Consider the following 72,089-nt stretch of genomic DNA (forward strand, 5'->3'; position numbering starts at 1 on the left):
TTATTCGCGGTTTGAACACTATACTTCCGACAGAACTTAAAGACAGAATTACGACGTATGTAGACGACATTCTTATCGCAGAAGCTAACTGGTCCGAACACAATCTGATTCTTGAACAACTGTTACAAACTTTTCATGCACAAGGACGTACAGTTAATCTTAGTAAATCGCACTTTGGCAAAACTTCCATAAAATTTCTTGGACTCGTAATTTCAGCAGAAGGCATTGCACCTGATCCGGAAAAACTTCAAGCTCTACGTGACATTACCGTTCCTACGACGAAGAAACAATTACGCAGTTTTTTGGGCTTAATTAACTTTTTTCGTAAATTTATTCATCACTCTGCTTTAGACACACCCAGATTATGCCAATTAACAGGTAAAAACACTATTTGGTCATGGGATAAGCAAGCACACTCTGAATTCATGAACCTGAAACATGCTTTGTTGAATGCTCCACTTTTATCGCACCCAGATCTTACCAGAAATTTTTCCATTGCCACCGACAGTTCCAACACCGCTTTAGGCGTACATATTTTCCAGGAAATTGAAGAAGATGGGTCTACAGTAATCAAAAACATCGCATTTGCAAGTCGCATTTTGTCACCTGCTGAACGAAATTACTCCGTTACAGAATTGGAAACATTATGTGTTGTATGGGCTTTTACGAGATTTCGGCACTTTCTTTATGGCAGACATACCACCGTTTACACAGACCACAGAGCGATACAATTTTTACTTTCGGCCAAATTCACGCACGATAGATTAAGCAGATGGAAACTTTATTTACAGGAATTTAATTTTACAATAGTTCACAAAATGTTATAGCAGACGCACTATCGCGTTCTCTCGGCAACAATCAGCAAGACGTAGCAACCAACTTCTGCAAAACAAATTTCAGTGTCATGTACATTCAGCAAGTTGCATTTGAAAACTTTATTTCATCGTCATTACAGGACATAGCACAAGAGCAAAACCAAGACAATGTGTGGAAAGAAATTAAACACCTTTGGCAAGATAAGAATAATGTTACGATTAGAAACCACTACACTGTACGCAATGACATTCTGTTTCGCCGCTCTCATCCTGACAGCAACAATTGGTTATTATGCATTCCTGATGAACTGGTTAACAAATTAATTTGGTACACTCATTTAAGTTACGCACATTACGGAGCACGAAAATGTTTTCTTATACTGAGACAGAACTGTTATTTTTCTAACATGGAGAAACGTATACGACGAGTTTTAGCGTCTTGTAAAATTTGCCAGAAAGCTAAATCAGACACCACTTCACATATTCCTCCATTATATCCCATTGTACCTGTTAAACTAAGACACATGGCCGCTGTAGACATTTTTGGTCCAATTCCGAGAACTAACAGAGGTTTTTACTACATCTTTGTCGCTGTTGAGCTCACTTCAAAATTTGTTACTTTCACTCCATTACGCAAAGCTACTGCCAAAACTGTTTCGAAGGCATTTGTAAAACATTTTCTATTTCATGTAGGGCATGTGATGAAAGTAATTTCTGACAATGGATCTCAATTTCGTAGTAACGTATGGACACGCATGTTACGAGCTAGAAACATTTCTCCGATCTATACATCCAAGTACCACGCTTCTTCGAACCCCTGTGAAAGATTAATGAAAGAAATTGGTAAACTGTGTAGAATATACTGCCACAAAAGACATATTGATTGGGATACACACATACTCTCATTCCAAGATGTAATTAATTCCATTCCAAATGAATCCACTATGCTATCTCCGTCTGTTATACTGAAAAACGTTGAACCACCAAACAAAATTAAAGAATTAGTAAAATTCCCCAAATGTCGGCGACTAAGACACCACGAAATAATTGACATTGCACTGAACAACATCAAACGTGCCGCAGAGCGCCGGAGAAGACAGCAAAAACAGGTTTGTACACGCCGCGACTTTCACATTGGACAGAAAATATTAGTACGTACACATTATTTATCCAGCAAATTAAAAGGTAAGTGCAGTAAATTTGAACTTCTATACGCAGGTCCATATCGGATTCGCAGCATCCCTCACCCCAATGTTGTACACGTCGAAAGTTTGAGAACTAGAAAATCGAAAGGCAATCACCATATCTCAAACATTAAACCGTTTATTGAGTGAAACCACAGTATGATTCAACACACTATGATGCCATTTACTAATGCAATTATTTCACCTGACTAATTACTGATGATTATCGTATTTTTTCTTGGCAAGTGCCCGGCAAGGTAAGGTTAGCAGGTCGCTTTTCTTGTCGTTACACATTAGACCGTGCATATTTTTCCAGACGAACTTACGTATTTTATGAATAATTATGCAATTTTATGTAATGACGTATTAATTTTATCAAATTCTCTCTCCATTAAAGTCTTTAATTCTCGCCTCGATTAACTACACTACATACAAGCTGAACACAACGAACGTCACATTTGTCTTTTTATGTACGATTGTATTCCAGTTTTGTTTATATGCACTGTGAAATAGTTAAGATATAACACACACCAGTCGACTTTGACGTTATTTTTTTTGCCTTATGACATCTCAACATCGTGACTGTTTTACATTTTTTGCTGCTGCATTGTGATATTCTCTGTACATCTTTAGCTTTGAACACTGTCAATGTCTTTGACATATTACGTTTTCTGTCATGTTATGCTGTATGGTTAATTGTGTCACCATAAACCAGTCATTATTTAGTGGGTATATGATTTAAATGCAAGACATTAATCTTTGTTCATGAATTTCAGAAAGAAATGATGCGTGTAAGAGATAAATTCAACAGAAATGGGAATTTCACCTACGGAATAAACGAAAGAAGATGCAATAACTTTATGAGGAAGAGTAAATGGATCAGGATTAACGAGCATTAACAAGAATATACTATACTCATCGTAGAATAGCAGTCTTAACTAATTTTTTCTTTCAGAATACAAGGTGATTGATGCAGGCTGTCAGACTGAACTACACATCTTAGTTTTAGTAATGAAATATGCTAGAGATAAGGAATAGTTATATAATGAGTAATGAAGTGATTTTTTGCAGATGATAATGAATGCTGATGAATAATGATGAAGGATATGGTATTATGAATAATGAAGTTTTTCTTTACAGGTGATGATGATAATGAAGTTATGATAATATAGATAATGAAGTGATGGATAATGAAGTTTTTTCTTTACAGATGAGGATAATGTTGAAGTTATATATAGGCTATGTAGTTATTTATGTATTTGTTGCAGTTTGTTTTGACAGCAGGTGTTATATTGCATAGTAGGATGACGGAAAGTTTTGGAAAGGACAGCTATGGAACACATTTTTATACACATTTCACTACCTGTTAATTCGAAGTTCACTACTTTTCAGCATAGTGTGCGTTTCTTCTTTCAGGTCAATAATCCATTTTGTATATTTTTCCAGGAGAAGCTTTTCATGATACTTACTAAACCTGTTACTTATTATATCTGTTCTAGTAGTTGCATTTTTATTTTTTTACCCATTTGTGTTTATCATTTATAAATGTGATCACATATACTGCCTTGTTGCATAATCCTGCTACAGCTGACTCATGACGAATGACGTTACCTATCCTCATTTGCAGCCATAGGTCAAAAGCAAATAGTGTTATGCCTCAGCAATTAATTATCGATCCCAACGCAATGCATTGCTAACAAAAAAAAAATGTATTACCAGTCCCAAATAGTGATACCAGTTTGAGAAAGTTCTGAATAATACTGTTTAGCTCTGAATAGTATGTCACTTGAGTAATGACTTCTTAATGAGACAAAAAAAATATATATGTATAAAATAATGCTTTGTAACTGGCTAATAACTGCCACTGTTTATTGTAATGAGACTACTTATAATGCCCATGATTATTAATGCTATGACTGTAATTAACTGATTTTAATAATGACTTCGTAATGATCTGAATAATACTGAATGATGAACTATGTTTTATTCTATTCAATACTTGCTGGCCACTGAGTGCCAATAATTAATGTCACTCGATGAATTGTTATTAATTATGCCATTAATTAGCTCTTGTTTTCAATGTTCATACTTTGTAACTGGAAAAGAATGTGATTGTTTAATAATGCTTTGTAATTAGGAGAAGGCTAATGATTCTTACTATATTAGAATGACAAATGATTAATTAACTATAATTAGGAAAAGGCTAATGATTATTATTGGAATGACAAATGATTAATTAACTGACAAATAATTAATTAACTATGCCATACTTTGTAACTGGAAAGGAATGTGACTGTTTAATAATGCTTTATAATTAGGAAAAAGCTAATGATTATTACTAATTAACTGACAAATAATTAATTAACTATGCTATACTTTGTAACTGGAAAAGAATGTGATTGTTTAATAATGCTTTGTAATTAGGAGAAGGCTAATGATTAATACTATATTGAAATGATAAATGATTAATTAACTATGCCATACTTTGTAACTGGAAAAGAATGCGATTGTTTCATAATGCTTTGTAATTAGGAGAAGGCTAATGATTCTTACTATATTGGAATGACAAATGATTAATTAACCATGCTATACTTTGTAACTAGTAAAAGAAGACTACTGATTCTATGTAAAACAATTAATGAACATTTTTCTGTAATACTACATACTTGGTACAGAAATGTTCAATAACTGGGCTATGAATGCCACAAACTACTAACGAAGACTGTAATTGTGAATATTATGTGACTTAATGTCCTTCACCTCATGAGCTAACTACCCTGAATTACTGCAATGTCCATTTGTCCTGTCTATCCTAGTGATCATGGAGCACTATATTTGGTTTTGCACTAATTCTACGTTGGTGTGCCTTGTAAGAGCGTGGTGTTGACACGACATGCTGTCCACCACCGTGAGCGATGAAGACGTTATTATGGTCCCACTGTTTGGTGTACCTAATGTACTGCCAAAATGAAAACATGGAATATTACTACGACAATTCAGTGTCTTGGCTACGCTGATAAATTCTGATGGGAAAAGAACTTCAAGTTGTGTCACTTGGTGTTGTACTTCTGTGGAAAGATATGGACTTTTAGAACAGCTGTGTGCAATCTAAAGTGCTACAACCATGATGCAATCCTTCCCTTTCCTATCCTAATTCTTGTCACATAATGAAAATCATTTTTTTGGTAACATCATTTATGTTCGTGGGTTATACATTTTTTTTCGATTCGCTGAACTCCAGTGCGAGTACACTTATGTCACTTGTCGATGTGATTTTTTTTTGCCATTATGTTTATTTATTGCGAAAATGCTAAAGACATTTTTTTTTGATTTGTTCTCAAGTACAGTATATGTGCACTCTTGTCTTTTATATTATGTATACATTTTTTTATTTTAAGGATATGTTCTGAACTACAGTGCATGTGCACTTATGTTAGGTGTTAATATGTTTTCTATTGAACTTCAGTGCCTGTACACTTTTCTCATTTTTCAATATGATTTGTACTATTCTGTATATTCAATACTTCAATGCGTATGCACTTATGTCATTTGTTACTAATTGTATATACATTTCATCATTTGCTGATATGTTCTCAACTGCAGTGCATGTGCACTCATGTCACTTGTCAACATAATATTTTTTGCCAGTCTGTTTATTTGTTCTGAATATGCTAAAGAATTTTTTCAGTGCCTGTGCACTTTGTTATCTGTCAAATAATTTGTATATACAGTTTTCTGATTTGCTACTATGTTTTGTACTCACATTTTGTCTTTGTCTGATATATTTTGTACTTAGTGCGTGTGCACAACATCTAATTCATGTACTACATCTAAATATTCTGTAAATTGTAGAAGTTTATTAATTAGAAAAAAATTTTGCCGCGATTGGCAAGTCCAAATGACTCACCATCGCTGCCAAATTTTTGCCCCCCCCAGTGGAGGGTTATGAAACACGTATGTAACGCAGCAGCGATGGCGAGGCATTGCAGCGTCTCTGACCAGAGAGTCTGCGCTTGACCGCGCGAGTGTTGCGAGCGGTTCTCAGTCTGTAGCTCGATTTAGTTGCGGGCAGTTCGCTAGTAGTAGTCGTGCAGTGCAGTTCGCTAGTTGTCGCTATGCAGAGCAGTACTCAGTCAGTAGTCTGTAGCTCTGTTCAGTTGCGTGGAGTATGTCGGCAATAGCAGACGAGCGGAGTTGTGTGTGTGAGCAGTCGGCGAGCGTCGACATGGCATTCTGGTTAAGAGGATAAATGAGGTATATTGTAAATTAAGGTAATCAACAGATAATGTAAAGTTTATTTATTGTAATTAATCTCCAACAAGTCCCCCAATAATAATTTTTATTCCAAAGCAGTTTTTACAAAACAAAATTTATTTAATTGCACTTCCCTTTTCATTCCACTTCCGTTAAAGAAAAATTTCAGTAAAATCACAGAAAAAAAGGAATATTATTATTTGGAACGCAGTTCCTCCAAGCCGTGCGCACGAATAAGAGCAGAAATTTGACATCCAGTTATTCTGAGGTAAGACTTTAATTCTGATTGTTTTACACAGGGCCAAAGACCGATATTTCGGTTTAATTGAATTTTCTTATCACTGAATTGACCTTAATTTTTTGTGAAGAACTTATATTTGAGTCAGATTGCTAATTTTTGTTTAATTGTCATTGTCAGTACATTTCATTGTGGCGAGGTTACACTTAGCGCAATGTCCATTATCATTTCTAAATAATATTGTCATTTCTGTTTATAAAATTTTTTATGGGGAGGTTACACTCGGCTCCCATTTGTATTAAGTATTGTCATTCCTTTTAAATTACGGTGGGGAGGTTACAATATTACACAACTTGTGTTTTTAAAAAGAAAAGTACTGGAATGTGTAATTAATTCAGTAAGCTTACATTTTCATTTATTTGCTTACTTCCTTGTTTATCTATTAACTTTCATAGACAAATACCACGGCAGACCTATAATTTGTTTTACAATGATTTTGATAATAGTGATTAGGGAGTACTTACGCAAACAAAATGTGAATCTGTATTTACTTATTTTAATCAGAAGATTAAATGGATCAGCTGCATCGGCGCTGTGACTCATTTAACCACACTTAGAATAATCCGCTGCAGAAATAAACTACATAGAATTCAAATTACATCAATGCAGTTTCCGTATTGCTTTCGTGCTTTGCTTACACATTAACCGATTATCAACAAATGATGAGGTTTATGTCAGCGTTGTAAAATAAATTTACATTTCGACGCACGAAGGATACAAGGAAAGAAGTGTCTAGCATGACACAGGTACTACATTGTAAATGTGTTTTTAAAACTTGGTACCCCTGAGACGAAAAGGCAAACTTACCAGCCGGTTCCAGACATGAGAATACTCGATGGAGCACTAGCAAGTTTCTTCTTAGAACATTTGCATTGTGTTAAATATTTTGAGTTTTCCTACATCAGCGTGAAAAAAGGTATATTTCGTCATGTAGCCAAAGACAAGTTTGGAAAATAAGCTGAGAGAGGTTAGCTGGAATGAAACATTGCACGACAATGCGCCATGTACACAGCCGTTAAATAACACAGCATTCTACCAAAAAAGTATCTTAACACAAACTTTTCATGTGTACAAAGTCCTATTATTAACTTACAAATTTTCACATTAAGTGTTTTTCTTTCAGTTCTTGTCCTAAGGGACTGCTAGCTTGTTGATGTACAGAATATCTAATAATAAATCAATACTTAAGTGTATAACTCTGAGACGGCAGTACATTTACAATGTGAAGCCAACATTTTATAGACTATTATGATGATAATCTTTTCCTCCAATACGCTCGATATAGCGATATTTTTTCGATATATCAAAATCTGATAACAAATTTTTTGATATCTATATAGCGGACTCCTGAGATTTTTAAAAATATCAACAGTCCTACTTGGGACGCAAAGCGGCTACTCGCTGTCACAGAGCTGCATCTGAAGTGCAACTGAAATAAATCCGTGACACTTCATCGCAAATCTGGAGTGTGCGGGACAGTATTTTGCATGCGTTTTGAATTCTTCCCAAAGTGGGTTATCAGACTCAATGTTGCGGAGCACTGCCAATGCGAGCGTGAGTCAGCGGCAAGTGAATATCGCGCTGCGCCGCGACGCGGAATACAGCGTGACAAGTCACATCTCACGTATTTTATAAACGATTTTCTGTTCGCAAGCATAGCGATCTGGTGACGGCCTGCGTTCACTTTATGGCAGTGTCTTCTTATTAAGTATAGAGTGCAAACGCAAAGAAAGCAGGACTCTAAAGATAATAATGATCACATGTTGTTGTTGTGGTCTTCAGTCCTGAGACTGGTTTGATGCAGCTCTCCATGCTGCTCTATCCTGTACAAGCTTCTTCATTTCCATAAAAATGAAGAAGAATGCAAAAACGGACATAATGTCTGATGGGATAGCAGCAATCAGTGATTATATAATGTTACTTATAATCCTTCTTGGTTGCATTTTTTTTTCATATGACCGGTTTCGGTTCATCCAGAACCATCTTCGTCACATAAAATGACGCAGCATGTGAAAGTTGCTGGATTTGGACGGGTTACTCCTGTAAATGAAATATCAGATCTGAAGATGGTTCTGGATGAACCGAAACCGGTCATATGAAATTATCATTATTATTTTTTTTGTTGCAATCAAGGCGGATTATGAGTAACATTATGAAAAAGAATGCGATGACTGGCAATGAGTTGCAGGTGGTATCGGCTGCAAAATGGATGCAGCAACAACATAAATCACTAAACACAGTCGTTGATATAATTTGGATATACTGAATATATACATCAGTCTGGTAAATGAATCTCCAGTTGCCGATAAGTGCAAAGTACTCAGACCTCATTCGTTAAAATTTTTTGAACTCTCTTTCTAGCCAGTAAGCTGTCCGCTAAAAAGATTATTTCTGCCGTACACTGCCCTACTTAACAACTCTGGAGTTACCCACTGATGACGGATTTTTCCTATTTTAAAAAAGAGATTACAGCACATTACAATGTGTACGGGTCGTCTGGGTAGAATGGCTCCCACACATCGTATCTGGTTTAGGTGCTCCATGGTGGACGGAGGAACTGACAGTGCAAACAAATAAATGACACAGCATTATACACTTTATTGCTTTGCGACACTTCACTAAACTTGTACAGTAACTCGTTGGATGTGCTTGCGGACAGATACAACAAAGCAGTGGTTGTCTAGGCGTGTGTTATTCAATACAATATCAACAAGACTAAGTCCGTCCTGGGCGCTACACTGTCAATCACTGTAGTAAACACTTCACTCTATGCGAAGACTATAAGCGACTCCACTTCTAGACCAAGTCTCGCAGCCTGATCTCCACAACGAACTGTGGCTATGAAACAGCGACCCTGAAACTCCGTACTAGACCTGTTGTACGTCAACCCGAACATGAACCACGTTGCTGACGCTTATCACGATGCGGAAGTCTATCTCATCGACGACGACGCGGATATTGCTGATTGGTGCGCCCTTGTGGTTGGCGTCGAACTTCAAAGCGCATGTCGGAAACTGTCTCAACGCGCAATCTCCGGTTGCGTCCATTGGCGAGGACACAACACAATAAGTTGTGGCAATCACTAAAATCTGGGTTCGCAGGATAGAACGGATCAAGTTATAGTTGTGGAGCGGCCGTAATCAGTTACTGTCAGTTACACAAAACACAAAAACTTTTATTTTCCTAAGAACCACTTAATTACACATTGCCTTAAAAGAATCAAAATAAAACAATATGGCTGAAGGCCTAGTTAAGAAAACTTGAGCTACTCCCTCGGCTGAAGGCCCAAAACTACACCAAAAACAAGAACAGCTGAAGGCCTGAACACAAGTTATAAAAAATGCTTTAAAGAATACTTGCAGCTGAAGGCCCTACTTAAAAAGTATTTCACTTAAATACTCGGTTAAGGGCTACACACAAGACATTGAACAACTCAGGGCTTAGGGCCTGGGTAACAAGAATTTCAGATAGAGTAAATTTTTTAAATAATTGTTTCAGACAAACGAATCTTCAAATTTTAATTTGAGACATGTGCTGAAGGCCACACACTGGACATTCAACAATTCAGGGCTTAAGACCTGGATAACAAGAATTTCAGGTAGAACAAACTTTACAAATTTAGTTTTTAAACAAACCAATCTTCAAATTATAATTTAGGTTGACTGAAGGCCTTATTTTAAAATTAAAACAAACTAAATTAATAGACAGCTGAAAGTCTCACACAATACTCCAGACTAAAATGAAAATCACAATCTAAAACCAACAGAATAGTGGTGCTCAGAAATGTTCCAAGAGTTGGCCTGAGCAGGTAACTGTAACGTTAGGTGAGGTGGGACAGGCAGCCAAGAGTAAGATTAAATAACCGGATGGCGACCTGACCCAGGGATGGCTGAACGACCGATCAACAACGTAATCTGTCCGATCAATGGCACGACAATGGAAAGTAGCAGCCAAGGATGAAGATACCAGCAGTATTACATCTTGAAAATTAGTGCCTAAAAACAGCCAAGACACAATAACCACTCTAAGAAAAAAATATGAACAAACAACTAAAATGCTGTCGAACTACATACACATCGTGCTGAACAGCGTCAACATGGCGAGGAAAAACACACTGCCATAGAACTACACTAACGAGCAGGGCAGGTAACTGGGGCGTTAACGGCCACAAGGCAGAAAATATCGCTGGTGCACTTCACTGATAAGTAACAACCAATTTAATAGTTAAAGACCATATTGGAAGACGGCTGCAAAATTTTGCATACGTTGCTGCTAGCCAGAACTGCCTAGGAAGCAACAACCGGCAATGAACGAAGAGATGTCACAGCAGTTGAGGTTTCATAACAGGGTAACCAATCACTCAACTTCAGTGTCCAGGTATGGTGGGCAACGATCTTTGTAGCTCTCGCAGCTAGCAACTCACAATCCGATCGCGCGCGCACGCCGCAAGCGGTCCCGGCCTGACCTCACGCTGCAGAGACTTCCTCGCTGCTCTGACCCAACCGACTGACTCCATGCTGCATGCAAACAGTATTACAATAACTACTCAGTCAAAACCACACAAGCTAAACACGATTCCACGAAAACACTTCCACAAACAACTTGAACAACACTAAAACCAGTGACAGTCGAACAACAAGGATGAATCTCAAGTCGACACACATGGAGAACCCAGAAGCGGTCGACGACCAAATACACGTCGTCCGATGAGACGACCGACCGAATGACCAACCAAGGTCGTCTCCACTCAAGATGTGTGTCTACAACGGTTGGGCGAGTCATGGCTGTCCGGACTTCACTGCTGTTCCGTCCTGACTGAACTGCAGGCACACGACGACCCGGAAATACTAGTGGTCGCTTCAAAGATAATATGACAGTGCTCTTCTCGATAAGTGCTGCTGCTGCCACTCATGGGCAGGCAAGCTAGCAACTGAGTTATGCCAGTAGATCGAATAAGAAACGAGGTGGCAGTACCGTAAAGACAAGGTGACAAGCAATAACCATCATGAACACGAGCCATGCATGGCTCACTCACAGTCTTGACTCATCCCAGCTGGATCCTGTGTGCACTCCAAAGTGAAGCACTTTGTGAGTCGCAGTGCAGTTCTGCACAGCTCTTTGCTTCGCAAAGCACCTCTGTCCAAACTGACCACTCATGAATGCACCACATCCTTTGACTTTCGTATGGATGGAGCGATTACGTTGTGACGCTCACATTGTGGATACGGCTTAACATATTCAGATTTTACTAGTTTAGAAGCACTGACACTACACTTAAGGCTGGCAAACAAATCTCCACTGGCGAGGAAATATATAGGTGTTTCACGATAATAAGATATTCTATTTCGATTTGTTAGCTACATATCATACCCAGCAATGTATGTGCTAAAATGCACGACCTGAGAAGTATCAGCATTGTTCATAAACGTTGCTGGATTCTTGAGCTTCCTAACAAGGAAATATATATGAGCACAGTCATCGTGACTCCTTAAATATGGAAGTTGGAATTAGACTTAGAAATTTCTTGCAGATGATTGCAGAAGATTTTGAAGAGATTGTTGTTGTTGTTGTGATCTTCAGTCCAAAGACTTGTTGATGCAGTTCTCCATGCTATTCTATCCTATGGAAGGTTCCTCGTCTCCTAGTAACTACTGCAACCTATATCCTTCTGAATCTGCTTAGTGTATTCATCACTTGGTCGCCCGCTACAATTTTTACCCACCAATGCTTCCCTCTAGTACTGAACTGGTGATCCCTTGATACCTCAGAATGTGTCCTACCAGCTGATACCTTCTTCTAGTCAGGTTTTAGCTCAAATTTCTCTTCTCCCCAATTCTGTTCAGTACTTCCTCATTAATTACGTGATCTAACCATCTAATCTTCAGCTTTCTTCTATTCTCTTCTTGTCTAATCTGTTTATCGTCCATTATACACTTCCATAAAGACTACACTCCAGGAAAAACCTTTAGAAAAGTTTTCCCAATACTTACATCCATATTCATGTTAACAAATTTCTCTCTTTCAGAAATTCTCTCTCCATTCTATATTTTATTTTCTCCTTACTTCATCCATCATCATTTATTTTGCTATCCAAATAGCAAAACCCATTTACTACTTTGTCTCATTTCCTAATCTAATTCCCTCTGCATCATCGGATTTAATTCGATTACATTCCGTTATCCTCGTTTTTCTTTAGTTGATTTTCGTCTTATACCCTCTGCTGAAGACACTCTCTACTCTGTTCAACTGCTCTTCCAAGTCCTTTGCTGTCTCTGGTAGAAATATAATATAATTTTTTTCGTTTCTTCTCCATGGACCTTAATTCGTACTCCAAATTTATCTTTTATTTCCTTCACTGCTTGCTCAATATACGGATTGAATAAGATTGGGGATAGGCTACAACCCTGTCTCACCCCCTTCTCAACCACTGCTTCCCTTTCATGCCCCTCGACTCTTATAACTGCCATCTGGTTTCCATACAAATTGTAAATAGCCTTTCGCTCCCTGTATTTTACCCCTGCCACCTTCAGAATTGGAAGGAAAGTATTCCAGGCAACATTGTCAAAAGCTTTCTCTAAGTCTAAAAATGCTATAAACGTATGTTTCCCTTTCCTTACCCTATCTTCTATGAGAAGTCGTAGGGTCAGCATTGCCTCGCGTGTTCCTACATTTCTCCGGAATCGAAACTGATCTTCGCCGAGGTCGGCTTCTACCAGTTTTTCCATTCTTTGTATAGGATTCGAGTTAGTAGTTTGCAGTTGTGACTTGTTAAATTGGTAGATCGGCAATTTTCACAACTGCCAACACTTGCTTCTTTTGGAATTGGAATTACTAGGTTATTCTTGAAGTCTGAGGGAATTTCCTGTCTCATTCATCTTGCTCTCCAGTTGGAAGAGCTTTGTCATGGCTGACTCTTCCAAGGTTATCAGTAGCTCTAACGGAATGTTGTCTACTCATGGGGGATTATTTCGACATAAAACTTTAATGCTTTATCAAATTCTTAATACTGTATCGTGTCTCCCTTCTCATCTTCATTTACATTCTCTTCCATTCCAACCCATTTCTGTAATATTGCCCCCAAGTCCATCTCCCTTGTATAGACCCTCTATATACTCCTTCCACCATTCTGTTTTTCCTTCCTTGTTTAGGACTGGGTTTCCATCTGCGCTCTTTATTTTCGTACAGGTGATTCCCTTTTCTCCAAAGGTCTCTTTAATTTTCCTGTAGGCAGAATCTTCTTACCTCTTAGTAATATATGCTTCTACATCCTTACATTTGTCCTCTAGCCATTCTTGCTTACTCATTTTGCACTTCCTGCGATATCATTTTTTGGACGTTGATAGGGGGTGATTTTAGAAAAAAGACAACAATTTCAGACTCTCAACTTCCGGTTCGCTCATATCAGCAGTCACGCTTCAGACTCATAATTCACTGCAAGTTCCTCGAAGAATAGGCTACTTGATATTTAACCTCAAAGTGTCGTAACAAATATGACGAACAATGAAAACACAGCCACTGTATCACAAAACTACGATTTGGGCTGTAATCTGAAGAATCAATTAGTTTTACCGAAAATTTTCCCTACAGTCGTTTGAGTACGGCTGTATTACGAAAAATGTGCGAATCCAAAATCTGCAGTTTTTAATTTTTTATGTATAAAGCAAGACGTTTACCGAAAAAGTACACCAGCATGGGATGTAGCTTCGTTTACATATAGAAATTTTTTCGGCAGTGCAGCAGATGACTCAACTACAGTTTTCTCTCCTTTAATAAAACCTAAGTAAGGACACAATGTTTTGCGTGGCAGGGCGAAAAAGTCTGCCACAAAGAGTCCGCGGCAAAGTATTGCCGCAGTAAGTCCGAACAATAAATCAGTGCATACTAACAGTAAGCTTTACAAGAGTAGTACCGTCACGGGCTACTCGTCTAGATCAAGTGTGATCAGGAGGCGACTCAGTGAGCATGAGCATCGTGATGAAATGGGGCGACGTGACAGCAATATGTAGCGCAAGCTGAACGCTTATTTTGGGGGTATGACCTGATGTTAAATCTGTTGTAGCCTCGGTAGTATGCGAAGTCACTCACCTCTTTCTGATGGCAATGAATATTTTTTCTTTTCTTTTAATGACCATATTGTAAAAAAATACGTCTCGTAGATATCTATAAGGACTTTTCTCACACTGAATTTCCTACATTTCACTAGCCTCCAACAACGATTATACCCGCTATTTGAAATCATAGTCCTTCGTGCGCAACTTATATACTGCCATAAAAAAAACTGGCTTGAAGAACATGCGGAGCGCAAGGTGACCATGTTTTTGAAGCAAAAAAGTGGGATTTTTAAAATTTTTCTAAATGAAATGGACGAACGAGAATACGTAAAACTGTTTCGTTGTAAGTATGAAGGTTTCGAAACTAGGCCTAATAATAAATAAATAATGTGTAAGTTACATATATATTAACTCTGCTTTCACTCCACCAATAGAGCCCCGTAAAATTATTAGTGTACGAGTAATTCCTTATTGATTTTTTGCTGATGAATGAATTTTACTCAGTAAGTGCACTTTATCACATAATATTTTGTAGAATTTTACACAAGTACGATTAAAGTTGACTTTATTAATCACATTCCTTTCAAAGTTTGTACTGAAAAACATGTTCTTCTTACTTGTCCACAAACGATTCCTATGAGAAAACACTCGTTGTGTGGGGCCGATAGTTCCGGGTGGAAAAGGAAGAAATTCTAATATTTTAAGAAAATTGGTATAAGGTGAAATATTCATATTACAATGTGAAATGATCTCTACCCAACAGTCACTATGTGATGCTGCTTGCAGTTTCAAATTGTCTAATATTTTAAGGTGACATATGTTGTTTCACATAGGACACTTCGCTATATTATAAATGAAGAAGCCATCACACTGATTTACTTATGAAAATGTTCTGATGAAAATTTCTCATTTTCCAATTTACCAAGAATCATCTAAAAGCCGATGTTATGAAAAACTCCTCACACTTGGAAACTAAAGTGGCTTTTAACAATTTAACACAGAAATTACATCAAAAACAGTGATTGTTTCATCTTCCATCTTGTTTCATCTTTTATCTGATGTGTGGCTGTGAAGAAAGTGCAGTCAAGGTTCTGAGATGGATTTTCAAAGAATAACTTGATAAAAAAAGGCACATTTATTCTGATGTTCTAAATATGATTTCAGAGTAACAGACACAGCCAGAAGACGTTCGACCGCAGGCCATGTTATTTTATTGTAGATTAAAACATGTTCCATTCCTGGAATACAAATTTACAAGATTCAACACTTTCAATTCTTACAGCATACACACAGAAATAAGAATATGTTTTAGAAAAAATGCCCTCAGTGTCAGTAGGAAGGACATCAGCAGCCATCTGGGTAGTATTGTGGAATATATGAGCAGTACACCCAACAGCAAGTAAGTTATGGCCTAGATTTCCTCTCAGTTCTGTGAAGAATATGTTGACGCCCTTTCTAGATACACCCCCAGAGCTGGAGTTCGTGTTATCTGCATAAAGAGCAAGATTTTTTTAAGTTATTATTTTTAAAATACTCACTCTCAAGTTTCCTTAGGCAAAGATTTCACATCCATTATTTTAACTTGAATCTTAACAGGAGGATTAACATACCTAACAAGCAACGGAAATACTTTTACATCCTAATGGATTGATGCATCCGTCATTATTGAAATAACATTTGCTTCAGTGGTAAATCAGATTCTACTTGGGAAGTGACAGATAGGGTTAAAATATAATTGCCTCGGTTTTGCCCTGGTCACAAGTAAATTTTGGTTCAAAAGTACATAGGATAAGTAGTACAATTCACTGATCTGGAGACTAGTTGCAGTGGACAGTATGGAAAGCGAATGCTCCTTCAATATACACTACTGGCCATTAAAATTGCTACACCAAGAAGAAATGCAGATGATAAACGGGTATTCGTTGGACAAATATATTATACTAGAACTGACATGTGATTACATTTTGCGCAATTTGGCTGCGTAGATCCTGAGAAATCAGTACCCAGAAAAACCACCTCTGGCCGTAATTACGGCCTTGATACGCCTTGGGTTTGAGTCAAACAGAGCTTGGATTGCGTGTACAGGTACAGCTGCCCATGCAGCTTCAACGCGATACCACAGTTCATCAAGAATAATGACTGGCGTATTGTGATGAGCCAGTTGCTAGGCCACCATTGACCAGACGTTTTCAATTGGTGAGAGATCTGGAGAATATGCTGGCCAGGGCAGCAGTCGAACATTTTCTGTATCCAGAAAGGCCCATACAGGACCTGCAACATACGGTCGTGCATCATCCTGTTGAAATGTAGGGTTTCGCAGGGATCCAATGAAGGATAGAGCCGCGGGTCGTAACACATCTGAAATGTAACGTCCACTGTTCAAAGTGCCGTCAATGCGAACAAGAGGTGACCGAGACGTGTAACCAATGGCACTCCATACCATCACGCAGGTTGATACGTCAGTATGGCGATGACGAATACACGCTTCCAATGTGCGTTCACCGCGATGACGCCAAACACGGATGCGACCATCATGATGCTGTAAACAGAACCTGGATTCATCCGAAAAAATGACGTTTTGCCATTCGTGCACCCAGGTTCGTCGTTGAGTACACCATCGCAGGCGCTCCTGTCTGTCATGCAGCGTCAAGGGTAACGGCAGCCATTGTCTCCGAGCTGATAGTCCATGCTGCTGCAAACGTCGTCCAACTGTTCGTGCGGATGGTTGTTGTCTTGCAAATGTCCCCATCTGTTGATTCAGGAATCGAGACGTGGCTGCACAAATCCGTTACAGCCATGCGGATAAGATGCCTGTCATCTCGACTGCAAGTGACACGAGGCCGTTGGGAACCAGCACGGCGTTCCATATTACCCTCCTGAACCCACCGATTCCCTATTCTGCTAACAGCCATTGGATCTCGACCAACGCGAGCATCAATGTTGCGATACGATTAACCGGAATCGCGATAGGCTACAATCCGATCTTTATCAAAGTCGGAAACGTGATGGTACGCATTTCTCCGCCTTACACGAGGCATCACAACAGCGTTTCACCAGTCAACGCCGGTAAACTGCTGTTTGTGTATGAGAAATCGGTTGGAAACTTTCCTCATGTCAGCACGTTGTAGGTGTCGCCACCGGCGCCAAACTTGTGTGAATTCTCTGGAAAGCTAATCATTTGCATATCATAGCATCTTCTTCCTGTCGGTTAAATTTCGCGTCTGTAGCACGTCATCTTCGCGGTGTAGCAATTTCAGTGGCCAGTAGTGTATTATTTTAGAGGCCGAGCAACCGCAGCCAAAATTTCACGTGTCGAATAAAATCTTCCGCACTGGCTGATAATTAAAAAGTCACTTCCGGTTTCGCATCAGTAGAAGATGAGCTTTAAATGAACTTACTCACATCGAACATGTGTCAGATTTTTTTTTTTTTTTTTTTAGTGTAATAGTATTCATATATACGTCACTATTAAAAGCACACTTCATTTTCCGCAACGGAATGTTATTAATTTCGAGTGTTTTAGCATTCGCAGTTTACAAAAGTTGATAGTATTTTATTGTTTCACAAATACAGAACAAAGTGCTGTCTTCTACCAAAGTCACAGCCGTAACAAATTTCTTTTGATCGCATTCGTGCATATGCGTTTACAGTTTTCGTTGTTATTGTCGGAATTCAAATCAAACACTAGTGCTGACCGGCACAGTTCAATTGTCCTCCGCAGCTGTACTCAACCAAGCCAATAGCCGAGTGGGGTAGCCGAGCGGACTGAGGCGCCCTGTCACGATCCGCGCAGCTTCCCCCGTCGGAGGCTCGAGTCCTGTCTGATTTTCCTGCTGTTCCACAGGTATAAAGAAACAGGAAGATTTTTCATCGGAACATCTGCAGCTAACAAATGTTACCTACTTAAAAAATAGAGGTCCAGTAGAAAAGTCAGAGAGTATGTACCTTTAATCCGCATTTTGGCAGGTTTATTTGCCATTGCTGGTTTATCTGCTAGAAGTGTAGGACGTCATACAGTGTGCCTACTCACAAAGGACCAGTGTGGGCTGTAGCTATTGTATGGCAGCGAAACTTGGTAAATATTTTAATGCGTCAATGTGGAACCGGGTTACGCGGGAAGAAAATTAGTTCCAATTTTGCCCATCATGTGCAAATCTGGCATTGTGAATGAAAGACATATAGAAACGTTCCCATATGTAATGGATTAGGAACGGACAAGGGTACAAAATACGATATTACAGTGCCTGTGTTAATCTGATTACGATGCAAAAGTCCTTTGGACATGGTGTTGCGGATAATGACAACCATCAGCTGTAGAATAGAATGACGACAATGAAATTAGTGCCGCACCGCGACTCGAACACGGATTTACCGCTTATCGAGAGCGGTCACCTTACCATTTGGCTATCCGTCCACGACTCGCGGCCAGTACCCAAACTTCCACACGTCGTCAACCATGCGTCTACGACCTGGACTCGTAAATCCTTTATGTTTATTCCCGTACAGGCCAGAAGTTGTGCCGGCCGTTGTGGCCGAGCGGTTCCAGGTGCTTCAGTCTGGAAACACGATACCGTTACGGTCGCAGGTTCGAATCCTGCCTCGGGCATGGATGTGTGTGATGTCCTTAGGTTAGTTAGGTTTAAGTAGTTCTAAGTTCTAGAGGACTGATGACCTCAAATGTTAAGTTCCACAGTGCTCAGTGCCATTTGAACCAATCAGACGTTGTACTTGAAATTCACTTGCCCAGTATTGGCAGAGAAATACGATATTGTAGTGTCTGTGTTAATCTAGAGGTGGATCGTGCACGGATTGCCAAATGGTAAGGCGACCGCTCGCGATAAGTGGGAAATCCGGGTTCGAGTACCGATCCGGCACAAATTTTCATTGTCGTCATTCCATTCTACAGGTGATAGTTGCCATTATTCGCAGAGGATGACACGGTGGTCGGATGGACCCGGTAGCCACTCGCGGCCTGAAGACGGAGTGAACATTAGTTATTGTTTTTTTTTCCCTGCCCTGGGCTGGCGGAGGATGTGAGCGATCCGGGGAATGTCGTGCGATTGCTTACATCAGCGACGCCTCCAATTGTGCTTCGCCTACTTCCATTAAATCCATGATTACATAGGTCAATTTCAAGTCTTAGGATAGTCGTCACACGAAATACGGATAAATATTCAGGGACGCATGTCCCTCACGCTTACGCGGTGGCCTGTTTTGATTACACTTGGCCTTGGTTCCACTTATCTACAGCACTACCCGCTATGATACGTACCGTAGGGAAGGAAAATTGTTCACCAACTATTGGTTGGAAACTATTCACTACACTTGGGTGTTCTACAGGTAAATAAACCACTAGGACAAAATAAAGTAGGTGGCAGCCGTGAACGGCGCGGTGGGAAAGCGCCGGGCCGGCAGCGTTACCTGGACGATGTGAGTGCTGGAGGAGGCAGGGCTGAGGCCTGTTACGTGAACGGCTTAGTTGATTGGCGTGTGGCCCCAGGCACTCCCCATTTACGTATACGGCGAACATCATGTGGCCCCGACTGGCTATAACGACGCCCAGAATGCATCCCGGGACCCGCCCATAACACGTGCGACCTCAGACAGTGGTGCTCACTGCCTATTTGGCGCCACGTCGGATCTTGTGGCCCTGGCCGCACGTGGTCCAGTAGTGCGTGCCGCCGATGGCCATAACCTGGTGATTCCAGTGCTACACTGGAGTGTGCTACAGGCTAATAAAATGCCTGCAGCGTATCTTCCTCATTGGAAGTAGTGACAGCTTTGTTCGTTTGCATTTTTATTCCTCTCACGAAGCTGTAGCATAGGAGTTAGGTGGATTAGGATTTGGACTGGCGGTCGTGAAGAAGTGTGGCTCCATTTAACAGTTATGTTATTTAATATCAAAACACTTCTGATAACACAACAGAAATACGCTTTCAATAAAACAAAAATTTCTGTAGCCTGTAAAGATCCTTAAAAAGGACTCAGCACAATCTGTGCTACAAAGTATCTTCCATTAAATAAAAGAATTAAATTTCAACATTTACCTAATATACACAAACGAGCAACATCATTAACAATTTACAACGCCTAGCCTTTGGCCATAAGCTCTTATAATATCTGAGGCAGCTAGAGTAGTCAAACATAATAATTTATTTATTCAGTTTTTGATTTATTTAACCTAGCAACATTAGGGCCATCAGGCCCTCTCTTACATCTGACCAGGCATTCTACTTATTTTACTTCCATATGTTTTAGTAGGCATGTTGAACTACATCTAGTACGAAAAGTGAAATAAACAATTACAAAGGCACACTTGGAAAAATACATACATATGCAGTTTACATTCGTAGATGATAAGTACTGCTATAATTAGACATTATGAAAGATACAGCTTTTATACAGGAGGGCTAGCCGCAGGGAGTTGAGGGAGACTGATGGTGGAGGGAGGAGAAGAATAGAGACATGGTGAATCATGATCAAGGAAATATAAAGGAAAAGAAGATTGCGTGTCTAATAGAGATAGATGAAGAGGAAGAAGAGAAAGGAGAAAGATAAGAGACACTAGCTTTGCTATTTGACAGAGGGGAATAAGGCAATATAACGTTTAGACTTAGCTACGATCATAACACACAGTGTGCTCCCTGCCGCCGTTGGATAAGCAGCTGCAGCAGCAAGTCGTATACTCCTAGCTCACTCATTTGTTACATAGTTTAATTCTTAATTTCTTTGCGTGTTTTTGGTACTTGCATTGTTTAATTCATAAATTTCGGGCGTATTATAGTATTTGAGAGTTGTAGCATCGCGTTTTAGTATCTGAATAGTGTAAATTTGCGTAGTCGTTTGTCTTCTGTTTTTGTTTTGAACGGCCAGTGTCGGTTGGTCACAGTCAGTGTGCTCCCTGCCGCCGTTGGATAAGCAGCTGCAGCAGCAAGTCGTATACTCCTAGCTCACTCATTTGTTACATACTTTAATTATTAATTTCTTTGCGTGTTTTTGGTACTTGCATTGTTTAATTCATAAATTTCGGGCGTATTACAGTATTTGAGAGTTGTAGCATCGCGTTTTAGTACCTGAATAGTGTAAATTCGCGTAGTCGTTTGTCTTCTGTTTTTGTTTTGAACGGCCAGTGTCGGTTGGTCACAGTCAGTGTGCTCCCTGCCGCCGTTGGATAAGCAGCTGCAGCAGCAAGTCGTATACTCCTAGCTCTCATTTGTTACATAGTTTAATTCTTAATTTCTTTGCGTGTTTTTGGTGCTTGCATTGTTTAATTCATAAATTTCGGGCGTATTATAGTATTTGAGAGTGTAGCATCGCGTTTTAGTACCTGAATAGTGTAAATCCGCGTAGTCTCCTTCCGCCGCCGAGCAGTGTCAGCAGTGTGCAAGTAGCAGCATTACTGCATTTACTAGGCAATCTTGTATTTTAATAACCGTTTAAATTTTGTCGATTTGTTTGCGCTCTCTGTAGATTAGTTCAGACGTTCTTTGCAAAACAGTTTTTAGCATGGATAGGGACTGCAACTGCTGTGTTCGGATGCAGGCTGAGTTGGCATCCCTTCGCTCCCAGCTTCAGGCAGTGTTGGCTTCGGTCACACAGCTTGAGGCTGTTGCCAATGGGCATCACTGTGGGTGTCCGGATGGGGGTTTGTCGGGGACGGCCAGCTCGTCCCACACATCCCCTGATCGGACTACGACTGTGGTTGCCCGGGATACTGCCCGCATTGAGGCTGATCCCTGACCTGTGGTAGAGTGGGAGGTCGTCTCAAGGTGTGGCAGGGGGCGAAAGACATTCCGGAGGGCTGAACGGAAAGCTTCCCCATTTTGTCTGACGAACCGGTTTCAGGCTCTGCTCAGGCTGATACTGATCTTCGGCCTGACATGGCTGCTTGTCCTGTTCCAGAGGTTGCTCCTCAGTCTGCAAGATCCAGGCGGTCGCAGAGGGTGGGCTTACTGGTAGTTGGAAACTCCAACGTCAGGCGCGTAATGGGGCCCCTTAGGGAAATGGCAGCAAGAGAGGGGAAGAAAACCAATGTGCACTCCGTGTGCATACCGGGGGGAGTCATTCCAGATGTGGAAAGGGTCCTTCCGGATGCCATGAAGGGTACAGGGTGCATCCATCTGCAAGTGGTCGCTCATGTCGGCACCAATGATGTGTGTCGCTATGGATCGGAGGAAATCCTCTCTGCCTTCCGGCGGCTATCTGATTTGGTGAAGACTGCCAGTCTCGCTAGCGGGATGAAAGCAGAGCTCACCATCTGCAGCATCGTCGACAGGACTGACTGCGGACCTTTGGTACAGAGCCGAGTGGAGGGTCTGAATCAGAGGCTGAGACGGTTCTGCGAACGTGTGGGCTGCAGATTCCTCGACTTGCGCCATAGGGTGGTGGGGTTTCGGGTAGCAGGGGTTGTGTGGCGTGGGCTGGGCGGTTTTTTAGGTTAGATGACCTTGGGCAAGTACAGAAAGGGCAACAGCCTCAACGGGTGCGGGGCAAAGTCAGGACATGCGGGGACCAAGCAGCAATCGGTATTGTAATTGTCAACTGTCGAAGCTGCGTTGGTAAAGTACCAGAACTTCAAGCGCTGATAGAAAGCACCGAAGCTGAAATCGTTATAGGTACAGAAAGCTGGCTTAAGCCAGAGATAAATTCTGCCGAAATTTTTACAAAGGTACAGACGGTGTTTAGAAAGGATAGATTGCATGCAACCGGTGGTGGAGTGTACGTCGCTGTTAGTAGTAGTTTATCCTGTAGTGAAGTAGAAGTGGATAGTTCCTGTGAATTATTATGGGTGGAGGTTACACTCAACAACCGAACCAGGTTAATAATTGGCTCCTTTTACCGACCTCCCGACTCAGCAGCATTAGTGGCAGAACAACTGAGAGAAAATTTGGAATACATTTCATATAAATTTTCTCAGCATGTTATAGTCTTAGGTGGAGATTTCAATTTACCAGATATAGACTGGGACACTCAGATGTTTAGGACGGGTGGTAGGGACAGAGCATCGAGTGACATTATACTGAGTGCACTATCCGAAAATTACCTCGAGCAATTAAACAGAGAACCGACTCGTGGAGATAACATCTTGGACCTACTGATAACAAACAGACCCGAACTTTTCGACTCTGTATGTACAGAACAGGGAATCAGTGATCATAAGGCCGTTGCAGCATCCCTGAATATGGAAGTTAATAGGAATATAAAAAAAGGGAGGAAGGTTTATCTGTTTAGCAAGAGTAATAGAAGGCAGATTTCAGACTACCTAACAGATCAAAACGAAAATTTCTGTTCCGACACTGACAATGTTGAGCGTTTATGGAAAAAGTTCAAGGCAATCGTAAAATGCGTTTTAGACAGGTACGTGCCGAGTAAAACTGTGAGGGACGGGAAAAACCCACCGTGGTACAACAACAAAGTTAGGAAACTACTGCGAGAGCAAAGAGAGCTCCACTACAAGTTTAAACGCAGCCAAAACCTCTCAGACAAACAGAAGCTAAACGATGTCAAAGTTAGCGTAAGGAGGGCTATGCGTGAAGCGTTCAGTGAATTCGAAAGTAAAATTCTATGTACCGACTTGACAGAAAATCCTAGGAAGTTCTGGTCTTACGTTAAATCAGTAAGTGGCTCGAAACAGCATATCCAGACACTACGGGATGATGATGGCATTGAAACAGAGGATGACACGCGTAAAGCTGAAATACTAAACACCTTTTTCCAAAGCTGTTTCACACAGGAAGACCGCACTGCAGTTCCTTCTCTAAATCCTCGCACAAACGAAAAAATGGCTGACATCGAAATAAGTGTCCAAGGAATAGAAAAGCAACTGGAATCACTCAATAGAGGAAAGTCCACTGCACCTGACGGGATACCAATTCGATTCTACACAGAGTACGCGAAAGAACTTGCCCCCCTTCTAACAGCCGTGTACCGCAAGTCTCTAGAGGAACGGAGGGTTCCAAATGATTGCAAAAGAGCGCAGATAGTCCCAGTCTTCAAGAAGGGTCGTCGAGCAGATGCGCAAAACTATAGACCTATATCTCTGACGTCGATCTGTTGTAGAATTTTAGAACATGTTTTTTGCTCGAGTATCATGTCGTTTTTGGAAACCCAGAATCTACTATGTAGGAATCAACATGGATTCCAGAAACAGCGATCGTGTGAGACCCAACTCGCTTTATTTGTTCATGAGACCCAGAAAATATTAGATACAGGCTCCCAGGTAGATGCTATTTTTCTTGACTTCCGGAAGGCGTTCGATACAGTTCCGCACTGTCGCCTGATAAACAAAGTAAGAGCCTACGGAATATCAGACCAGCTGTGTGGCTGGATTGAAGAGTTTTTAGCAAACAGAACACAGCATGTTGTTATCAATGGAGAGACGTCTACAGACGTTAAACTAACCTCTGGCGTGCCACAGGGGAGTGTTATGGGACCATTGCTTTTCACAATATATATAAATGACCTAGCAGATAGTGTCGGAAGTTCCATGTGGCTTTTCGCGGATGATGCTGTAGTATACAGAGAAGTTGCAGCATTTGAAAATTGTAGCGAAATGCAGGAAGATCTGCAGCGGATAGGCACTTGGTGCAGGGAGTGGCAACTGACCCTTAACATAGACAAATGTAATGTATTGCGAATACATAGAAAGAAGGATCCTTTATTGTATGATTATATGATAGCGGAACAAACACTGGTAGCAGTTACTTCTGTAAAATATCTGGGAGTATGCGTGCGGAACGATTTGAAGTGGAATGATCATATAAAATTAATTGTTGGTAAGGCGGGTACCAGGTTGAGATTCATTGGGAGAGTGCTTAGAAAATGTAGTCCATCAACAAAGGAGGTGGCTTACAAAACACTCGTTCGACCTATACTTGAGTATTGCTCATCAGTGTGGGATCCGTACCAGATCGGTTTGACGGAGGAGATAGAGAAGATCCAAAGAAGAGCGGCGCGTTTCGTCACAGGGTTATTTGGTAACCGTGATAGCGTTATGGAGATGTTTAATAAACTCAAGTGGCAGACTCTGCAAGAGAGGCGCTCTGCATCGCGGTGTAGCTTGTTCGCCAGGTTTCGAGAGGGTGCGTTTCTGCATGAGGTATCGAATATATTGCTTCCCCCTACTTATACCTCCCGAGGAGATCACGAATGTAAAATTAGAGAGATTAGAGCGCGCACGGAGGCTTTCAGACAGTCGTTCTTCCCGCGAACCATACGCGACTGGAACAGGAAAGGGAGGTAATGACAGTGGCACGTAAAGTGCCCTCCGCCACACACCGTTGGGTGGCTTGCGGAGTATAAATGTAGATGTAGATGTACGCGTTGGTCTACTTTTATTAATGTCACCAGGTAGCTAACACAACAAACTACACACATATCTCCACTAAACTACCTACGCATATACAAGAGTCGTTGAATAAAAAAAATGGTATTTCGTTAAGAATCTGTTAAGAAAATGGAACACAACACTTATTTATTTTTCAAGTTCATCCGCGTCAAGTTCTATGCTCTTATGCCAGCGCTGGACAAGCTTCTCATTTCAGCGTGCAAAGAATTATTATGAGTGTGTCTTAATCAGTTATGCACTGCTGTCTGGACTTCATCATAAGTGAGCCTTGAGCCAATATCTTCTTTGAGCGGGTTAAAAATGCACCCAACTTTCACCTCCTTTCACAATACGGTGCCACCGCTTCAGACTCGTACAGTCGCAAAATATCCCTGCACCCACCCATGCGCCTTTCTTTCTTTTCTGTTTTCAAACTTTTTGTACCTGCCTCGAACACTCTTTCTCGGAGAATATGGTGGGCTGATCCAACAATAATGTTCACCGTTGTTGCTGTATCCCTCACCTTACTAAGCCTGCCTTCCTTTATTAGCTCGTCAACCCTTGCAATGTTCTTAGCGTGTAGGCTTTCACGGCCGGCGTCTTCAGTAATTAAAACTTCCGGGCTAAGAGGCCGTGGTACAGTAGTAGAAATACTTCTCCCTGACGTTTCGTTGCCAGCTGCGGGCAACATCATCTGAGGTGAGTCTACGACTGGCTGCTAGGCCGTGGAGGTCCTGTTTATATAGAGCGCGTAGAGGGCGCCACCACTCGTCACGTGTTGTCAACAGTAAAACTATCTCTGGCTGGCGTCATTACTCTCGATCGAAGGTAATCGATTGTCACATCTTTGGTACAAAGTCGATTGCCATATCTTATCTAACTTCAAGCCTTCTTCTTTCCTGTTAAAATTATTGTGGTGTTTAAAAATCTCTAAAGCCTCTCAATACATACGTGCATAATAATGCGATGTCTTAGCTAGCACGCTCGTCTCACTAAATTTTATTTCATGGTCACCCGTTTCAAAAACATGTTCCGCTACAGCCGATTTGTCCGTGTGTCCCAGTCGACAGTACCTGTTATGTTCAGTTAGACGAGTATTGATACTTCTTTTTGTGGTTCCAATGTAAACCTTCCCACAACTACACGGAATCTTATACACGCCAGGAGTAGCTAAAGGGTGTCGTGCATCTTTCGCCGATCTTAAGCATTCACTAATCTTCTTGGTGGGTCTGAAGATTGTTTCAACTCTGAACTCAGCACTTTCCCGACACGGTCCGTAATATTGTGGATGAATGGAAGAAAAACTTTCCCCACCGATGGTTGTTGTTGATGCACGTTTTCGGACATTTTTCTTCTGGGATGGAGTGCTCGATCTATCTCCTTTCCAGCGTACCCATTTTTCTGGAAAGCGGTTCGCAAGTGATTTAGTTTCTCTTGCAAATAAGCTGGCTCACAAATTTTATTAGCCCTGTCCACCAATGTCTTGATAATACCTCTCTTCTGCCTCGAATGATGGTTTGAATCCTTATGAAGATAACGATCGGTATGCGTATCTTTTCTGTAGACTTTATGACCCAGAGTCCCATCTGCTCGTTTAATTACTGAGACGTCCAAAAAATTAATCTGTCCATTACTTTCTGTCTCCATGCATTTGAATAGCATCAAATGCATTTGAATAGCATCAATTCAAAAATACAATTCACTATGGAGACAGAAAGTAATGGACAGATTAATTTTTTGGACGTCTCAGTAATTAAACGAGCAGATGGGACTCTGGGCGAATCTTCAATACTTGTTACATACCGACTGAACTAACCTGCACACTCGTGCACTTCTGTTCGACTCAGACAACTTTCACACCGCACCTGCCATCTGACGGTGAATTCTGATTTATTTTGACCCTTGCCGGCCGCGATGGCCGTGCGGTTCTAGGCGCTCCAGTCCGGAGCCGCGCTGTTGCTACGGTCACAGGTTCGAATCCTGCCTCGGGAATGGGTGTATGTGATGTCCTTAGGTTAGTTCGGTTTAAGTAGTTCTAAGTTCTAGGGGACTGATAACCACAGCAGTAGAGTCCCATAGTGCTCAGAGCCATTTGATTTTGACCCTTCAGCTAACAGAAATCCAATGACAACCCGCTGTGCAACCTTGGTGCAGACCTGTAAGGGTGCTGCCATCTTCTTTCACTGATTTCCAGCATACAGTTCGCGAGGCAGGCGTACCAGTCCCAGCTGATAACAGGTCTATGACACAAACAAAAAAATAAAGAAGAAGCTCAAACCTTGCCGAAGTTTTGTGTTTTTTAGGCAACTTTTCCTATTATTTACTGAATGGACTTTGTCTCTTCATAAATTTTTATACAATAACACAAAGAATTCATTGTTTTCATAGGACAAGAAGCTGAATTCTCAACAGAATTGTGTCAATAACTTAGTCACGTTCATGTCGTAGATTAAGCAAAACACTTGAGCATAGATTTAATTAATCACAGCCACACAGCCAGTAGTTAACAACTGAACTGCTCTCGCTCACACTCCTTGTGTGCCATTAATAAACAACCACAACGACGCCCACGGGCCTCCGTGTAGAATCTGTGGCTAGCAATAACACTCAAAGGGGCTAGAAATAACACCCAAAGTATCACTCATATGCCTCACAGTGCACTGTATGTGATACTTGGTACTTATTGTAATTAAGGAAAACGTGGAAGGGAGAACGCACCATCCTGTTTCTTTAACAATATACACGTGAACATAGATGTAACTAATCACACTCACACAGCCAGTAGTTAACAATTGAATTGCTCTCGCTCACATTTTTACAAAATGAACAAATTTGCAAAATTCTTTTGGCCTTAAACCTCAAGATGAATAAGCCTTTGCAAAATAATTCAGAACAGCAAACAATATGACAGTGATTACAAGACGGCCGGACCTGCAGCCCGCCCGTTGTCGGGTGAAACAGCGGTGTTTTCTACCGCGCTGGACGCAGTCTGTCTTATTAAATGCCCTTCTGCAACACACGAGAACTATATAAACACTCAAAATAGATGACGTAACTTTTAATTTGAAAGCTGTATGTCGAAAAGTTAGGGGTTAAGATGCGCACCTGTGCTTAAAGGTTAAACAGATTAGCACACAATATGACAATGATAAGGCTTACTTCAAAGCAAGCAACCTCTTAATTTCAATTGGCATCTGTAGTGTCACCGCCAGACACCACACTTGCTAGGTGGTAGCCTTTAAATCGGCCGCGGTCCGTTAGTATACGTCGGACCAGTGTGTCGCCACTATCAGTGATTGCAGACCGAGCGCCGCCACACGGCAGGTCTAGAGAGACTTCCTAGCACTCGCCCAGTTGTACAGCCGACTTTGCTAGCGATGGTTCACTGACAAATCACGCTCTCATTTGCCGAGACAATAGTTAGCATAGCCTTCAGCTACGTCATTTGCTACGACCTAGCAAGGCGCCATTATCATTTGCTATTTATCTTGTGATGCATGTACCGTCAGACAGATGTTCACCAATTATGGATTAAAGTTAAGTATTCCAGAAGCTACGTACTTTATTTGCTAGTCTTCATTACTTGTCCTGTTCCAGACCTCACGCCATCCTGCGTGAGCTTAAACGCGTGCCTTTCGGCTTCCTCTTAGTGGCTTGGCTGTCTTGCCAAGTCACAACAGCATCCAAGGTGCGACTGGATCACAACCCGTCCCTTTTCCCAGTCTTACTTTGACTAAAGTTCTGGTGACAGTTGGCTATTAATATTTTCAAAGTTAGACTGATTGTCAGTTATTAAGACCGCTCTAAGGAACTTCTTAAAACATTACTTGTGAACACTTATTACAAGAAAACTCACTCGGCGGAACCACAAGATCCAGCTAAAATACACCAACAATGACCCGGTTTTTCAAACACGGCAACGCATAGCTTAGTACAGTAGGTTGTTCAGATTATAACTAATGACTGAAAAATGCAATTACAATCAAAGAACTGAACCGGTCACCATCTAAATCTAACCACAAGGCCCCTCTTTTGTTTAGCAGCACCTGTGCCTTAGTACAATTGTTCCGGCTGTGTTTACTACCAGGAGCTGATTCATTAGAACACTGATGATCGGGTACAACCAGAAAGAAAAACCAATATAATAGCTGGACAAATTTTCAAAAGACAGCTAGTGTCTTAGTACAATACTACGGCCTCTATTTATGACCAAAGAGCCGACCGAGTAAAACTCTGAATGTCGGGTACAAACTAGAAAATAATAAGGAAAGGCAATATAATAGCGGGACAAATTTTTGAACGACAGCTAGTGTATTAGTACAATACTGCGACCTACATTTACGACCAAAGAGAAGACCGAGTAAGACTCTGAGGGTCGAGTAGAAAACAGAAAATCATAAGTAGGGCAGATATACAATGACACAAATCACCACGAGAATTATAAGATGTTACTTGGTTCAAATGGCTCTGAGCACTATGGGACTTAACATCTGAGGTCATCAGTCCCCTAGAACTTAGAACTACTTAAACCTAACTAACCTAAGGACATCACCTACATCCACACCCGAGGCAGGATTCGAACCTGCGACCGAAGATGTTACTCACCTTTACCAACAAGCAGTTCCATGGATCCACGGTCCGTCGCAGTGGTTACTGTGTGGTGTCGATGAAAGCTAGGTAGAAGTGGCCAGCCAGGCCACGAGCGGTCGTCCGACATGAATGTCGGCCTGCTGCTTGTAGTCGACGCTGACCCCGGTGAAGTACTCCGGTATCTTCGCTCTGCGCAGGCCCTCCTTGCGCAGCTCGTGGCCTCGGCCGCTCGGACCTCGTCACCACCTCTTGTCGCAACGCTACCACCAATTCTCAAACTTGGCTCCTCCTCGGGCCAGCGAACCCCGTATATACATCGGCAAGCAAAGACCTTCTAAGGACACAACCCACAGATACCAATTCTTCCTCATAGATATTGGCAATGGGGCCGCAAGAGGGATATTCGATACTGCACCTGAGCCAGTGGCGCCAGACAGAACAGTCTACTAACTCAATGGCGCCACGGTCAATATGAACCACGAAACCACCAACGTGAAAAAGTCAGCTGAAAAATCGCTCATTTAATGCTCTCCGTGATATGCGTAAGTCCCTTTCTCTGTCCCCACAAGCATCGCTGTCGATGAAGCCAGGAAAAAGACACCAACTGCTCTATCAGGCTGCTGTGTCCACACAGTGGCCTCGCCCTGCACAGACCATAGTGACGTCCGACTAACAGCACCGCAGCACACCAGTTTCTCGAGGCCCTCGCTACTGGCTCTGCCCAGATCTCTCCATGTAGGAACTGACCACTCCACCATCTTCAGGCCCAGCCCGACGTCATGGACACCTCGGCCACGGCGGGAGTCCGGTCCCTGGCGACGCCCCACAGGCTTTTCCACTACTTTCACCACGGCGATGGTGCTGTCCTCTGTGAGATGTTCCTTCACCAGCTCAGCCAGAGCGGCGCTCGTGAAGATCGTGTGTCCGCGCTGCCCACTCCCTCGCTGCAACAGCGTCGCAATATGCTCGAATTGACTGAAGGCGAGGAAAGGGATTCACATCGGCAACACTTCACGGTGATGTCACTATGACGTGTACACACCCAGTTTCGGCCGTCGTGGGCGTCTACCGACTTCGGCGTCGTATAGAGTCTGAGCACTGTATGCCTCTCGTGGAACGGTCATCCATCTTGTGTTTACGGAGAGGTATCACCGTGCCCACCATACAGCCTCAAAATTTCACTTAGGAAGTAGCACTATCGTCGCGTTGATACACGCCACCACCTAGGGAAAGATCTGTAATAGCAGTTTACCGATCTCAAATAATGTGACTGATTGCCGTTTTGAGTACCTAATTATTTCCAAGCATGAGAGTAATGTGTGGGTTACAAAATTACGTTCTTTTCAAAAATGGTCTGGAAATATCCGATCATTGCGTGTGCCCCGTTAGTATAAAAAACTGAAACGGATTTATTGGTTGCCCACCAGTGGATAAGTACATCTTCCTTCATTCTATGTAACCTGTTTATTGACTTCGGTTTAACTAAGCTGTTTATTCATTTCACGAACATATGCGTAACGTAATTTGTCTAGTTACGTATACGAAATTATGCACCAGAATAATAAAAGTAGTATTGCCATAACATTCTTTCACAACCGCAAAAATGTTGTAAATCCGGAGTATCGTTGTGATTGTGGTAGTCATTCTTGCTCAACAATTAAAGCAGCAACTTGTATCTTCAATTAGTACATTCATAGCAATTTTGAAAAGTACTGTTGCCTTTTCTTTCTATGAAAAATAAGAACATTCCAGATTCACACTCGTTATTTGCATAATTATATATCAGTCGTTACGACCACGAAAGATGATTGACGTCCACGATGGTCGACACTGTGCATGTACACGTCATAGTGACGTCACAGATATGCGTTACCGACGGGATATAGCGTCTTCCACAGGAAAATCAACAGTGCCATTCCAAGCGGTACAGAACACTCAGCTTCATTGCTAGAGATGGGATGAAAAGGACTAGAAAAAATGTGTCAAATGCCGTTCTTTCTGAAAAATTCTATAAACTGAAAGGCTGAAATTGTGGTTCACTGAAATTTAGCGCCTTTAGTTATTTCTGATGCCTCTGGGATGTATACCCAATTATAACAGACTTTGCTCAGGAAGAATAGTAATTCTTTAAGATTATACAGTTGAACGATTCTGTTAATGGCTTTAACATTTTTGACGATCAGGCATAAAACATTGCACAGGCACTAGTCACGTCAAAAGGCAGGTGAGTGTTTCAATAGAAGTCCAAGGGAGAAGTGATGACAGTGAACTGCTGGGAAGCCTTGTCCAATGATTACTGTGGACATGCCTCTGGTAGATCTACTCTGGAGAAATATTTTCTTCCTACTAGTTTTGAAATAGGTTCCTCAGGCTGAGGAATGATCTTGGTCTCGGCAACTATTTGAGGGGCAACAGTTGTTTCAAAACACGCGATACACAAATTTTGCTATCAGGGTTCCGAAGAAACACCAACAGAGAAACAGTTACCAGTAATAAAAGGCGTAGGTATGCCTAACACTTCAAGACGATCCATTTTGGCTTCGAGTATGTTGTAAAGGGTGCCAGGAATTGAAAGGGTGCAAAAGAAATGTGGAGTGGCCGATAGTTCCTGTTCAATGTGCACTGCGTAGTTGTTACTGCAACCAAGTCTAGAATTGAAGAGTGAAGAGAACTTTTCAGACGGCCTGTCAAGATCGTCGAAAGGCACCACAAAGTAAATAATGTTTACTAAGTCATACGCATGAGAAAAACCCAGACAAAACATATACACTTGAAATATTAATAATTGGTCGACGTCCTTTTAGCGAGCTGTCACTTCACAGCAAGCAAGGAGGGGGATGCGCTATCGAACGCAGGTCATCAGATGCTTTTAGGCTGGTAGCAATTGGGAATATCCAATGAGAGCGTAGGTGTCCTTATTTATGAGGGCGTTCGAAACCTTTTGTTTAACGTATCCAGTACCTCACAGAGGAAAGAGAATACAGGGTTTTCAGTTGTTTAACGACTTTTAAAGCCGAGCTGTACACTTGATAACAAATCGCGTGATATAAAATGATCAATTATCCTTACATACACAGCCTTTTCAATAACTTTACCAAACACTGATGACATAGAAATAGGTCTAAATTTGTCTACATCATCCCTTTCTCCCTTTTTATAAAGCGTCTTTGCTACTGAATACCTTAATCATTCAGGAACTGACCATTCCCAAAGGAAAATTACAAATATGGTTAAATACAGGGCTATCGTGTACAGCGCAATACTTTAATATTCTGCTAGGCACTCCATCGTACACGTAAAACGGCATTTGCTGGAAAAACCTTGAAGCTGAGCTACCAGTACTGCGTCAGTTTGATTAGAATACTTCCTTCACCGAGAAAAAAAAAATTCTGGTTTGGTTCCTACTGCGTGACACTTTTCTTCATAATAGAATGATAGTAAAGTGCAAATTTTTTGAATAGTCGAATGTTTCTTGATCTACTAACGACTTAACCAGATTCAGCAGTGTCACGTTAGTAGACAGAAGACAAGCTCGTTACAGCGCCGTATGAGATATATTACATTTCCGGAAATGCAGAGAGAGCAGCAATTATAGCTGTCCCATTCCTCAGTATCTGGCTGAAAAGGCAGAAAGAACGAGGCTGGCGTATTGGCTGCTCGAGGGGGAGCTGCTGCGTCAGTTTGGCTTGCAAGCCCAGGCACTGTTCCAAGCTGGCCCGTTGCTGTTATGTTGTTGCTGTTGTTGTCGATTTTGTAGCTGTTTCAGCGTCACCTGCAGCTGCCAAATGTCATGAAATCTGGGTAAATGTTTGCCTTTACCAAATGTATGCTAAGTTAGAGTCTTGTGCCTCTGAACTGTGGCCGATACTCTCGCTGCTTCTTTCTTACATACTTATTTGGTTCCTTTCTACCAACGTGCACAGCATTTATTAGTTCACAATTAACTAACCACCGAACAAAGTTAAAGTTCACAAAATTTGAAAGAGCGGAGCTAATGTGAGAGAGTAAACTTGATGGTGGAAGAATAATTCTGAAAGTTCGTAAGCTATTCCCTTTCTCGTTATAAGCACAGCAAGTGTTAGTCCGTATAACAATCGACGGTCCAATCTAGTAGAGAGCAGCTAGGTTATAGCAGCATGTCACGAGGATAATGTCAACAGCCTTCAAACGGCGCACGAAATGTCAGTGGAGCTACTAGCCGCTCCTTATAAACGCATTCTGGCCTCTGGATAATGAGACCAGGTGAGTCGTCGACAGCACTGCCTATACTTAGTTGCCAGGCCCTGTTGCCACGACAATAAAGGTTATGGAAGTTATTAACTGGCGCCCGTAATTCTGCTGGAATTAATCGCAAGCAGTTTTCCCAAAATTAACCAGAGGCTATCTGTGGTATCTGCTGGATCATTTAGAGGGTTCTTAATCGGAATGTATCCTCCTCGATAGCTGAGTGGTCATCGCGGCGGTCTGTCATGCCAAGGAGCTCGGGTTCGATTCCCGGCTGGGTCGGAGATTTTCTCCGCACAGGGTCTGGGTATTGTGTGTCCTCATTATCATTTCATCATCATCAGTGGAAGGCAACGGGAAACCACCACTGAAATCACTTCCCTAGACGCTCATGCGGTGGGCCCCTCTGACGAGGCTTTCCCCTGACAAGACCCACCGAAAGGCAGAACACAACCTTAAAAGTTAATCGGAATGTCTAAACTCGGCATCTATCATTCTTTTGTTAAAGGTCAGTAAGAGTAGCCTGTTATGGACCACTCTCACGCCTCAGCTGCAGACAGTATATCAGGTCCCTGGATAATGGCCGTCGATGCAAGAGGGTTGTATTGTGTAGCGAAAAGGTAGGGCGCAAACAAGCTTACTTATGCGCTCAGGCAGTAGAGCCTAGAAAACCTCAGACACGGCAAAGTATGACCGACTACTGTAATGGTTACTATGAAGCCCAAGCAATACCTCGAGGAGTTATAGAACCATACTCCGAAGCTATTTGTGAATCCCAGACAGATGTGAATTCTTTTCTGCAGTGTGTTTATTTCCATTTGTAAAGTAATATTTGTGGTTTCTGGATGGCAGCTATATCGGTTATTGATCTATGCGGAAGGAATGAAGATTAGGTTTTAAGGTCCCGTCATCGAGGTCATTAGAGACGGAATACAAGCTCAGAATATTTCGAGGATTGGGAAGGAAATCGGCCATTCCCTTTCAAGGGATCATGGAATTTGCCTCGGGCGATTCATGGAAATCACCGTAAACCTAAATCCCGATGGGCAGATAAAGATATGAACAGTACTCCTCCCTAATGTGATGTTGTGTGCTAGGCACTGCGCCATCTCGCTGTGTAATGACCAGTACGAGCTCAGTTTTAGGGAGTTTTGCAAGACAATCTATCAAAAAAGTAGTAAGTAAAAAAAAAGTTTGTCGAGATACGGATACACCTGAGCAGTGGTGAATGGCGAGAAAATATAGATAGTAAGAGCGTAATTAGAACGAAGTAAGACATTATGGATTCCATGGGAAATGAAAGAAAGTAGATAGTTACAGTACGCAGACAAGAGAAGAAACTTTCAGTAAACTCAAATCAGACCAACAACAAAATCTTTTAACAAATGACAACGGGCCGGAGCGAATTAATGTGGTGAGGGAGGTGTTATTAACAAAGTATGGGAGGAATTCAAAATGGTACGTTTCCAGTTCCTGGAAAAAATTGACATTTTGTCCATGGAGAAAAGTAGTGATATATATTTCAGATTTATTTTTTATTTCATACAGAAAATTATTTAATCGTGATCTGTTTCTGCCGACATCGGTCATCTTCAAAATTTCTTTAGTGCCCATGACATGTTTATAACAGAGAGTAAGAGCGTGCTCACTTATGGCGTCTATGAGCTAGCTGGGTATGCCACCACCTACAATTCTGACGATGTCAACCAAGGAAACCTGTTGAGACCACATAGAAACGACCAGGCAACACTTATTACACTAAAGTTCGCACGAAAGCTGAAGGCTAAGTACAAACGCAGCTAACGATTGCCACTGCGTCTGCCAACACACGTCTTCTGTATGACTACATCCACAGTCACCTAGCGTCTGCATACCGCCCCTTCTATGTGTAGTTCGGGCACCTTTCAATTGCAGACAAGTAAAACAAGCAGCCAACCTTGCCCAAAACACTGTCTTTATATATAATATCATCTTGAAAGGTACCTACCTACCTTTCAGACAAAATGCAATAAAACAAAATGATTCACTGAGCATCCGAGTGCGATTAAACAGAGACGTGGTTCAATTTAGTGAATCAATATAAAACAATATCTAAGGTGATTAATCTGTTCAGTACATAAATTTTAATTCCCAAAATGCTATGGAAAGGCATCGCAGACATCTTGATTTCAATTAACTGAGAAGCATAATCACATCTTAATTTTATGCATGATTGCATGGTTTCGCGGTAATATGAATTAATAAAATTTTCTCGGGCTTCCAGCAGCGTCAGGTGGTTAAAATCCCACGATCTTTCAGCCGAGTTCTCCTCAGTCATTGTCAAGTGGTAAGAATGACTGCTGTGTCGCTGTGGCCGCGTCGTTATATGGCGCCACTCCTGTCTGCGACGTCACTAGTGCTCTCTTCCTCGCCATATATGCCTTCGTCCCGCGTCCGTCGCGTCCGTATTAACCTCTCGATGGCCGGGTCCCAGACTGTGCTGAGCTGCAAACCGCCGTCCTTGTTGATGGTGTTTTCAGAGGTTTTTATTTCAATAGCTTCTTTTATGACGCTATCCCAAAATACCTTCGTCCACATAACGACAGAAGTTTTGTCGAATAGAATTCGGTGTCCATTTTCTAAGGCGTGTTCTGACACGGTTGATTTTTCTGGATAGCGTAGGCGTAAGCACCTCTCGTGTTCCGTCCGGCGTTGCTCCACAGTGCGTACTGTTTGGCCGACGTAGTAACAGCTACACTGACGTGGTATGTTGTACACCCCAGGCGTTTTAAGCCCTAAATCGTCCTTCACAGGCCTCATGAGCTGTCGAATTTTTGCTGGGGGCCTGAAAACCGATGAAACGTTATGTCCCTTCAGGAGCCGGCTGATATTTCCCGACACTGTACCACAGAAAGGCAGAAACACAAGTTTCTTGCTTTCTTCTTCGGTGGTGTTCTCTTCTCTGTTGGTGTGTTTCTTGCTTGTCACACCAGATATAGTCTGTGACACCTGTCCGTGGCTGTACCCGTTTTCCCGGAAGGCTTTTCGAAGGTGGCTCAGTTCTAGTGGCAGACTTCAGCGTCTGGGACGACTTTAGCACAATGGACGAGGGTATTCACAGCGCCCACGTTTTGGTGCCGGATGGTGGTGGCTGAGAGCGTCCATATGCCCATAATGGGCACCTCAGCCACAGTGTCTACAGGAAACCGACACAAACAGATCGGTATCTGCACGCTCTCAGCGACCACCATCCGGCACAAAAAATCTTGTATAAGATGTTTTCAATGTGTAAAATGTACAACAAGTTGTGTGTGATGTTTAGTGTGTGTGAAACTCTGCGCAAATGGACCATTAGAAAACTTAAAAGTCAACGAAATGAAGCAGACTCTGACACATTAACAGCATGAAAGGAAATGGCTTAACACTCACAAAAAACTCACTTGAAACGGGTCGTGCGAGAAGTAAATAAAGAAAAATCGTGACTGGCGGTAGAAGATTTATTTATAAACAAACCTATTAAATACAAATAGCAACTCCGGCAAAGCACTGCCATTTTGTACCTTTTGTACGCGGTACTAACGCTATCTGTATGCGTGCATATCGCTATCCCAGACTTTTGCCACCTCAGTGTATGTGAGAGAAAATTGTGACTAGCACCAGAATAAATTATTTCATAAAAAAAAGCCGGACAAGTGCGAGTAGGATTTGAGCTCTAAGGATCCGTACCAACTTAATTTGCATACTCATAGTTCATCTGTAAGTTTTCATGAGTGAGTTTGCGAGTATCGAAACACGTGACATAATTGGTCGAACATTTTGACTGCATTACCTCAGAAGCCTAAAGTTTTTACACTGCCAAGAGACTGAAGACCTTAATATTTGACATAAATTTCAACTTGATATCTCTGCCCTTTCCTGAGAAAACGAATTATTAACAAGCGGACGGACAGACGGACAAAAAGTGATTCTATGATGGTTGCGTTTTTACCGACTACGTGCACAGTAACATGATTTCACTAACTATGACTAATGTTTGAAATTAGACCTTGTAGACCTTGCAGATACGTATGATATTCCGCGTTGCTACACCAGCAAATCAGGCAACTACTTACTGGTGAGGGCATAGGCAGATTCAAACACGATAGCTTCTTTCAGCCATTTTGCAGCGGCTCCACATCCGCCCATCCTAATGCGTTGTTTCCATACAACGAGTCGCACGTACACATAAAAAAAAAATGGTTCAAATGGCTCTGAGCACTATGGGACTTAACATCTGAGGTCACCAGTCCCCTAGAACTTAGAACTACTTAAACCTAACTTACCTAAAGGACATCATACACATCCATGCCCGAGGCAGGATTCGAACCTGCGACCGTAGCGGTCGCGTGGCTCCAGACTGTAGCGCCTGGAACCGCTCGGCCACCCCGGCCGGCACGTACACATCGCTTCACTTTGTAATGTTTCTAAATGTGGAGGAACTCGACATGAGCCTTTTGTAAGTAGGCTGTTTATGTTTTCTCTATGTAAGTAGGCTGTTTATGTTTTCTCTATGTAAGTAGGCTGTTTATGTTTTCTTATTGGCAACGTTACGTAGCGCTCAATATGAAAATCACTGGCTGTGCTGTGTGCAGTCTGTGGCTGCTTTGCATTGTTGTAATACTCGCCATTGTAGTGTTAGGCAGCTGGCTGTGAACAGCGCGTAGCGTTGCGCAGTTGGAGGTGAGCCGCCAGCAGTGGTGGATGTGGGGAGAGAGATGGCGGAGGTTTCTAATTTGTCATGAACTGATATATATATTATGACTTGTGATGATATTAAGGTAAATACATTGTTTGCTCTCTATTAATATCTTTCATTTGCTAACTATCCCTATCAGTAGTTAGTGCCTTCAGTAGTTTGAATCTTCTATTTAGCTGGCAGTAGTGGCGCTCGCTGTACTGCAGTAGCTTGAGCAGCGAAGATTTTTGTGAGGTAAGTGATTTGTGAAAGGTATAGTTTAATGTTTGTCAGGGCCATTCTTTAGTAGGGAATTTTGAAAGTCAGATTGCGTTGCGCTAACAAAATATTGTGTGTCAGGTTAAGCACAGTCATGTAAAATTGTTGAAAGGGGACGTTTCATATGTCGACCCTTAGCCTAGGATACCTCACTGGAATCTTCTGATTTTTTCTTGTAGTTTGTGTAATTAGTGTAGCTTTTGTTTATTGCTAGCGCGTAATTGTAGAGAGAATCTCCTTTGTAGTTGCAGCCTTTCATTGTTGTATAGTAAAACAGTTGTGGCATGCATGTAGATTTGCACCAAGTATTTCGCAGCTGCAATTAACTAGACATTATTTCCATTGCTACGTTATTTTATTTTGCTCTTCAAATTGTGTTTTTCTGTGTTGTCGTGTGAAATACTGTGACAATAATGGCGTGTGAAAAACGTAATACTAGGCTCCAAAGTAAACTGAGAAATGACAGTGAAGACGAAGGCAGTGTGTTAGCGCCGCAGAGTAATGAATTAACTGATGTTCAAAGTAGTAATTTGGTAATCGTGCATAGGGAAATGGAGCGGGCGGCAAACAATGGTACGGACAGTGAAACAATTAGTGAAGAGGGAAGCATTATCGATCGATCGGTCGGCAACAGCTCGTCTCAGGAATCCGAAATGACAGGACACAATTTCGCAAATACTGTAGATTCAGGTTTTGGGTTATCACCGTTTTCTCAAATAAGTCAAGACGCATTTTCTGCTTGTCAAAATGTGAATGTTACCGGTGCAAATGCACTGCCGAAAAGCGTAGAGAAACAGATTCCAGACACTAATACATTATTATTGCAATTAATGCAACAAATGGAACAAAATCAGAGACAAACACAGCAAAAGCTTGAAAAGTTAGACACAATGGAACAAAATCAGAGACAAACACAGCAAAAGCTTGAAAAGTTAGACACAATGGAACAAAATCAGAGACAAACACAGCAACAGCTTCAAAAGTTAGACTCATTGGAACAAACTCTTGAACAAACGCGTGAAGATTTAACTATTGAGTTACATCACATTGAATCGAAATGTCAAAAAGTCTGTAATGACGTAAAAACACAAATTTGTGAGCATTTCCAACCTATTTTTTCGCGTCATGAAAATGTATTACAGAAGCACGAAGCAGCCATAAAAGAACTGCAAACTATTGTTCATGAAAATCATGAGACCTTGCAAGCTAAATTTGACTCAGTTGCATCTACCAATTCGGTTACGCAACTTGCAAAAACTCAGGAAAACTTTAAGGACACAGTCGATACTCTGAAACTTGGTTCAGAAAAACACACTGAAGAAATAAGTACACTATCGGAGAAAGTAGCCGAACTTTCGGATCAGGACACTAACTTATCTACAAAGGTAGATGATGATCTGAATGACACAAGACCCGTAGCCTTCACTGACACAGAAGAGTATGAACAAATCAGAAAATTCAAACAAAATCAGAATCAAATTAATACACAACACCAAAGAGAAATCCGGGAAGTACAAGATCAGCTGACGCAGGTAATACAAGAATTACGTATTTCAGAGGACACTCGCGCTCCAACACGGGAAGAGGGACTTAGAAACACGGAAAAGCCGCAAAATAATAACACAGGGCATTTCGGAAGTTATGAAAGAAATTGGCAATGTGCACCGAATTTTGAGATGGAACGGCCGACACGACCTAACAATGACCGATATGCGACTCGCCGACATGACGATTTTGACTATAAGCTGTTCATTACTACACGTAAATTCAAAACATTTAAGAATTCTGGCAACGACATTCATCCACAAGCATGGCTCCATCAATTCTCTCATTGTTTTCCTCCCAACTGGTCGTTAGAACACAGATTAGAATTTATGTGTGGCTACTTGGAGAATGAACCAGCTGTAAGAATGCGATCGGTCATTCACGATTTTCACAGTGAAGGAGAATTTTACCACGCCTTCCTCTCAGCATATTGGTCTCAAGCTACACAAGACCGCGTAAAACATAGCATCATGATGATGAAACACTTTGAACAATCTGAATTTTCCAGTCTTGTCAAATATTTTGAAGACATGTTGCACAAGAATCAGTACTTATCAAACCCATACAGCCCCTCAGAACTCATCCGCATTTGCTTAATCAAACTGCCTGAACACTTACGGCATATTATTTTGGCAGGACGTTGCAAAGATGACATTGAAGCTTTTCAGGGACTGTTACAAGAACTGGAAATTGACACTGACAACCGCGGAACGCGAAAACAGGAGCAAAACAATCACTACAGGGCACATCCGTCACAATTCCGTGACGACAGAAACAATAACTGGACACGACAATTCTATTCTTACAACGTAAATCGTGACCAAAATAGACACCACCCGTATGACAACCGCTGGCAGAGTAGTAATAAGTACAGGGAAAGATCACCTCGCCGCAGTAATGACTATCACAGAGACAATCAGAGAAACAGACAATATGGGAACCAAAATAATTATTATCAAGGGAGACAGAATAACTTCAGACGCAACGGTCCACCACGCAATTACGATTCCGGGAGAAATTCTCCACCACATGACCGACAAACAAGAAACTATGTCAACTACCGACATAACGACAGACCTGAATTCCATCAGAACTGGCGAGCTTTAAACAGAGCTGGGCCCTCTGGGCAAGGCGAATTTGTGGAAGTTAGGCCTCCTAATCCCAGTAACGGCGCGCGCCAACAAAGAAACAGACAATGACTCACACCGCAGGCAGCCGCGTGCGCCCGCTGACTCAGGGAAAAATAACATTGACGCTAACCTTGAGCAAAATTCCAGTATTCTTTACCGACGTATACCACATGATAATTGCGTTAAAGTTGAAACTCTGCGTGCTAGGAAGAGTAAAGGGCTACACCACATTTCACATGTAAAACCATTTATTGGGAGATAATCTGCTTTTTAACTTAGTCTTTGTCATAAAATTTTTCGCTTCACATTACTAATATGCTTTGTCAGACTTAGAATCTGTTAACATACAACAATGTTTGAAGTTAAATATCCAATCAAGAACCAAGAGAACTTATTTAAACAGAAATGACGAATGCATTGTTATAGTGAACAGACGTCACAGTGTTATTGTGTGTGTACATTCTTGCTTGTTAGTTGTACGATTACGTAACGACTATAAGGCTCACATACTTAGAACATTTACCAGTACTGCTAATGAGATTTTAATGCAACATTTTGGTTACCTGAAAATACATTCTGTATTTAAAGTGCTTTCTGAGAGATACCAGATGACACAGAGGTTAGTTTATGTGACAGCTACACGATTTTTATCACGACGCTACTAATGAGTGACAAGTTACAATGTTGCTTTTGCGGTGTATCTGTTTTATATCTGCACAGTTTTTCTGAATTCTTCTGGAAATCAAAACATGTTTTAGTAGTAACTTTTGTGGTATAGCTACAATGAGACTGCCTTTTCCGTAGCACAACAATACGTTACAGCACAGTACTTTCCTCATCACGGCAATAAGCGTAATAACTAAGACATTTATACGCAAAGCATTTCACTTTTGTGTATTATGAGGTAAGTACATTGACTTCTGCAGAACTTAGCTTTCGGAGGACGATAACTACGACACTTCCACACAGATTATGTTGCAACAAGACGCACATTTAGCGCTACAGTACACGTATTTGAGTGATTAATTTTGTACTTAAAACATTTATTTTTAAAGATTTTTGAATTACAAAGAAAGTTTTCCATGATACATTTCATTCCATTGCTGTAATCTGTAACACCTGAGGGTATAATTACATTAATCCTCAGGGGGGTACACGCTTACTTTGTGTACCATGTGTGTGGCAACCACAAGGAACCCTAGCTAATATGGTATTTGCTTCTACAACTTTACACATCGGTACCTTATTTCTCTAACACACAAATTACACAGCTATCTGATTATTTAACTGAGAGAGACAAACATTTATTTTACTGCATCAGTGACACATGTTTACGCAATTACACGGTTGGATAACTTCACACTTATGAAACTGTATTTTGTCTGTACTTTGTAAACTGTTCATATTTTTTCGGAACCATTGTGATACTATGAGAGATTTGAATGGTATATTTGGTAAGGGAGCATGATTTTAAAGTACGTTTGAGGTAGATGACACTATTGAAATGAGCAGAGAATTTTTTTTACGTTTTGAAATTATTGGAGGAAGTTACGACGATTTTAAGATTTGACTGAAGTGTTATGATGTTATTATTACGACGACGATGTGTACTATGCTGTTGAGGTATGTTTATGATAAATAAGCTGATGCTATATGAGGAATCTGATTATGCTCTGTAGCTATTATGATGAAATATCGAAGACGTGTTGATGAATATGAATATGTATATGTGTAATAAGGTAAGGAATAAGGAGTAGGGGTTAGGGACTCTGATTTATGAAAAGGTTGTTGGAAGCCAAGAATCGTACTTTAAGAGTTATGACATGTGTGAATCATGTGTGAATGTATCACAATGCCACTGAACATTTTTTGGACACAGTTATATCAATAGCATTTTGTTTCTACAGATTTGCAACGCTAATTCTTGACCTGTGAAATATTTTTATATGAGACTACCACAGTAGCAGAATCTCCTGTCGTAAATATTTCCGTACGAAAGTTAAGTGACCACCTGCACGTAATGCGTCGCGGGCACCCAGCTGTGTCAGACGCTTGGAGAAAAAGCCATTATTGCGAGCCCTTTTCAGCGGCACAGGTAGAAAAAAAAAGAAAAAACAAAGACGCCATTAACCTCGCTTCTGCCATTCCTTTGTAGAAAGCATCGCAAAAACGACACGGTCGAACTTGAAAACATATGATTTTTGTAATGCGTTGTGGGCGCACAGCTGTGTCAAACACCTGGAGAACAAGCCATTAGGGTGTGCCTTTCATCGCTAATGCGACACCCTCGTTACTTGAAAACATATGATTACTCGCGCTTTGTGCTAATTACTGAAATGCTTATGAATTGATGGGAAATATTCGTACATCTGCACACCTGATTACGACAAGCGTCTTTCTACGAGAGTTGAGAGAATTTCTACTAACTTATGAAATGTCACATGACTATTGAATGATATTTTTATGCTTTGGTTTGCGTAATTGCTTATTTTATTTGATACCTGTTTTTCAGCTGTGTTGCAGCATTGCTTTTATAAAATGAAATGCATTTGCTAATGTGATCACTTTCTGTCAACAGATCTATTACATAATTATTTTATGATCCACATTCTTTAAAAAAGGAGCACTTGGAAAGGAAAGAACAATAAGAAGGAACTAATAACAGTAACACATAATTTTCTTTTCAAGTACTTGGTAATTTCTTTTGTAGAATAAATTGTGATGCATCACTCTAATGTTAAGATGTGACATAGGTATTAGACATGGCCATTTTAGTGTAATATTTTTTCTGCTTGCGCTATGTCATGTTTAGGTATAAGTTGCTGCTGTTTCCCAGGCATAGTGTTATTGAATTTGACTTTTGCTCATTTATGCTGCTAGCTTTGCCAATTTGCATTTTTTGCATTGCTGTTTGTGTTGATTTGTTATGTGATGCTGCATTGCCTCGTCCCTTAGTTTAGCATCTGAGCTCAGTAGATTTAAGTTAGCTTAAGAGGGGGTAGCCTATAAGAGAATGAGTTGCGATGAATTGGAAGAAATGCATTGAGAAAACAGGTTTAGGTAGGATTTTCTTGGAAATAAATGATGAGGTAAGATAATGGAAAATAAAAATGAGGTAAGAAATGTGTGAACATATAAACACAGAAAGCATGCTTCGTTAGAATTTTTTTTGGTGGAAACAAAGGATGAAATAAGAGGAAAGATATATGAAGTTTTGGGTTGGACTGCAGTACCAAATGTTACACTGAAAACAAACCCTGTCCTTTCCTATTGGTGATCCCACTATGTGTTTGTGTACCCTTGTGTATTTGTTTTCTTCCTGTCTCTGTGTAGTTTCATAGAATTTTTTTCTCTTTTAATATTAAGCTACATTCACTATGATGAGGAATACTGTTATCCTCAAATATAATTGGCATTAATAATATGTTATTTACTTTGTAAAGATGTTAGACATTATTCATTCTGTTTAAATGCTCATGTGTGAAGTTGATGTTTCAATAATTATTCTGATCTTCTATGTATGTACTCATGTCATAATTCCTGTAACACTGACGTATATGTCTATTTCTATTCTTTTGTAAAGCCCCTATTACTACAAATGTTTTCTATATTGTTATGTTTTTAATGATGTATTTTGTACCTTTGTTATTGTATTCTCATGTTATAAAATTGTACTTGACACCAGTTCATCAAATTAAGTAACTTGTAAGTTCCATTTCACTGCACACGTTTCTGTTGGTCATAGTATATGGACAATATGTGAGAAGTTGGGACTGTTAGTGTTTGCACGTGTGTTTATAATTCAGCAAGGGACTGGATAACAGCATTGCTGGTTCTAAGGACAATTCCAGAAACTTTGTAGGTGCACAAGTGGTGGTTTATGGACTTGCTATATTCTCCGCAAGACTCTTCAATGGTGAATGTGCACCTGCACAATCGCAACAGATGGCTGCTGGCCATCTCTACAAGGACTACAGTGGGTCTGCACCTCTGGTGGCCCACCAATACCATTATCTCTACAAGGACTACAGTGGGTCTACATCTTTGATGATCCATCGGTACCATTATTTCTACAAGGACTGCAGTGGGTCTGCGCCTCTGGTGGCCCACCAATACCGTAATCTCTACCAGGACTACAGTGGGTCTGCTCGGTGATGACCTACCTACCAATATTCATCAAAACTTCGACTGACTCTGCTGTGGGTTTGCTCCATTGTGGCCCATTACCTTTCAGCATGTCAAGAGTCAGCACTGTCTTTCCGTTGGAAGGACAACACTACTTCTTCAAGACTGCATGGAAATCCACTACTTCCGTGTGCATTTTCTTTTACTGCTCAGACATTGAGAAAAACACTGCTATTCTCCTGTTATGTACGATTAGGACTGTCTTTATGGACTGTGAGACAAAATTTTAGCTGTTGACCAACATTGTATCAATAAGTGTGTGCATTTTATATCTTTGTTACTGTAATTGTGAAAAATTTTTGTCAAATCTGTATTGGCCAGTGCCCAACACCATTTGTAAAAATTTTTTGTGGGGAGCATGGGGGCTATGTAAGTAGGCTGTTTATGTTTTCTCTATGTAAGTAGGCTGTTTATGTTTTCTCTATGTAAGTAGGCTGTTTATGTTTTCTTATTGGCAACGTTACGTAGCGCTCAATATGAAAATCACTGGCTGTGCTGTGTGCAGTCTGTGGCTGCTTTGCATTGTTGTAATACTCGCCATTGTAGTGTTAGGCAGCTGGCTGTGAACAGCGCGTAGCGTTGCGCAGTTGGAGGTGAGCCGCCAGCAGTGGTGGATGTGGGGAGAGAGATGGCGGAGGTTTCTAATTTGTCATGAACTGATATATATATTATGACTTGTGATGATATTAAGGTAAATACATTGTTTGCTCTCTATTAATATCTTTCATTTGCTAACTATCCCTATCAGTAGTTAGTGCCTTCAGTAGTTTGAATCTTCTATTTAGCTGGCAGTAGTGGCGCTCGCTGTACTGCAGTAGCTTGAGCAGCGAAGATTTTTGTGAGGTAAGTGATTTGTGAAAGGTATAGTTTAATGTTTGTCAGGGCCATTCTTTAGTAGGGAATTTTGAAAGTCAGATTGCGTTGCGCTAACAAAATATTGTGTGTCAGTTGAAGCACAGTCCTGTATAATTGTTCAAAGGGGACGTTTCACTTTTCATCATTTTGTTTATCATTTAACTTAATGTACCCACCTCTGGCACCTCAGTTCTGGGCTCAAACTGTCAACTACATAACAAAAGAGACTGAGCAGCTCAGTGTGTGTGTGATGGCCACAAGATATTTTACCTTTGCTTCATCTCACCCAGTGGCTGAGTGGTCAGCGCAACAGAATGTCAATCCTAAGGACCTGAGTTCGATTCCCGGTTGGGTCAGAGATTTTCTCTGCTTAGGGATTGGGTGTTGTGTTCATCATCATTTCATCCCCATCGCCGCGCAAATTGCCGAAGTGGGAGGCCCTAGTCACACAACATTTACATTTATTTCACTTCAAATTTTACTAATATTTTTAGTAATTATCGGAGCCTCATACGCATATGGAATACATCTATGTGCAATATGTCAGTAAATAGATCCTTTCCCCCCTCTCACCTGATGACTGATAAGTATGAATGAGAGTGTACCAGGTAAATTTCAGCATCTAGATCTGTGGGAGTAAAAACAGTCTGCTACTGTGGCAGAATAGCCAAATCTACGCAGCACTTACCAGACAGCAAAGAGGTTTCTGTTCGTCTTGGACGAAGCTCTTGTACTTGTTGGCACCACACAATAGGGAGCTCTCCGGGCACTTCCGAAAGAATGGAACGCATGGGTTCCAAAAGATTCCGCTCGGCAGTGTTCCAGGAAACGCGAGACGGGCGATACTAAGTGTAAGTATGTCTATTCATTGTTAATTCAATATCTTATTTTTGTAGATTTCAGCTTAAGTCAAAATTAACGTCTTGCTCTCATCGCTCATCGCTCATTTAGCAATACACAGAATTTTTCTTACTAATTTCAGAACATTATAAACAGTTGCATTTAGCCACGCATGCAAGCCATTGTTCTCCTCTACCACTGTTGCGACATATGTACTCGTGATTTATCTTCTCAATTCAATCTGACAGTTCGTTGTTGATCTCACGAATATAGTGTAACCGCACAGATTTCTGAAACTTCGCTGACTTAGATTTCAGTTCCTACTCCATTTTCCACGTGTTTTTGTCGTCATAACACATGTTGAGTACGGATCTGAGAGCCTTAAGTTCGCAAATCTTATCTCACAGTAATATATCCTGTCCAATCTGCTTCGTTACTCTGAATTTTAACCCTTATTTTATCCAGAATTTGTTTATGACAACCACGTGTTCTCAGATCGTGAGAGTCGTTACATGTCAGGGTTACTGATTCTCGGGGTAAAACTTCCAATTTAGTTTCAGAACCTCTTCTATGGAGCAACTGCGAACAGTTTCTTCTTATCTGTGAATTCTTGCTAACTTGCTTTGCGCACTCAATCCAAGGGAACGACCGTTTGCCAACCACATGCATACTGGTGAAATTTTTCTTTATTCTTATATTTGTCCTGAATTTTTATTACATGTGTATACGTGCCTGAATGTCGCCATTGAAAGGTTCCTCTGACGCTCTTATAATTAATAATTAATGATAAATCGTGCTGGGGTCTCCAAGACGTCGTTGTAAATGTAATTTTGGAACTCAGCAGAGAGTACAGCAACCATCACCAATTTATTAGTTCCCAGAATGAGATTTTCACTCTGCAGCGGAGTGTGCGCTGATATGAAACTTCCTGGCAGATTAAAACTGTGTGCCCGACCGAGACTCGAACTCGGGACCTTTGCCTTTCGCGGGCAAGTGCTCTACCATCTGAGCTACCGAAGCACGACTCACGCCCGGCTCTCACAGCTTTACTTCTGCCAGTACCTAGTCTCCTACCTTCCAAACTTTACAGAAGCTCTCCTGCGAACCTTGCAGAACTAGCACTCCTGAAAGAAAGGATATTGCGGAGACATGGCTTAGCCACAGCCTGGGGGATGTTTCCAGAATGAGATTTTCACTCTGCAGCGGAGTGTGCGCTGATATTAAACTTCCTGGCAGATTAAAACTGTGTGCCCGACCGAGACTCGAACTCGGGACCTTTGCCTTTCGCGGGCAAGTGCTCTACCATCTGAGCTACCGAAGCACGACTCACGCCCGGTACTCACAGCTTTACTTCTGCCAGTACCTCGTCTCCTACCTTCCAAACTTTACAGAAGCTCTCCTGCGAAAGGCAAAGGTCCTGAGTTCGAGTCTCGGTCGGGCACACAGTTTTAATCTGCCAGGAAGTTTCAATTTATTAATTGTTTACCTTATTTTCTTGAATAAACGTGATATTTCTACCAGAGAACATGCTTACGTATTCATCCCAAACTTCTATTTTACGTCTTATTACTGTCAATTGCGCAATGGATAAACATGGCCAGGTTATTTATTTATTATTTATTCAGTTGTCATAAGTGTGCCAGATCTTTCACAGACAGATACACTTCAAATTAAAAATTAATTAAGTATCAAATTCCCGCTGAGTGACGCCAGCTAAGCATTGCTGTACGTTTGTGGAATTATATTGTTAATGTTACTGCAATTGTTGTACTATCTGTTTCATTGTTGTACTATCTGATTCATATCCATGATGAGCGACGACAAGGTGTTTCAGCTGGCTATGGGCGTCGCTGCCTCAGAGACAGCTGGGCGATATTGCAGTCCGACTGGCGGCAAGAGAACTACTACGAAACTGGGAAAGATTCTTCGTCCTATGATTAGTAGTGACTGCACATCTCTATTATTTCTTAGGTGTCCATATTGATGAAAATTTATACTGGAGAAAGCGCATATCGGAACAATTTACTAGCCGGCCGGTGTGGCCGAGCGGTTCTAGGCGCTTCAGTCTGGAACCGCGCCACTGCTACGGTCGCAGGTTCGACTCCTGCCTCGGGCATGGATGTGTGTGATGTCCTTAGGTTAAGTAGGTTTAAGTAGTTCTAAGTTCTAGGCGACTGATGACCTCCGATGTTAAGTAACATAGTGCTCAGAGCCATTTGAACCATTTGAACAACTTACTACAGCCACATTTGCATTTAGAATCTTTGCAAATCTTGGGGAGAGACAAATCAATAAGTTCACACATTTTGCATATTTTCAGTCAATAATGAAAGGTACAACTCATCTTTAAGAGAGAAACTCTTCATCACTCAAAAACGTGCAGTGATAATAATACGTGATGTTCACCAATGGTCATTTTATAGACATCTATTTAACGAAATGGGATTCTGACTGCTGCTTCATGCTGTATTTATTGCCTCATGAAGTTTGTTGTAAGTAATCCACTACAGTTAAAAACGAACAATGACATACATAATTACAATACCAGAAGGAAAAATGACATTCATTACCCCCTGTCAAGGATGTCTTTAGCACAAAAAGGGGGTGCACAATCCTGCAACAAAATTTTTTGAACATTTACCTAGTGATGTAAAATGTCTGACCGACAACAAAGTAGAACCTGAAAATAAACTGAAAACGTTTCTTGTTGACAGCTTCTTCTGTTCTGTAGATGAACTGCTATTGTAATGCATAAAAGATTGGGGATAGGAATTTCTAAGTCACATATGTACATTTTTTTAAAAAAAAGTGATGAGAAGCTTATGAACGTTCACAGTGTATCCATGTTTACAAATTAATTTGCGATGTAAATATAAAATGAATTTGGAATGGGATTTATAGTGAATATAAAATATAAATATAATAGCTTTAGTAACTGATTTTCAAGCAATATCACGAAGAATTGAAATTCTGACTTTTAAAACAATCAATAAAAACTACACTATTATATATGCTTATGGTCCTACAAATGAAAAAATTATAACAAAAACAAAGGAAGAGATTGATAAATTTTGGGTCCTTCTCGAACAAATTGTGAATAGAATAAATAAGAGAAATGTAAAAAACTTGTTAGGAGGCTTCAACGCCGATCTGGGAAAACAAAGAAAATATAATGCAGGAGTAGGTTTAATAATGAATAAAAACATAGGAGTGCGGGTAAGCTACTACAAACAGCATAGTGAACGCATAATTGTGGCCAAGATAGACACGAAGCCCATGCCTGCTACATTAGTACAAGTTCATATGCCAACTAGCTCTGCGGATGATGAAGAAATTGATGAAATGTATGATGAGATAAAAGAAACTATTCAGGTAGTGAAGGGAGGCGAAGATTTAATAGTCATGGGTGACTGGAATTCGACAGTAGGAAAAGGAAGAGAAGGAAACGTAGTAGATGAAATTGGATTGGAGCTAAGAAATGAAAGAGGAAGCCGCCTGGTGGAATTTTGCACAGACCATAACTTAATCATAGCTAACACTTGGTTCAAGAATCATAAAAGAAGGCTGTATACATGGAAGAACCCTGGAGATACTAAAAGGTATCAGATTGATTATATAATGGTAAGACGGAGATTTAGGAACCAGATTTTAATTTGTAAGACATTTCCAGGGGCAGATGTGGACTCTGACCACAATCTATTGGTTATGAACTGTAGACTAAAACAGAAGAAACTGCAAAAAGGTGGGAATTTAAGGAGATGGGACTTGGATAAACTGACTAAACCAGAGGTTGTACAGGGTTTCAGGGAGAGCATAAGGGAACAATTGACAGGAATGGGGAAAGAAATACAGTAGAAGAAGAATGGGTAGCTTTGAGTAATGAAATAGTGAAGGCAGCAGAGGATCAAGTAGGTAAAAAGACGTGGGCCAGTAGAAATCCTTGGGTAACAGAAGAGACCCAGAATTTAATTGATGAAAGGAGAAAATACAAAAATGTAGTAAGTGAAGCAGGCAAAAAGGAATACAAACGTCTCAAAAATGAGATCGACAAGAAGTCGAAAATGGCTAAGCAGGGATGGCTAGAGGACAAATGTAAGGATGTAGAGGCTTATCTCAATAGGGGTAAGATAGATACTGCCTACAGGAAAATTAAAGAGACCTTTAGAGAAAAGAGAACCACCTGCATGAATATCAAGAGCTCAGATGGAAACCCAGTCCTAAGCAAAGAAGGAAAAGCAGAAAGGTGGAAGGAGTATATAGAGGGTCTATACAAGGGCGATGTACTTGAGGACAATATTATGGAAATGGAAGGGGATGTAGATGAAAATGAAATGGGAGATACGATACTGCGTGAAGAGTTTGACAGAGCACTGAAAGACCTAAGTCGAAACAAGGCCCCCGTAGTAGACAACATTCCATTGGAACTACTGACAGCCTTGGGAGTGCCAGTCCTGACGAAACTCTACCATCTCGTGAGCAAGATGGATGAGACAGGCGAAGTTCCCTCAGACTTCAATAAGAATATAATAATTCCAGTCCCAAAGAAAGCAGGTGTTGACAGATGTGAAAATTATCTAGCTATCAGTTTAATAAGTCAGAGCTGCAAAATACTAACGCGAATTCTTTACAGACGTATGGAAAGGTGGCAGAGGTAAAATAGAGGGAGCGAAAGTCCATTTCCAATTTGTGCAGAAACCAGATGGCAGTTATAAGAGTCGAGGGACATGAAAGGGAAGCAGTGGTTGGGAAGGGAGTGAGACAGGGTTGTAGCCTGTCCCTGATGCTATTCAATCTGTATATTGAGCAAGCAGTAAAGGAAACAAAAGACAAGTTCGGAGTAGGTATTAAAATCGCTGGAGAAGAAATAAAATATTTGAGGTTCGCCGATGACATTGCAATTCTGTCAGAGACAGCAAAGGACTTGGAAGAGCAGTTGAACGGAATGGATAGTGTCTTAAAAGGAGGATATAAGATGAACATCAACAAAAGCAAAACGAGGATAATGGAATGTAGTCGAATTTAGTCGGGTGATGCTGAGGGAATTAGATTAGGTAATGAGACACTTAAAGTAGTAAAGACGTTTTGCTATTTGGGGAGCAAAATAACTGATGATGGTCGAAGTAGAGAGGATATAAAATGTAGACATTTGTAGAAATTTGTTAACATCGAGTATTGATTTACGTGTCTGGAAGTCGTTTCTGAAAGTATTTGTATGGAGTGTAGCCATGTATGGATGTGAAACATGGACGATAAATAGTTTGGGCAAGAAGAGAATAGAAGCTTTCGAAATGTGGTGCTACAGAAGAATGCTGAAGTTTAGATGGGTAGATCACATAACTAATGAGGAGGTACTGGATAGAATTGGGGAGCAGAGGATTTTGTGGCACAACTTGACTAGAAGAAAGGATCGGTTGGTAGGACATGTTCTGAGGCATCAAGGGATCACCAATTTAGTACTGGAGGGCAGCGTGGAGGGTAAAAATCGTAGAGGGAGACCAAAAGATGAATACACTAAGCAGATTCAGAAGGATGTAGGTTGCATTAGGTACTGGGAGATGAAGAAACTTGCACAGGATAGGGTAGCATGGAGAGCGGCATCAAATCAGTCTCAGGACTGAAGACCACCACAAAAACAACAATTGGAAATTAGGTCGATACAACTTTACAAATAAGAATGTTCAAGACTTGTAGAACTCTGCAGAGAACACAGCCTTGTATCTAAATCAACACACTTCATGAGGATGCCAAATACACTTAAAACATGGAAACACCCAGACTGGAGGAAGAGGGAGTGACAACTAAATCATGTCTGTAGAGACAAAAGTTTGCATAAGGAAATCTACATCGGTAAAGTATTGGGAGGAGTGGACACAGGCTCAGACCACTACTTCGTTAGAATTAAAACCAAATTCACACCATTAAACAAAAAGAATAAAGAAACGATAAAACAATAAGAAAGTATGAGGCAAATTAGCTAATTAAAAACGACAAATACCAACAAATAACACAAACCATTAAAATAACAGATCATCTATAAGTACAGGTACAAGTCTCAAGAAATAAGCCGAGAAACTAGCTCCCCTGAACTCTGGAAGAAAACATGCATGGTGGACTCCAGAGTGTCACAAATTCTGTTAGGAAAAACACCAAACATGCTTAAAGTTTCAAACAAACAAATCAGAACAAGGTGCCATCATCCTCAAAAACGAAAGGAAAAAATTCACAAAAAAGGTTAGGAGAATTAAGAGGGGATTCCATAAAGACATAGTGAACGCTAGAGCAGATAACTACCACAAAAACTATTCCAGGAATTACTACCAAATCGTTGGGAAACAATACAACATTATTAGCCCCCGACGCTAATACTGAAAGATAAAGATGGAAGGAAGGCACACAGTAACAAATAAAATGCAGAAATCATGGAAAAAGTGTTTAATAAACTTTTGAATTGTGAAGAAGCCAAAAAACTCTTACAAATCGATGTAAATACCCAAGTTAAAACCGATCGTAACAAATTAGACGCCCCTCCCAACTTTTCAAGAAGTAGTGAGAGTCTTCACAGGACAAAAAAATTATAAAACGTGGAGAAGACCAAGGTTTAGCTGAAACGTGGAAATATTCAAGGGATAATGTGAAGACGAAGAAGGGGGACGAGAGCAACCAGACAACTACAGAGGAATCTCTCTCCTCGACTGCACATAAGATTTTACCCGAGATCCTATATGGAAGAATCAAGGCACAACTAGAACAGGAGTTGATAGAACACCAAGTAGCTTGCAGACCATGGAGAAGTTGCGCAGAATAGATAATTAGTTCAAAATTGATTATGACACGCTACAGGAAAGAGAAACCTGTGGAAATAACATTCGTAGATTCTAATGAGGCATATGATTGCCTCCACAGACATTCAGTACTAAAGCTTTTACATGGTTTCGGACTGTATCCAAAACTAATTAAATTTATAGGACTTACTCTAAGCAATACCAAATCGGAAGTGAAGCTTAGAGGAGAAATTTCTGGGCCGTTCCTTATAAAAGCATTGCTACTCACCTGTGGCTTGGAATACATAATGAGATTATGGTACAGAGATAACCCAAAGGAACTGCTTTGGATATTTACTGTTCTGATAATTGGTCTGAGAGAATGTCACCTGACACCCTTCAAGCTCATCTTAGAATGCTTCACTTTTATTTTCCCCCAGAAGGCAGCCAGCCCCTTTTGACCGAACATCCACACCCATGTGGCTACAGCCTGCACTCTTACGTCCATTATATACTTACATTCCCAATCAGGGGAGACATGTTAAGTGAAAGTCACTTGCCCAGTGTCGGTGTATAAATACGATATTGCAGAGCCTATGTTGTTCAGAAGTACGATGCAGAATTCCTGCGGCCGTATGTGCATGTCCGAAGAGAAAGGCACTGTGGCGATTACAGAAATTATGAAATACATGAAATGTATTCGCAGTTGTAAATATGGACAACCATCAGCTGTATAATGGAACGACGACAACGCAAATTCGTCCTCTTAGTGCCTATACCTTCGGTCATGAGTGCATGACCGAAGGCACATTGCAGTCGTACTTCTGCACAACACAGGTACTGGAATATTACATGTCTCTGTTGACACTGGAAGTGACTTTCAATTAAAATGCCTCCCCTATAAAGGAATGTACATAATGGAGGTTCGGGTGCAGGTTGTAGACATGGTTGACGAAATGTGGAGGTTTGAACATAGCCGTGAGACGAACACAGATAGACGAATCGATTAAAGAGACCTCGCGTGATAAGCAGGAAATCCTGTTTCGAGTCCCAGTCTGGCACAAAGTTTCACTATCGTCATTCCATTACACAGCTGACAGTTGTCCATATTAACCACTGCGAATACATTTCGTTAATTCATAACGAATGTAGTCGCTGCAGTGCCTGCTCCTTGGACATGCATGTGTCGGAAAGAATGTTGCATCGTACTTCGTAAAAACACAAGCACTGCAATGACGATAATTTAGGCAAATTCGTCGTAAGTAGGCACGAACGAGAATAATACACAGAAGAATGGAAAAGAAAATTGTGGATGTGTTAGCTGACGAGGAAAGATAAAGGCACCAGGGATGGAATTCTGACGTTGCTGTTGATAATGGAAGCGAGACTAAAGAAAAATCAAGACACGTTCAGAGGATTTGTCGACCTGGGAAAAGCGTTCGACGATGTAACATTGTGCAAGATGTTTGAAATTCTGAGAAAAATAGGGGTAAGCTATAGAGACGGATAATAAACAGCTTGTACAAAGTGAGAATGAAAACTATCTCGGCGAATCTCGATATAAAATCTTGGGTTGACGCGCGAGTCAATGCGTTGTTCTCCAACAACCTTTCAGCAAGTTTCTTACTTGCTATCTTACTTAGCCTGAAGATGGCAAGTATGAAACTTGCTGAAACGTTGCTGGAGAACAACACATTGACTCGGCTGTCAACCCGAGAAGATTTTATCAGTATTTACAACAACCAAGAGAGAATACCAAGAACGGGATGCTCGGATTAAAAAGGGTGTAAGACAGGGAAGTAGTCTTTCGCCCCTACTTTTCAATCTCTGCATTGAAGAAGATTTTATCAGTATGTGCAACAGCCAAGAGAGAATACCAAGAACGGAATGCTCGGATTAAAAAGGGTGTAAGACAGTGATGTAGTCTTTCGCCCCTACTTTTCAATCTGTACGTTTAAGAAGCAAAGATGGAAATAGGAGAAAGGTTCAGGAGCTGAAATAAAATTCAAGGTGAAAGGATATCCATGATACGATCCGCTGATTACAATGTTATCCCAAGAGAAAGTGAAGAGGAATTACATGATCTGCTGAATGGAATGAACAGCCTAATGAGTACAGAGTATGGATTGAGGGTAAATCGAAGAAAGTCGAAATTAATTAGAATTAGGAGAAATGAGAACAGCGAGAAACTTAACATCAGGAATGATGGTCACGAAGTATTTGAAGTTAACGAATTCTCTTACCCAGACAGCAAAATAACCAATGACACATGGAGCAAGTAGAACATCGAAAGGAGACTGCTACTGGCAAAAAATAGCATCACTAGCCTAGAGAAGTCTACTAGTACCAAACATAGGCCTTAATTTGAGGAAGAAATTTCTGAGAGTATACGTTTGGAGCACAAGATTGTATAGTAGTGAAACTTGAACTGTGGAAAAACCGAAACAGGAGAGAATCGATGTATTTGTGGCGTGGCTGTGGGGCGGCGGCTGTAATAATTGTTAAATGTTCCTATTATTTATTTAATGCTGTTGTTTGCCGTTCTCAACACTGGCTCTCTAACTACAATATTGGCAATCAGAAAGTGATTAGCAAAACGTGAAGCCTGTAATTAGAATTCCTAGTGCCCACTTCATCCGAGAAATACATTTATAGCTACAGCTTATAGCTCTGAGGAATTAGGAGATTGTCTGGGATTCATAATCAAAAACCATTCTCTCTAAAATGTTCACTATATTCTGAAAGTCACAGACCAAAAAGAATCCACACAATCCAACTACCAGAGCAGTTAAGTGTCTAATGCACTGATGCAACTATAACTGTTCAAATTAAATGTTTAAGTGAATGCTCGCCATAATTTGATGATAATTTTCATCAAACCCCACGCTAATAATGGTAGAATGTCTGTCCTGCAGCGGCACGTGAAAATACGACATGCGCAAACTAAAGATAGATCATTAACGTCATCCCAAAATTAACACTTCACTCGAAAACGATTTCATGATTACGCGTATCCCGAGTAACTTATTACTGCATCCGAGGCTGTTTATATCAACGATACCGACGCGACGCGACTCCCGGCACAGGTGGTGCGCTAATCAGCTTCTGGAGAGAACTGGGGCCTTCCTTTTCTAGCGCAGCACTCTTACATATAAAGCCGCGGTGCGGACGGCTAAGGGAACGCCTGATAAAATCTGCTCACCCGACTAGCCGCTGGGCTAGTAATGCACCACTTTAAGTTATCGAATAAATCATCGCTTCCTTTGCTGATGGCCGATGAAGCTTTCAATTTAATTGTGCAATCAGCGCACAAGTAAGTAATCATAATAAAAGTCTGACGTGGCTAAGTCAAATATTTTGAGCGAGAGAATTAATTTAATTACACTATACGCAGTAGACGAGCTCTGAACTTGCTCGTTGGAGATACGCTATAGCTTGAGAAGCACCCACGTGGCTTGCTCATACTGTGGCATCAAGCTGTCAGGCCTGCAAGATGAGTGGTCTGCCAAGCGAGTGGATTCATTCTTATTTATCGAGTAACATGAACTCTCGTACTCACAATTAAGTCACTAATCAACCTCCTGTATGAATAATACGCAACAGAAACGCACATCTGACCATCAGTAATTTACAGAACTCTGACTGTTCACTACGCACTGGCAATACCACATTTTCTTTTTTCTTTTATTTAACGGCTTTTATCAACACGTGGCCACCGCACTGAATATGAATGGCGCACACATTATAAATTCGGGACATCATGACAACATACAATTCGAAGGAAAAATCCACCAATCTTTTTCTTTTCACTATCTTATTTATTCCGATAAATTCTATAACCTAAACACACAAATTATATAACCTACAACAATAACACATGAGAAATTCCGCCCAGTGGGCATGGCTTTACATTGGTGATTCACTACCTTATGGTCTCGTAATTATTTAACGCTACAGTGCACTTTCTGGATAGCATGGTGGATCTTTTATTATATCTCACACTTCGACTCTCACAATCATCATCACGAAACTTTCCTCCAGATGGAGCGGTACAGAAGGAACAAGCATAACCCACTAACCTTTTGAAACTACCTTGCTACTCTCCCATGCAAACCACACATACCCAAATTACATGACATACACCACGCTACAACAAGGAATACAACAAAATAAATAGTCACAACACTATCATTTTCAGCTTTCCCACTTCAATTAGTATTTATCCCAGTTTCACACGACACTGCCTCACTTCGTAATTCTTCTTTCCTACTATGAACTCTAGAGATATATGCACGTCTTCCTGTGCAATGCAAGCCAAGTGGCGTTGCTAGATAGACGGCTGACTCACCTTGCTTCTCTCTCAGAGTATTATAGTTTGAATCAAGTGTCGCATGGAAATATAACATGCAAAGTAATATTAAGAGCATATTCATCACACACACGAGTCCTCAACTGATACCATGGACGAGTACTTCTCTTTATCCTTTGTCTCATACACAGATTGAGACTCACACAGTACTCACCACGTGGAAGTACTCGCCTCTAATTTCAAATTCTGCACACGCTATTTCTTAAATATTTCAACTTATAGTACACACGCTAGTAATTCAGCTTAACTTAAGCACACGGAAGTATTTCAACTTATTGCTACACGTGGTTTCATTGTGACCGTTGGTCACTTCCGAACATTACTACGATCCCATTAATATTACCTGCCTGACATTTAATTCTCCCCACAAAAGTTCCTGAAATAGAGAAATTATTATTTCAAACTACTCTTAAATATTCCACATGCATACCATGTCTCCACTCTTTTGTCTTTATGGAGCACAACGAAGACAGGTCTTAACAGCGCAAGATCCAGCGGCAGAGTGCTGAAACCTGGCCGTTCTTCAGGTCCTCTCGCACCTCTGTCGAGGTGGGGGAAGACCATGCTACCGTATTGGTCAGCCACATTTCAGGCGCTCAAAGCTCCGGTAAGTTTCATCTCTTTGGTTCCACCAAAGGTGGCCAAAGGATCGTCTCAAAGATGATCATATATTCAGATTCACTATCTGCGGTTAGCAGACGACCATACATTCATTCATTTCACAGATCTCACCAAACTGGATGTAGGAATTTATTTTGTGGGAGTGCACATGTGATCAATTAAATAAATAAATTGTCATTCTTTCCCACACTGGTATCCGGCTTCACTGTATTAATTGAAACTGAGTTATTATTAGAAAAAAAGTGTTGTTCTGACAAAAATAATGAAGTATGTTGTACCTATTTTCAATGTCGGGCGGTACTGTACCCTTTCAAGCTATAGTTTTATAGTTATTCTGTTGAAACTTCTCACATTTTTATGATTATAGCTGATCTCCCTTCTACTTAAATTTAAACATCCTAGCTTTATTTAATCGCCTACTTAATCTATCTTGCTTCCTTAATTTCTAAGAGTAAAACCAGAAAATCATGAATTTCAACTAAAATTTTAATTTGTGAGACCCAGAATACTGTTTCTACTAAATTATTATGCAAAAGGAATCTAAATATAAATTTTTAAGTTTCTAGCTCTTTTCTGTTGCGCCAATGATTTTTACAGAGAAACATCAAAATTTCGAAAATGGTTAAAGTTATAGAACTGATATCCAACACATATTGATTTTGTATTACTCCTGACAAGCTAGAATCGTTTCACGTTATTTACTTCATTTTAAAATATTGCGCAATATTTTTGACGTCAGAACTAGTTACAACAGACTAGGCTGGCACACAATGGAAAGACTGATGTGAATTTTATAAGGCGTGAGTATGCTGCTTCCCTACATGGTGCTACAGACAATTGTTGAAAATTAGGTGGACTGATAAGGTAAGGAAGAGGAGGTTTTGCGCTGAACTGCAGAGGAAAGGAATATATGGAAACCGCTGATAAGGAGAAGGAAAAGGATGATAGGACATCTGTCAAGAGACAGTAGAGGGAGCTGTATAGAGCAAAAACTGCAGCGGAAGACAGAGATTGGAATACATCCAGCAAATAATAGAGGATGTAGGTTGCAAGGACTACTCTGAGCGAAAAGGTTGGCGCAGGAGGGGAATTCGTGGCGGGCGGTATCAAACCAGTCACAAAACTGATGATTAAAAAAACATAAAAAATAAAAAAAATGCTTCAGAGCGATTAGTGTGGTCTTCTGAGGGGGTACCTAATACTTTTGTGCGATGAGTGTACTTCCGAAACAATACTAAATAACAATAGTAGTACACAATTACGATGGTGCAACTGGCATCAATACGCTAACGCCAGTGAGCGCTAGGTTTGTACCAGAGCCTGGTCGTTTGCGTTATTGCAGCGGCGTGAGGGGCGTGCTGGAGGGAAATGTGATGCAAACTTGGTTAGGCGGGGTCCCAGTACGGCGGAATGCGCCCCTCGCTTCGGAAGCATCCACTGCGGTGGCGTGCCGAGAGATACACCCCCATCCCAACTCTGCTAGACGGGGCAAGCCAGCAGAGGCAGCTGTCTGAACTTGCGCGAACGTTTGTTGCGTGCGTTTAGGCTGCACAATGCGCAGCGCCCCAAGAATTGGTCTGCCCTAGGCGAGTTTCAGCTTCAGTAAGCAGCAGGATGGACGTGTGGCGTAACCAATCTGTGACATCCACAGAAAGAACGTCTCGGCATGGCGAGGGATGGTGGTTTAATGTCCTGTCGAAAACAAATTCTAGTTCGAATTGCGGATGGAAAAAATCGACCGTTAAAACCTGCACCAGTATTTTAATTCAGAATAACAGGTGTTTTTCGATATGTGTTTGGTCTCGGTTATGACAGGTGCTTTCTATTTTTTACTGATAAACGGATAAAAAACTAAAATCTCAGTTAGTCTATCAGGGGTAAAGTTTTTTGTTAAAACCTTTACAAACAACGTAATTTTTATTCGCAAAATATTGCATTAGAATATTACATTGTTATAGAAAACGGGAAAAGCAGTCACTGCTATGTTAATAACATAGCCGGCCGAAACGAGCTACAAACTCATGGCAGAACTGATACAGCATTGCCAGTTACGATGTGGCCTACTGGATAATAATGAATAATAATGAGCGTATGGCATTGATGGCCGGGAGACCCCTCGCGGGGCGGTTCGGCCGCCGCTCCACAAGTTCTCTAACGTCACTGCGGAGACTTGCGAGTGAATGAGGATGAAATGTAGATGAAAGACACACAACACCCAGTCATCCCCGCAGGACCCCGTGCGCGGGAAGCGAAAACGCTTGTAAGTAGGCTGTCTAGGTTTTTATATTGGTAACATCACGTAGCGCTCTGTATGGAAATCACTGGCTGTGCTGTGTGCAGTCTGTGGCTGGGTGGCATTGTTGTAATATTCGCTATTGTAGTGTTGGGCTGTTGGCTGTTAACAGCACGTAGCGTTGCGCAGTTGGAAGTGAGCCACCAGCAGTGGTGGATGTGGGGAGAGAAATGGCGGAGTTTTGAAATTTGTAAGAATGGATGTCATGAACTGCTATGTGCATTATGATTTTTCAACACTATTAAGGTAAATACATTGTTTGTTCTCTATTAAAATCTTTCATTTGCTAACTATGCATATTAGTACTTAGTGCCTTCAGTAGTTTGAATCATTTATTTAGCTGGCAGTAGTGGCGCTCGCTGTATTGCAGTAGTTCGAGTAACGCAGATTTTTGGTGAGGTAAGTGATTTGCGAAAGGTATAGGTTAATGCTAGTCAGGGCCATTCTTTTGTAGGGATTTTAGAAAGTCAGATTGCGTTGCGCTAAAAATATTGTGTGTCAGTTTAAGCACAGTCTTGTAAAATATTTCAAAGGGGACGTTTCATGCTGCCGCAAGACCAATAGGCCTCGTACGCCTACTGCATGGTGCCCGTGTACAAGCAGTGTGCGAGACACGCCCTGTCTAATCTAAACGGTAGTTCCTCGCTGGTGTAGTCCGACATTAGTTGTGTTATAGAATAGCATGATCTCTAGTCTAGAAGTATTTTACAAAGTGCGGTATTAGTGAAGTACAATTCTCCATTTCCTGGAAAAGATTAAGGACAGGAGGTACCACAACTGATTTGCGATATCATATAAGGAGAAAACATAAAACTTAACGATTCATTCACAGCTTAGAATAAAAATTGAAAGTTCTTGATCTATTGTCTGTATCTAGATGTTGTTGTTGTTGTGGTCTTCAGTCCTGAGACTGGTTTGATGCAGCTCTCCATGCTACTCTATCCTGTACAAGCTTTTTCATCTCCCAGTACCTACCGCAACCTACATCCTTCTGAATCTGCTTAGTGTATTCATCTCTTGGTCTCCCTCTACGATTTTTACCCTACACGCTGCCCTCCAATACTAAATTGGTGATCCCTTGATGCCTCAGAACATGTCCTACCAACCGATCCCTTCTTCTGGTCAAGTTGTGCCACAAACTTCTCTCCTCCCCAATCCTATTCAATACTTCCTCATTAGTTATGTGATCTACCCATCTAATTTTCAGCATTCTTCTGTAGCACCACATTTCGAAAGCTTCTATTCTCTTCTTGTCCAAACTATTTATCGTCCATGTTTCACTTCCATACATGGCTACACTCCATACGAATACTTTCAGAAATGACTTCCTGACACTTAAATCTATACTCGATCTTAACAAATTTCTCTTCTTCAGAAACGCTTTCCTTGCCATTGCCAGTCTACATTTTATATCCTCTCTACTTCGACCATCATCAGTTATTTTGCTCCCCAAATAGCAAAACTCCTTTACTACTTTAAGTGTCTCATTTCCTAATCTAATTCCCTCAGCATCACCCGACTTAATTAGACTACATTCCATTATCCTCGTTTTGCTTTTGTTGATGTTCATCTTATATCCTCCTTTCAAGACACTGTCCATTGCATTCAACTGCTCTTCCAAGTCCTTTACTGTCTCTGACAGAATTACAATGTCATCGGCGAACCTCAAAGTTTTTATTTCTTTTCCATGAATTTTAATACCTACTCTGAATTTTTCTTTTGTTTCCTTTACTGCATGCTCAATATACAGATTGAACAACATCGGGGCGAGGCTACAACCCTGTCTTACTCCCTTCCCAACCACTGCTTCCCTATCATGTCCCTCGACTCTTATAACTGCCATCTGGTTTCTGTACAAATTGTAAATAGCCTTTCGCTCCCTGTATTTTACCCCTGCCACCTTTAGAATTTGAAAGACAGTATTCCAGTCAACATTGTCAAAAGCTTTCTCTAAGTCTACAAATGCTAGAAACTTAGGTTTGCCTTTCCTTAATCTTACTTCTAAGATAAGTCGTAAGGTCAGTATTGCCTCACGTGTTCCAACATTTCTACGGCATCCAAACTGATCTTCCCCGAGGTTGGCTTCTACTAGTTTTTCCATTCGTCTGTAAAGAATTCGTGTTAGTATTTTGCAGCTGTGACCTATTAAACTGATAGTTCGGTAATTTTCACGTCTGTCAACACCTGCTTTCTTTGGGACTGGAATTATTATATTCTTCTTGAAGTCAGAGGGTATTTCGCCTGTTTCATACATCTTGCTCACCAGATGGTAGAGTTTTGTCAGGACTGGCTCTCCCAAGGCCGCCAATAGTTCCAGTGGAGTGTTGTCTACTCCGGGGGCCTTGTTTCGACTCAGGTCTTTCAGTGCTCTGTCAAACTCTTCGCGCAGTATCATATCTCCCATGTCATCTTCATCTACATCCTCTTCCATTTCCATAATATTGTCGTCACGTACATCGCCCTTGTATAGACCCTCTATATACTCCTTCCACCTTTCTGCTTTCCCTCCTTTGCTTAGAACTTGGTTTCCATCTGAGCTCTTGATATTCATGCAAGTGGTTCTCTTTTCTCCAAAGGTCTCTTTAATTTTCCTGTAGGCAGTATCTATCTTACCCCTATTGAGATAAGCCTCTATATCCTTACATTTGTCCTCTAGCCATCCCTGCTTAGCCATTTTGCACTTCCTGTCGATCTCTATTTTGAGACGTTTGTATTCCTTTTTGCCTGCTTCACTTACTGCATTTTTGTATTTTCTCCTTTCATCAATTAAATCCTGTATCTCTTCTGTTACCCAAGGATTTCTATTGAGCCTCGTCTTTTTACCTACTTGATACTCTGCTGCGGTCTTACCAGCAGATCTCCGGTCTTCCCCATGTGATCACCGAAAGTTAAAAATTATTACAAATGTTTTCAGGAGATCGACTGACAATTTTCGTCGCACCGAGACTTCGAAATGGCTTCACTGCCTTATGGAATTTAAGTTAAGCTCAATTTAATCAGGATATAACAGTATTGAACTGTGTGAATGTGATAAGCCTGCCTTGTGAATGAAAATTCCCTTAACATACGCATGTTTTTACTATCCTGATCAGTGAAGCTAAATCAGGCCGGTGTGAGAGAGGTTTTAAAATTTTAGATCCCACACAAAATATATTAAATCAGACTTCGCAGCGCAATTCCTCACATACTGTCAATAAAAAAATGACTGTAAAAAAATTTCGTCCTGCGCATATTTCAGGCAGTAAATGAAAATTAAGGATCGGCAATCTGGCAACATTGTAATCATATGTACGGTAACTACTTCTGTCAGCTGATGAAAGAAAGCCATTCAGTAGATAGCGTATTGGGTTAGCATGCAGGAGGTCGAAGGTTATTTGCTAAAAGTAGTCTGTGTGGTATTGTATCTGGCGTTTTAATCATCATACAGCGATTGCAGTAGGTCTTCTACTAAACATTTGCAGTTACTTATTATGAACACAGGTACGGAAATACAATCGTTTTCATTGGTCAGCTTTTCAAATGGTTCAAGTGGCTGTGAGCACTATGGAACTTAACATCTGAGGTCATCAGTCCACTAGAACTTAGAACTACTTAAACCTAACTAACCTAAGGCATCACACACATCCATGCCCGAAGCAGGATTCGAACCGGCGACCGTAGCGGTTACGCGGTTCCAGACTGAAGCGCCTAGTACCACTCGGCCACATCGGCCGGCGGTCAGCTTTTATTGAAACCTTCTCCATGTCGTGGACGCGATTTGTTTCACACCATTGCATCTATTAGATTCCAAATCTGTATTCTAAGTACCCTCCCCCGAACCGGCAATGTAGCCGAGCGCGCTAACGCGCTGCTTCCTGGACTCGGGTAGGCGCACCAGCCCTGGATCGAATCCGCCCAGTGGATTAACGACGAAGGGCCGGTGTGCCGGCCAGCATGGATATGGTTTTTGGGCGGTTTTCCACATCCCCCTAGGTGAATACCGGGCTGATCCCCACGTTCCGCCTCACTTACACGACTCGCAGACATTTGCAACACATTCCCATTATTCCATGGTTTACGTTAGACACAGACAGCTGGGGTACACTAATTCCTTCCGGGGGAGGGGGGGCCCGGGGTGGCGGCGGGAAGGTCATCCGGCCACCCCTTAAACATAACATGCCACATCCGATTAACCATGGCCGACCCTGCGTCACTGCGGGACAAGGCTCAGACAAAGAAAGAAAGATTCTAAGTACCGTCCCCAAATGTTCTCATTGATTAATACCAACTACTATTCTTGCAACATTCAGGTCCATTACATTTCATTAGGGCCTCACGTCACCAGCTTTTCAAATGATTTCGATGGGACCATATGCCAAGGGTACACAGAAAACAGGGTTGGAATCTAATAGAAGCAGAGGTGTGAAACAGTTCGCGTCAATGACGTGCAAAAGGCTTCTTTAAATGCTGACCAATGAAAACGATTGTATTTCTATTTCTGTGTTTGTAACACGTAATTGAAAAAGTTTTGTAGAAGACTCACTGTAATCGCTGTATGACGGTTAAGACGCCAGGCGCTGTACCACGCAAACTACTTTTAGCAAATATGCCTCAGCCATGAATCGAACCCTCGACCTGTTGCATGTCAGCCCAAAGCACTACCCATTGTATCAGATACGCAGCACTACTGCAATGCCTGACGGAGTTAGTTACCGAGATGTAAGCGGGAGGAAGTAACAAACTGTCCCCTCTTCTCGGAAAGTTCTCTCTCGAAATTTTAACAGTAAGCCTTTCGTTGATGCTCAGCGCCTCTCTTATAAAATTTCCCGCTGGATTTTGTTGAGTATCTCTGTAACGCTTTCGTGGCGACTAAACGATTCCTTGGCGCAACGCACCGCTGTACGTTGGATCATCTATCTCTTTTATCAGTCGTACCTGTTAAGGTTCCCACGTTGATGAACAATACTCAGAAATCGGTAGAACAAGCACCTCGCCAGGTTCTTCTTTCGTAGATACGACACTCTTCCTTAAGATTCTTTCTTTGAATCTCAGCCTGCCACCAACTTTTCCTCGTATTTGTTCTATGTGGTCAATTCATTTAAGACCACTCTCAATAGTTACTCCTAGATATGATACGGGAGATATTTTTCCATCAATTTGTCATCAACAGTGTAGTTGAAGAGCAGTGGATTCCTTTTCCTATGCATACGCAGTATGTTACATTTATTTACCTTCAGCGTCAACAGCCAGAGCCTCTGCCCTATGTAGGTCATTCTGTTGTGGACTGACAAGACAGCCAGTCCACAGTGACGGGTAACCGAAAGGCACGCGCTTAACCTCAAGCAGGCTGACGTGAGGTCTGAAACAGGATACGTAATGAATGCTATAAAGAAAAGTACGTAGCTGCTGGAATACTTAACTTTAATCCACAATTGGTGAACATTGGTCTTTTTACTGTACATGCTTCATTAGATACATAGCAAAGGATAAATGGCGCCTTGCTAGGTCGTAGCAATTGACTTAGCTGAAGGCTATGCTAACTATCGTCTCGGCAAATGAGAGCGTAATTCTCAGTGAACCTTTCCTAGCAACGTCGGCTGTACAACTGGGGCGAGTGCTAGTAAGTCTCTCTAGACCTGCCGTGTGGTGTCGCTCGGTCTGCAATCACTGATAGTGGCGACACGCGGGTCCGACGTATACTAGCGGACCGCGGCCGATTTAAAAGCTACCACCTAGCAAGTGTGGTGTCTGGCGGTGACACCACACATTCTGCAAATCTGTCTTCTGGCATTGCTATTTTCTTAAAGGTAACCGCATTGTCTATAAACAGTCCCAAACACCTTCCTGCTCTTTCTACTAGATCATTAAAGTACATTGCGACAGTAACGGTCCTACAACACTTCCTTGGGATACTCCGGAAATTGTCTTTACATCTGTCTACTTTATTTCGTTAAGTGTACCATGTCTACGGGCTGCGTATCATTATACACTCCTGGAAATGGAAAAAAGAACACATTGACACCGGTGTGTCAGACCCACCATACTTGCTCCGGACACTGCGAGAGGGCTGTACAAGCAATGATCACACGTACGGCACAGCGGACACACCAGGAACCGCGGTGTTGGCCGTCGAATGGCGCTAGCTGCGCAGCATTTGTGCACCGCCGCCGTCAGTGTCAGCCACTTTGCCGTGGCATACGGAGCTCCATCGCAGTCTTTAACACTGGTAGCATGCCGCGACAGCGTGGACGTGAACCGTATGTGCAGTTGACGGACTTTGAGCGAGGGCGTATAGTGGGCATGCGGGAGGCCGGGTGGACGTACCGCCGAATTGCTCAACACGTGGGGCGTGAGGTCTCCACAGTACATCGATGTTGTCGCCAGTGGTCGGCGGAAGGTCCACGTGCCCGTCGACCTGGGACCGGACCGCAGCGACGCACGGATGCACGCCAAGACCGTAGGATCCTACGCAGTGCCGTAGGGGACCGCACCGCTACTTCCCAGCAAATTAGGGACACTGTTGCTCCTGGGGTATCGGCGAGGACCATTCGCAACCGTCTCCATGTGGCTGGGCTATGGTCCCGCACACCGTTAGGCCGTCTTCCGCTCACGCCCCAACATCGTGCAGCCCGCCTCCAGTGGTGTCGCGACAGGCGTGAATGGAGGGACGAATGGAGACGTGTCGTCTTCAGCGATGAGAGTCGCTTCTGCCTTGGTGCCAATGATGGTCGTATGCGTGTTTGGCGCCGTGCAGGTGAGCGACACAATCAGGACTGCATACGACCGAGGCACACGGGGCCAACACCCGTCATCATGGTGTGGGGAGCGATCTCCTACACTGGCCGTACACCACTGGTGATCGTCGAGGGGACACTGAATAGTGCACGGTACATCCAAACCGTCATCGAACCCATCGTTCTACCATTCCTAGACCGGCAAGGGAACTTGCTGTTCCAACAGGACAATGCACGTCCGCATGTATCCCGTGCCACCCAACGTGCTCTAGAAGGTGTAAGTCAACTACCCTGGCCAGCAAGATCTCCGGATCTGTCCCCCATTGAGCATGTTTGGGACTGGATGAAGCGTCGTCTCACGCGGTCTGCACGTCCAGCACGAACGCTGGTCCAACTGAGGCGCCAGGTGGAAATGGCATGGCAAGCCGTTCCACAGGACTACATCCAGCATCTCTACGATCGTCTCCATGGGAGAATAGCAGCCTGCATTGCTGCGAAAGGTGGATATACACTGTACTAGTGCCGACATTGTGCATGCTCTGTTGCCTGTGTCTATGTGCCTGTGGTTCTGTCAGTGTGATCATGTGATGTATCTGACCCCAGGAATGTGTCAATAAAGTTTCCCCTTCCTGGGACAATGAATTCACGGTGTTCTTATTTCAATTTCCAGGAGTGTACACTGACGAAAAAATTTGCAACACTAATAAAGAGTTGTGCGATATAAATGAAAGTTGGTAGGAGTGTTTCTACTCTAGAAAGATGAAATCTGTTCAGATTTCACGCCTGTTGGATATGAGTGGCGCTGGCACCACCGCTATGAAGATGCAAATCAGGTTTGCTTTACTTACACGCTGTAACGGTCGTGAGCGTTACTTATCCTTGAGGCTGTACGTGGTGAGTTGATGTTAGTCAAGAAAGCCTTCAAGACGACAAAGACGCTATTACCAACATCTCACTGAGTTTGAACAAGGTCGTGCAACAGGGCTACGAGGAGCTGCGAGTTCCTTCTGCAATGTTGCAGAAAAGCTGGCAGGAATGTAACCACCTGCTGGCAGCGGTGGTCATAGGAATGTACGGTCGCAAGAAGATCGGGCTACTTACAGACACGTGGCATTGCCGAGAGGAAGCCCATAGAATTCGGGGTATGGCCCTGGCGCACCGTACTGAACCTGCGGCAACGATTGCAGCAGCAGTTGTCACCACACTGACATAACGAACTGTTATAAATCAGTTACTTGGAGGACGATACGAAGTAAATATTCCTGAATTCCAATCAAGAACAACTGTCAAGATGAGAAACATAGAAGTGGATACCCTCGGAGTAACGAAGCAGCTTAAATCACTTAATAAAGGCAAGTTCCGGTCCATATTGTATAACAGTCACGTTCCTCTCAGAGTACGCTGATAAAATACCTCCATATTTAGAAATTATATACAACCACTCGCTCACAGAAAGATCCGCGCCTAAAGACTGGAAAATTGCTCAAGTCACACCAATACCCAAAAAGGGAAGTAGGAGTAATCTGCTCAATTGCAGACCTATATCACTAACAGCGATTTGCTGTAGGGTTTTGGAACATATACTGTATTCGAACGTTATGAAGTACCTCGAAGGAAACGATTTATTGACACATAGTCAGCACGGTTTCAGAAAATATCGTACTTGTGAAACACCGCTAGCTCTTTATACTCATGAAGTAATAAGTGTTATCGACAGGGGATGTCAAATTGATTCAATATTTTTAGATTTTCAGAAGGCTTTCGACACCGTTCCTCGATTCGTGATTTCTTGTCAGAAAGGTGACAGTTTGTAGTAATAGACGGAAAGTAATCGAGTAAAACAAAAGTAATATCCGGCTTTCCCCAAGGAACTGTTAAAGGCCCTCTATTGTTCCTGATCTATATTAACGACATAATAGACAATCTGAGTAGCCGTCTTAGATTGTTTGAAGATGATAATGTCATTTGGTCATCACATGACCAAAACGAATTACAAAATGATTTAAATAAGATATCTGTATGGTGTGAAAAGTGGCAGTTGACCCTGAATGAAGTAAAGTGTGAAGTTATTCCCATGAGTACTAAATGAAATCAGCTAAATTTTGATTGCGCGATAAGTCACACAAATCTGAATGCTCTAAATTCAACTAAATATTTAGGGATTACAACTACAAATAACCTAAACTGGAATGATCACATAGATAATATTGCGGGTAGAGCAAACCAAAGACTGCGATTCATTGGCAGAACACTTAGAAGGTGCAACAGATCTACTAAAGAGACTGCTTACACCACGCTTGTGCGTCCTATTCTGGAGTATTGCTGTGCGGTATGGAATCCGCATCAGGTGGGTCTACGGGTGACATCGAAAAAGTACAAAGAAGGGCAGCTCGTTTCGTATTACCACGAAATAGGGGAGATAGTGTCACAGACAAGATACGTGAATTGGAGTGGCAATCATTAAAACAAAGGCGTTTTTCTTTGCGACGGGATCTTCTCATTAAATTTCAATCACCAATTTTTTCCTCCGATTGCGAAAACATTATGCTGGCACTCACCTACATAGGGACAATGATCATCGCGATGAAATAAGAGAAATCAGGGTTCACACAAAAAAATTTAAGTGCTCGTTTTTCCCGCGTGCCTTTCGAGAGTGGAAGGGTAGAGAGACAGCTTGAAGGTGGTTCATTGGACCCTCTGCCAGGCAATTTATTGTGAATAGCAGAGTAATCACGTACATTTATATGTAGATGTAGAGGACAGCTACGAGACAGACGCCCTGAAGCATACATCCCACTGACCCCAAACCACCGCCATTTGTGACTGGAGTCGTGTCAAGTGAGAGCTCATTGGAGAGTAGTGTGGAGGTCTGTTGTGTTTGCTGATGGAAACCTACTCGGTGCCAATGCTGGCGGTGTGTTCGCCTTTTTCTTTCTTTCTTTTTTTTTTCTTTGCTATCGGTCTCGTAACTGGTTTGATGCGGCCCGCCACGAATTCCTCTCCTGCGCTAACCTCTTCGTTTCAGAGTAGTACTTCCAATTTACGTCCTCAATTATTTGCTGG

The sequence above is a fragment of the Schistocerca piceifrons genome, chromosome 5, assembly GCF_021461385.2.
Source record: "Schistocerca piceifrons isolate TAMUIC-IGC-003096 chromosome 5, iqSchPice1.1, whole genome shotgun sequence".
Lineage (NCBI taxonomy): Eukaryota > Metazoa > Arthropoda > Insecta > Orthoptera > Acrididae > Schistocerca > Schistocerca piceifrons.